The sequence below is a fragment of the Bos mutus genome, chromosome 20, assembly GCF_027580195.1.
Source record: "Bos mutus isolate GX-2022 chromosome 20, NWIPB_WYAK_1.1, whole genome shotgun sequence".
NCBI lineage: Eukaryota > Metazoa > Chordata > Mammalia > Artiodactyla > Bovidae > Bos > Bos mutus.
Genome location: NC_091636.1, coordinates 39,553,656 through 39,625,744, shown reverse-complemented (window position 1 = coordinate 39,625,744; position 72,089 = coordinate 39,553,656). Strand labels below are relative to the sequence as shown.

Below are 72,089 nucleotides of genomic sequence, written 5' to 3'. Positions count from 1 at the left end.
GTTCTCTGTAGCCACCTGTCCCATTGCAAAACCAGGAAAGATATAAAGCCATAGTTTCAGATTTACCACAGTAACCTATGAAGAAATATTTCTAAGGATGTCTTTCACTTTGCTTTCTTCTTCTTGATTGTCCCAAACTCTGTGATTAAGAAGCATATAAAATGAGCAGTTAGCCAAAGCGCTTAAGTAGACCACGGCTAACTGCTGGAAACATATATGCATGCTTTTATAAAGTTTTCTTTTTTTTTTTTTAATCAGAATGTGATCAGAATCATCAACTAGAAGTGCAGCCAACAGTTCTCCAACAAACACTAAACTTAAGGTCACACGGGTTTGTTAAGGCGCACAGGTCTATACACCGGAATCAGTTCAGTTCAGTTCAGTCGCTCAGTTGTGTCCGACTCTTTCTAGAAATCAGAACACTTCTAGCCCTGACTCTGACACACCAGCTGTGTCAACATGGCTGCTATTTAAAAGGGTGAGGCTGAAGATATTCGGTATTGACAAAAATGATGTCTTTGCTATATTTTTAATTAAAAAATTATTAATTATAAACATGTGGTTATGTATTTTACACATTATATAAATATATAATATAATGTATATAATTATATATATATTATAAAAATTATATAATATACATATATTTATATTATACAAATTATAATATATTTATATTATATAGATTATTAAAAAATTTAATCGTGTCTGTATGTGTACAGGGAAAATTCTTAAAGGCCACATTCCAAACTTTCCTAAAGTAGAAGGACAAGGGATAATTTTTACCTCTTACCTTATAAATTCTGTATTGTTTACACTTTTTTCATAAAAAATACATTATTTTGAATTTTTTCATTTTTTAAAATTGTGGTAAAATATACAAAATATAAAATTGACCATTTTAGCCACTGGAGAAGGCAATGGCAACCCACTCCAGTACTCTTGCCTGGAGTCCCCCCATGGACGGAGGGGCCTGGTAGGCTGCAGTCCATGGGGTTGCTAGGAATCTGACACGACTGAGCGACTTCGCTTTCACTTTTCACTTTCATGCATTGGAGAAGGAAATGGCAACCCACTCCAGTGTTCTTGCCTGGAGAATCCCAGGGACGGGGAGCCTGGTGGGCTGCCATCTATGGGGTCGCACAGAGTCGGATACGACTGAAGCGACTTAGCAGCAGCAAGAATATAGTACTATGTTATTAAGTACATTCAGATTGTTCTGGAACCATTACCACCATTCATCTCCAGAACTTTTTATCTTTCCAGATTGAAACTGTACCAGGTTCCCTGGTGGCTCAGATGGTAAAAAATCTGCCTGCAATGCAGGAGACCCAGGTTCAGTTCCTGGGTTGGGAAGATCCCCTGGAGAAGGGAATGGCAACCCACTCCAATATTCTTGCATGAAGAATTTCATGGACAGAGGAGCCTGGAGGGCTACAGTCCATGGGGTTGCAAAGAGTTGGACACAACTGAGCAACTAACACTTTTACCCATTAAACACTAACACTCTATTCTCTGCTTCCCCCAGTCCCTGTTCAAATATCTGTTTAAGTTCCCACTTTTAATTCTTTTGGATATATAACCAGAAGTGGAATTGCTGGATCATATGGTAATTCTATGTTTAATTTTTTGAGGAGTCACCATATCATTTTCCACAATGGCTGTATAATTTTACATTCTTACCAGTAATGCATGGGGTTCCAATCTCTCCACATCCTCACCAACACTTATTTCCTGGCTTTCTTTTAATAATATTTTGAAATCTTAAAGCAACTTTAAAAAATTCTCTATTGCCTTTACTACAAGAATCTTATGTCATGAGAGTCTCAGTATTTTCAGATTTCTTTGCCCTGGAAGCATTAGAAACATAGCACAGAGGAGTCTGAGCCTTACAAAAACCGTGTGTATTTATGCTCAGACACTGAGAGCTAAATAAAGCTATGGTCTCAAAGATCTCAAAATGTACGGTGAAATAATAAATTAACACTAACTCAAAAAAATCATTACCGATGTGGGAGTTTGTCCACACCTCTCTGTTCTATCGTTCTTCTAACTTACAGTTAAGTTAGGGAAGGTAATATAGTTGATCACAGAATGCATTCTGATGCTTACAAAAACCATCATTCCAGCAACATACAGACTACTCTGAGTAGCATTTTGCATCTGAAAAGCTATCAGACATAAAACTCCAAACTTAAAGCTGGAAGATAAATGTGCTGCAACACATGTGCTTGTCACACCGCTTCAGCATATATTCTAAAACTTCTTAGAAACGAAATAATCTGTGAAGTGAACTTTAAATTCACATTTCACAGGGACAAGATAACTTCAGTCCAATTATCAGTCAGGGCAGAAGGGATCCCAAATTTTTCTGCTAACCTGTGGCAACATATCAGTAAGACAAGAATCTGCAGGAAAGGTGAACCACAGAAGCATCAGGTGACGGTGACATATCCCAACAAACTCTCACTTGCCAAAGTCTCTCTGTGCTCTGGTGACCCCATTACTAAGTACCAGGAGGGACACCTATCCATCAAGGAATAAAAACTGGTAGAACCAGCAGATCATTTCCAGGCAAGAACAGACTGTGGCCGTGCAACGGGCAGGATAAATATCCAGCACCACTGAGTATGGCTCCCCAGGCTGCACCAGTGGTGGAGAACCTGCCTGCCAGTGCAGGGACAGAAGAGCTGAGTTCCATCCCTGGGTTGGGAGGGCCCCTGCAGAAGGGCATGAACCCACTCCAGTATTCTTGCCTGGAGAATCCCAGAGACAGAGGAGCCTGGTGGGCTACGGTCCATAGCGTCGCACAGAGTTGGACACAACTGAAGAGACTTAGCACAGCACTGAGTATGAAAGGTAATAAAAACACTGAACGCCCACAAAAAGGATTATGATCTTTTTAATCTGAGCTATTTATAGACCTTTTTTATAAAATTACTTGTCAATTTAAAAGATGGGGGAAGTGCCTCACAATATAATGATGACCATCATTAGGCTAGTTATAAAGTGGGTATATACATATAATAAAAGACATCATGAACTTCAAAAGACCCCAAAATAGAGGCTGGAAAACATCCACAGAAAAGAGGTTCCTGAAAAGTTACTCACCCTTGATCAGCAGCTCATAGAACTGGGGCTCTATTGCTCCGACAGCCATGAACCCCCCGTCGGCTGTCCGGTAGGTTGTATAGAAAGGAGCTCCACCATCTAATATGTTCTGTCCACGGGGCTGCTCCCACAATCCTGTTTCTTGGGTTTTCCACATAAAAGAACTTAGATATGCTGTTCCTTCCACCTTTGAAGAAACAGAATACAACGTGAATCCAGGTAATGCAACTGTACAAATTATGACTGATTCCTACTTGGGTTTTAAAAAAATGTTTGTATAAAAATGTTTATCTTAGAATATAGAAAGATTATACCTAATTATACAACTTCTTTGAATATGTAGAGAAAGTGAGTGAGGACAGGTTTATGATAGAGCTCCTGCACTATTCAGATCAGGGAATACTGTTCAGAAAAGACTTCGAGGAACTACTTCTGCTCTTCTTTTCAAATAAGACTGGCAGAATGTTGACAATTTCTGAAGCTAAGTGAGGCTAGCTTCACTAGTAAGCTTACTTCACCATTAGGAAGCTAATTATATATTCTCTTTACTTTTATATATGTTAAAAATGGTCAGGATAAAAAAGCTGAAATAAAGAAAAAGGTTTTTGAAAAATCTATCATCTGATCTCAGTACTTATAAACACATACACACAAACACATGAAGCAGATCACATTTTAAAGGTAAATTGCATGACAATTATATTTAGTTGATTCTAGTTTTGATACCAAGCGCAAGAAAAACAAATTTGAATATTTAACATATTTTAACTTTAATTATCACTAGAAAGTTACAGAATAAACATAACAATGTGGCTGGCAGGTGATAAAGGTTTGCTGAGTACAGACAAACTAGTTTGGGAATGCCAGCTTCCCACTAGTCCTGAAATAAAAAGGATTCACATCTCCGGTATGATTGTCATGAGACTAGACGCACTGAGCTAACTAAAGAACACTTCCCTGTCCTTCTGGCACTCCAGGAAGAAGGCCAGCAAAGCATCCTCATCTCTGAGGTTAATAATAGAAAGGCCCCAACCGTGAGCATGCGATTTCTCACGGATTCTGGCTACGAAACAAACACAAAATTTAACAGGCAAGAAGACTGCAGTGGGTTGCCAATTCCTCCTCCAGGGGATCTTCCCAACCCAGGGACCGGACCCTTGTCTCCAGGGTCTGCAGGTGGATTCTTTACCACTGTGCCAGTTGGGAAGCCCATCTTTAGATATGTCTCAGTTTTCCCTTTTAGCTTGAGGAAGCTCATGAACACTTGAATCCATGGATCTGCCTGGTAGGCTACAGTCCATGGGGGTCTCGAAGAGTTGGACATGACTGAGCGACTTCACTTTCACTTTTCACTTTCTTGCATTGGAGAAGGAAATGGCAACCCACTCCAGTGTTCTTGCCTGGAGAATCCCAGGGACGGGGGAGCCTGGTGGGCTGCCGTCTACGGGATCGCACAGAGTTGGACACAACTGAAGCGACTTAGCAGCATACACTGGATGTACTGATGAGACTATTGAAAAAAGATGTCCTGACAGTGTTATGGGTCTATTTTGGCTCACTCAGGATACAAACAGGCTCTAATCTAACTCCACCTTTACTTGGCGCCATAGAAGGACACAGGACAAGACACAGCAATTATAATCCTTATCTCATCAACAGGCTACCGAGCACATACCTCTCTTCCCCCTCATCCAAATGCAGCATGTGCTGCCACAGATGACAGCCCTTGAGGCAGGGAAACTGCAGCCTCAGTTTCCCAACTTTTTATATTATTCTCATCACATAGGCCAATGGCCTGAATGCCAACACGCAGTCCCCCAGGTCAGAAGCGCTCCCTTAGGTCAGGAGTAAACACAGTAAAACAGACCCCACATGCCATGTGCGTGCATGCTGAGTTGCTTCAGTCCTGTCTGACATCCAGACTCTTTGTGACCCAATGGATTATAGCCCACCAGGCTCCTTTGTCCATGAGGATTCTCTAGGCAAGCATACTGGAGTGTAGTGCCATGCCCTCCCCCAGGGGGATCTTTGCAACCCAGGGATTGAACCCAAGTCTCAGGCATCTCCTGTATTGGCAGGTGGGTTCTTTACCACTAGTGCCCCCTGGGAAGCCCTAACTCTACAGTTTCTAAGGGAACAGTCTGATGAAGAGATGACTCCAGGTCATCATGGGCAGGCCTAGGTCACAGATTCTGCTGCTAAAGTCATTTGGAAACTATTTGTCTAAAAGAATAAGATATATGTCCCCTCCAATCAGCCTCCTCCTTCAGTGGTTCTCCCCAGGGTACCAGAGCCACCATCCACTGGGTCTTCTAAGTCAGAGATCAGGGCGCGATCCTTGATTCCTTCCTCTCCCTTCACTGCCAAATGTGAATCCTTAAATCCAGACCTAGTCTATCATTGACCATTTTAGTACTTGCCTTTATCTCTCAGTCTTGTCTTCATCAAATCCACTCTCCAGCCTACCAGCAAAGATAGGTCCAAATGTAACCTGTATAGTGGCACTAGACGGCTCTCATCAACTAGCTGTGAGAACTCAGGCAAAGTTCTGAATGCGCTGATGAGTGTGTTGAAAAAAGATGTCCTAACAGTTTTATGGGTCTGTTGCTCACTCATGTCCTACTCTTTGCAACCCCATGGACTATAGCCCACCAGGGTCCTCTGGCCATGGGATTTTTCAGACAAGAATACTGGAGTGAGTTGCCATTTCCTCCTCCAGGGGATCTTCCTGACCCAGGGATCAAACTCACATCTCCTATATTTCCTGCACTGTAGGTGAATTCTTTACCTGCTGAGCCATGAGGGAATCCCTGTTACAGGTCTAACTGGGTTCAGTAACAATGTATCCCAGGAGAGGGGAATGGCAACCCACTCCAGTATTCTTGCCTGGAAAGTCCATGGATAAAAAAGCCTCATGGACTGCAGTCCATGGGGGTCACACAACTGAGTGCCCATGTGTGAGGGGTCTGGAGGGAGATGGGTTGGTAGCAATAAACAGGTAGAACTGGAAACAAACAAACAAACAATGTATTCCAAGTGAAATTGTTGTTTTGGGGATTAGGAGAAATCACATAGGAGAAGTGCCTAAGAGAACATGAAGCAAGTGCTCCGTGTGTGAGAGTGACGACACTGAAGCAGCCTGACATTCAAATCTTCGCTACACAGTGCAGCAGGAAGGTCTAAACTGGTCCATTTTACTTGAGCATCATCAAGAATCTCCTCTTCCTGCTAAAGGAGACTTCCTGGGCCCAGTTTTGAATGAAGATCTCTTAAAAATCACATTCAAAGCACAAGACATAAGACGGGGAAAATCACTGAAACACAACGTAGTAATCAAGTGAGTCATGAACAGTTTAGAAAGTTGACTCCACAAACAGACGGTCAAAATATGACAGTCTGACACATGTCAAACATATGAAGCTATTTTAAAGAGAAGGCTATCTTTGGTAACTTGGATTCAAATTTCAAATCTCAATTTATCTCCTGTCTTGTTCAAAAGAGGATTTGAGGCAGCCATGTATCAACCTTAGGAACAAACGCTAGGCTTATCATTTTCCCCAGTTAACACTTACCATGCTTGCGTCAATGACCTGACCTTTGCCAGAGCGTGTGCGTTCAAACAACGCCATAATGATGCCCATTGTGCACATGAGGCCACCACCACCAAAGTCAGCCAGGAGATTCAACGGGGCATATGGATTCTCACCACTTCTGCCAATTCTTGATAAAACACCTATACCACGGGGAAAAAAAAAAAAAAAAAAGGAGGACCATAAAGGGTAAATTTAATGTGCATTTAAAATTTTTATTTATTTATTTTTGACTGTGCTGGATCTTCGTTGCTCTCTCTGGTTGTATTGAGTGGAGGCTATTCTCTAATTGCAGTGCATGGGCTTCTCATTGCAGTGGCTTCTCCTGTTGCAGAGCACAGGCCCCAGGACACACAGGCTTCAGTAGCTGTGGCACGTGGGCTCAGTCATTGCAGCTCTGGGGCTCTCAAACAAAAGGCTCAACAGTAAGCCTGTACTTTACAGGCTTAGTTGCTCCATGGCATGTGGGATCTTCCCAGACGTGTCTCCTGCATTAGCAGGCAGATTCTTTACCAATGAGCCATCCAGTGGTAAATGGGTTAAAAAGCCCATTTAATGTATACTTTAAATAAATACGTGAACATCTTAGAAGGGAAACCAATCTCTCTAGCTACTAGTTGTAAGTAAAAATTAATATCTAATCCCTTTCTAAACCTAAACTTCTTCGGTATATTTATAAGATGGTTTTCCTTTCCTTGTTTTTTTTTTTTTTAATGTCTTTATTTTCTTTAAAACTTTATTCCTACTAACATTTTCAGAATTCTATGGCTAAGTTTTTATTCACTGAGTTGTGTGTGTGGGGGGGAAGGTTGCTATCCACTTAGTTTATGACTTAACAATGGTATAAGGCACTTCCATTCTTATTAGAAAGAGATGCAAGAAAATAAACACAAGAAAAAGAAAAGGAATTGCATTTTTAAATAGATGTGAAAAATCAATTCTCCACTCACTCTTTTCCTCAACCTTTAAATGTATACACACAGAATATTTGAGACTTCTTTTACTCGGCAATACGGTTCTTAGAAATCTAGAATTAGGTCATTCTAAGACCTCCTTATTGCCAAATTCAGACTTAAGTTGAAGAAAGTAGGGAAAACCACTAGACCATTCAGGTATGACCTAAATCAAATCCCTTATGATTCTACAGTGGAAGTGAGAAATACATTTAAGGGACTAGATCTGATAGATAGAGTGCCTGATGAACTATGGACAGAGGTTCGTGACATTGTACAGTAGACAGGGATCAAGACCATCCCCATGGAAAAGAAATGCAAAAAGCAAAATGGCTGTCTGAGGAGGCCTTACAAATACGTATGAAAAGAAGAGAAGCGAAAAGCAAAGGAGAAAAGGAAAGATATACCCATTTGAAGGCAGAGTTCCAAAAAAGAGCAAGGAGAGACAAGAAAGCCTTCCTCAGCGATCAATGCAAAGAAATAGAGGAAAACAACAGAATGGGAAAGACTAGAGAGCTCTTCAAGAAAATTAGAGATACCAAGGGAACATTTAATTCAAAGATGGGCTCAATAAAGGACAGAAATGGTATGGACTTAACAGAAGCAGAACATATTAAGAAGAGGTGGCAAGAATACACAGAAGAACTGTACAAAAAAGATCTTCATGACCCAGATAATCACGATGGTGTGATCACTGACCTAGAGCCAGACATCCTGGAATGTGAAGTCAAGTGGGCCTTAGGAAGCATCACTACGAACAAAGCTGGTGGAGGTGATGGAATTCCAGTTGAGCTATTTCAAATCCTGAAAGATGGTGCTGTGAAAGTGCTGCACTCAATGGGCAGCAGATTTGGAAAACTCAGCAGTGGCCACAGGACTGGAAAAGGGCAGTTTTCATTCCAATCCCAAAGAAAGATAATGCCAAAGAATGCTCAAACTACCGCACAATTGCACTCATCTCACACGCTAGTAAAGTAATGCTCAAAATTCTCCAAGCCAGGCTTCAGCAATACATGAACTATGAACTTCCTGATGTTCAAGCTGGTTTTAGAAAAGGTAGAGGAACCAGACATCAAATTGCCAACATCTGCTGGATCATGGAAAAAGCAAGAGAGTTCCAGAAAAACATCTATTTCTGCTTTATTGACTATGCCAAAGCCTTTGACTGTGTAGATCACAAGAAACTGTGGAAAATTCTGAAAGAGATGAGAATACCAGACCACCTGACCTGCCTCTTGAGAAACCGGTATATAGGTCAGGAAGCAACAGTTAGAACTGGACATGGAACAACAGACTGGTTCCAAATAGGAAAAGGAGTACATCAAGGCTGTATATTGTCACCCTGCTTGCTGCTAAGTCACTTCAGTCGTGCCCAACTCTGTGCGATCCCATAGACGGAAGCCCACCAGGCTCCCCCGTCCCTGGGATTCTCCAGGCAAGAACACTGGAGTGGGTTGCTTAACTTATATTCGAGTACATCATGAGAAATGGGCTGGAAGAAGCACAAGCTGGAATCAAGATTGCTGGGAGAAATATCAATAACTTCAGATATGTAGATGACTTCACACTTACGGAAGAAAGTTAAAAGGAACTAAAAAGCTTCTTTATGAAAGTGAAAGAGAAAAGTGAAAAAGTTGGCTTAAAGCTCAACATTTTGAAAACTAAGAAAGTGGCATCTGGTCCCATCACTTCATGGCAAATAGATGGGGAAACAGTGGAAACAGTGTCAGACTTTATTTTGGGGGGCTCCAAAATCACTGCAGATGGTGACTGCAGCCATGAAATTAAAAGATGCTTACTCCTTGGAAGGAAAGTTATGACCAACCTAGATAGCATATTGAAAAGCAGAGACATTACTTTGCCAACAAAGGTCCGTCTAATCAAAACTATGGTTTTTCCAGTGGTCACGTATGGATGTGAGTTGGACTGTGAAGAAAGCTGAGTGCTGAAGAATTGATGGTTTTGAACTGTGGTGTTGGAGAAGACTCTTGAGAGTCCCTGGGAGTGCAAGGAGATCCAACCAGTCCATCCTAAAGATGAGTCCTGGGTGTTCATTGGAAGGACTGATGCTGAAGCTGAAACTCCAATACTTTGGCCACCTCATGCGAAGAGTTGACTCACTGGAAAAGACCCTGATGCTGGGAGGGATTCGGGGCAGGAGGAGAAGGGGACCACAGAGGATGAGATGGTTGTATGCATCACCGACTCGATGGACATGAGTTTGAGTGAATTCCGGGAGTTGGTGATGGACAGGGAGGCCTGGCGTGCTGCGATTCATGGGGTCACAGAGTCAGACAGGACTGGGCGACTGAACTGAACTGAACTGAAGAGCTTCCCTGGTAGCTCAGAGGGTAAAGAACCTGCCTGCCATGCAGGAGACTCAGATTCTATCCCTAAGTCAGGAAGATCCCCTGGAGAAGGGAATGGCAACCCACTCCAGTATTCTCACCTGGAGAAGTCCATGGACAGAGGAGCCTGGTGGGATATAGTCCATGGAGTCAGGAAGAGTTGGACATGACTGAGTGGTTAACACTTTCAAGATATGTTTGTACAGGCGAAAACCATGGGCTTTTTCTAGTATTCATAGAATTTCTAAAATCATGACTCAGTCGACAATTCACAATAAAGTAAGGGGGTACCAGATTGAAACTATTAATGTATCTTTGCAAACTACAGTACAACCATTTCTACTACCAATAAGTCTCCTACTTCCTAGCAGGGGCTTGTTGGAGAATTCACTCCACAAACATAGTCAGTAAATGTTACTAGTGAGTGTATTACCCCTCCCTGTGTGTTAAGGCAGGGGAAAGTGAAAGTGTTAGTTGCTCGACTCTTTGCGACCCCAGGGACTGTAGACTGCCAGGCTCCTCTGTCCATGTATTCTCCAGGCAAGAATACTGGAGTGGGTGGCCATGCCCTCCTCCAAGGGATATTCCAAACCCAGGGATCAAACCCATGTCTCCTGCATTGCAGGCAGATTCCTTACGATTGAATCATCAGAGGGAGGCTGACAATGACTGTTCCAAGACAAACCAATCTTTTTTAAAGAAGTACACGCTCTTTATTAATTCCAATAAATATTCCAAACTTCGCCTTTAAAAAATTCTAATGTGTAACTGTAGATCTTGACTGGGGGGAAAAAAAAGAGTGTAGAGAAATTGCTTTTTTTTCCAACATACCTGACAAAGCCAAATAGTTGATGTCATGTCCAGCCACCTTGGAGAACCTTCCTGACTGGCCGAATCCACTCAACCTGGCATAGATAAGCCTTGGGTTCTCCTTCTGCAGAATCTCGGGACCGAGCTGGAGTTTTTCCATTACCCCTTAAGAGAAAAGTTACATTTATTTTTTAAGGACAGCATGAATTGAAGATGGGTATAATCCCTTCTTTGTGGCAAATATAAAACAGCACTTTTTTGCAAGGAAAACTGGTAACATTTGTTGTGAGTTTATAATGAACGTATTGCCAGTAATTAAGAACCCAGACAGTGAAGCCCCCATTTCTGGAATGTGTGGCAGATCCCCCCACCCCAAGAATGCTATTTCCCTTCAGCACTGCCCTACATCCCTGCAGGCATACCCAAGCATCTTCAGAGTAGACATTCCATCCCTTCAGTCAGCCCCTTCAGAGTTTCCCCAGTTTGCTCCTAAGTAATTTATTAGAAATGGTCTGTTCTTTTGGAAGTTACTCTGGGTCTTTAATTGATCAAAAATTCACTTTTGGAAGCTGCTTTTCCTTTCAGGACCTCTTTTATGTCTATGCCTGCATGGGTGCCTGCTATACTTATGCATGTATATATTCCAGCTTCCCAAACAGCTCAGATGCTCCTCTGGCAGGATTCATGCCTCATCTGTTTCCACAGCCTCTAACATGCCCAGCAGTTCCTCTACAAAAAGGCTCAGTATAAATATCTGGTGGAAGAAGGGTTAGCAACAGCAGCATTTAATCGCTCTTAAGTTATCAGTGAGTACAGCTGACCCTTGAACAAGGTGAGTTTGAACTGTTTGGGTCCACTGACATGCAGTTTTTCAAAAGTAAATACTACAGTATTACACAGTCTGTGGTTGATGGATGCCGAGGAACTGTGGAGGACCACTGTAACTAAAGTACAGATTAGCCCTGGTTTGTTCAAGGGTCAATCAATATTTATTCTGCTAAAGCCAGGGAACCTAAGGAGTCCTGGGGTTAAAGATATAAAATTAGATAATAAAACTCACTGACTTTGTCTCCACAAAGCTATGATAAGTTACAAAAGGATTCTATTCCTAGACTGGTGGTTACCAAGGGTGAAGGATAGGAGAGGGATGAATTGGGAGCTTGGTATTAGCAGATGCAAACAAGTATATACAGAATGAATAAACAATAAGGTTCTACTATATAGCATAGGAAGCTCTATTCAATATCCTGTGATAAACCTGTGATAAATGGAAAATATGAAAAAGAATATATATGTAACTCAGTGGCTCTGCTGTACAGCAGTAATTAACACAACATTGTAAATCAACCATACTTCAATTAAAAATAAACTCTATTTCTCTAACTAGAAAGACATCAGCCTCAATCCACCCCAACACCCCCTGCAGCTATATCTGTATTCACAGCTCCACCTCTCCCCTAATACTAAGACAAATGATTTACCCATGTGGAGCCTCCTTCAATTTCAAGTTGTGTATTATTAAATTATAATATAATCCTGATTACTAAATTATTATTGTTATAATCTCAGATCTGAGGGTGGATTCACTCACACATTTAAATACACCTGGTGCCCGACATAGCCGATTCATTCCCCGTTTACCGACTTCCAGCTATATACCAAATGGGATTTGTACTTGAGCAAGAGCAGGTGTCTGAGGAAAGATCAAAGTGGTGCTAGACCCAAACATCAGCTTTAAAAGGCTGTTACAACTGTTATCAATGAAGCTGCAGCAGGCGTGCAAAGAATCCAGAAGTCACAGAAAGGAGGAAGAATGATGGGACTGATGATAATTGAAAGCTGGTGGTGGAAAAGGAAGATTTGGGAGCCTAGACAAAGGTAGGAGTTTTTCATTCAGGCAACTGGGTGGACATTGGTTCTATTCACTGAAATGATACAGAAAGAGGAGAGGACATTTTAGTAGGGAAGACGTGGGGCTCAGTTTGGAATATGTGGAAGCTGCAGTGCCCAGGAGACGGTCAGATAGAAGTGGGCAGAACTTGCCTATTCTGGAAGTCTGTGGCTCTAAAAGAAGGGGGCACAGTTATAGACTTGGCCATCACCTGCCTATAAAAAATAAAAAGAGAAATGGATAAGGGTTGCAAGAAACAGAGTGTAAAGGAAATTGAGCAGAAGCTGGAACCTGAACACCAGCATTTAAGGCAGCAGGTGTTCGCCTGGATTTACCCCGGTACACCAAGCTCCAAAATTTAGCAAAGTTTGACTATGAACCTACATGCAGTTTTCCAGGGAGAGAATCTATGGCTTTCGTTTGTTTCTCATAGGGTTCACGACCTTCACGTAATTAAGAAACGCAAATACAAAAGAGTAACTAAAAAAGGGGGGGAACTTGGGAAGGAGTCAGAGAGAGGTATAAGAAAAGTGAGGACATCAGCATTATCTCGGACTCTCAAGAGTGGAAGATCGTCTCAGGGGGCGAACGATCAGCAACATCAAATGCAACAGCAAGGTCTAGAAAGTAGGGACGGAAAGGGTTCGGGTGGCAACAGGGCAAAGGTATGCGGGGTGCAGCCCCAAACGGTCCGGCGCGGCGACCTCCCTTCTGCGGGGACCGTCCCCTCTCTGGCCCCGCGTAGGGGCAGGAGGCTCACCGGGGCGGAAAGGTTCCAGCATCACGTCCGCCCGGGCGCACAAGCGCCGCAGCACCGCCGCTCCCCGCGGCTGCTTCAGGTCCACCACCAGAGAGCGCTTGCCTCGGGCCAACCGGCTCGGGCCGCTGCGGGCGCCGGGTCGGTCCACACGCACCACCTTCGCCCCGAAGTCCGCCAGGACCATACCGCAGAAGGGAACCGGGGCCAGGCCGGCGAGTTCCACGACTGTGATGCCCCTAAGCGCCATGGGCCCAGCGTCTCCTTCCCAAACCGAAGAAGCAGCAGCTGCCTGAACTTCGGTTTCTACAGCCCAGGCCCTGGGCGCACGCTCCCTCCCTCGTGGCCCCGCCCCCACGCGTCTGCGCGCAGCCGCAGAGCCTGCGAAATAGTGCGTCTTCGGACCGCCTCCGGATCTGGGCTGTTAGTGGCCTGAGGTGGCTTAGATTTTAAAACTCTGCTGCTGTTGCTGCTAAATCGCAAACTTTAGGGGATCCTAAATTGTGCCCTAGGGGTTGACCTGGGGGTATGGGGGTGGGGGGTGGGGCCCATGGCTGGTCCTGGATGTTTCAGGATGGTTTTTCCCAGCCGCTGTGCTCTATGGACCCGTTTATACCTCTCTGCCCTTGAAAAACATGAAAAATACATAAATATTTAAGAATAATGTTAAAGTGTTGTTTTTAGTTTCTCAGCTATCTGGGGTTAGTATCCTGTGTTTTTGCAGCCTGAGTTTCCTCCCTTTTTTTTTTTTTTTATTTTATTTTATTTTTTTAGTTTCCTCCCTTTCACACCGAGGGAATGACTGTAGTCTCATGACTGTCGGAAGGAAGGCACTCTTCTTTCCTGAGCTGGTTAGGCTCACGAGCTCACCTTTGGCAATAACTACAATGGACCCTTCGTTTAGTGACATGGCAGGCAATGTGCCAGTTATGATTATTCACCACCCACAAAAAACTTGTGTGCTATCATGGAATATAAAAAGCACATATGAGCAGGTGGTGCTCATCAGAGACAAATCTGAGAAGTTTAAAAATATTTTTAATTTGTCACCTGCCATTTCTACAATAGTTTGGCGTTTTTAATTTCAGTGCATTTTAAAAGTACAATAAAATAAGAACAAATAGCTCCACTCCTTGCAGTTTGGAGTCTCCAAGAACTAGGGAGAGACTTTAATAGAGAAAAGTTGAGGCAAGGAAATTACTCATTGACTAGATGTAATTGCCTAGTTGACTGTTTGGATTTGTTTCCTACTTTGATTTCTGGACTCTCAGACCAGGCTAGATTCAGCTTGCTTACAGAGGATGCCAGGGCATGAGAGCCACATCACTCTAATGGCTTCCTTGTGTAATTAGCACCTATTTGTCCCCTCTAGCCCTTTGTTCAAGCATGAATTTTCTAACCCAGCCCTCTTTTATTTTGATTTTGAGAAACGTAAAAGATAAATGTATAAAAAATACTCTAGCAAACACCCATAGATGGAGGTACTATTATTTCATAGTGACCCCAGTCTAAAAAATAAGCAGTACAGATAGTGCTTAAGCTAACACCCATGATTAGAGTCACATGAATCAGATATCTTACCAGCATTAAGCTTTACTAATAAGGTCAAAGACGCAGATCGTAGAGATATTCTCAGACAAAGCTGAGGTCCTGGAAATCTCACTTGACACTGCAGGCCCTTCCTTCCTGCATGGGCAACATACTCTCTGTTACTGATCTCGAGAGATAGCAGTGAATGGTCCTGAAGAGAGATCTTAGCTCCCTGCCTAGGAATTGAACGTGGGTAGTCTGGATGAAAACCAGGACTCCTAGCCACCAGATCATCAGGGCGTTAGAGGCCAGAAGCAGCGGCCCTGACTCTTTCCCCCATTTGAAAGCGAGAATGCTTCAAAAGAGGCAAAAACTGTGAAAACAGGTACAAAGTTTATTATAAGAGACACAGCATAGCATGTGAGAGAACGTTCAGAGAAACAATTTATTTATTTAAGACTGAAGCTGGAAAGCCAGGTGGCCCAACTGTAAAGGATCTGCCTGCCAATGCAGGAGACACAAGAGAGATGTGGGTTCGATCCATGAGCCAGGAAGATCCCCTGTAGTAGGAAATGGCAACCCACTCCAGTATTCTTTGAAAAATCCCACGCTCAGAGGAGCCTGGAGGGCTACAGCTCATGGGGTTGCAAAGAGTTGGAGGGAAATGAGCACACACACAGGCAGAGATACAGACCCAGAGAGAAAGGGTATGGGCCTCCTCTCTCATGACACATGCAGTAGTGAAGTGGTTGAAATCAACTATATAGGACAGTTCTTCCAGGTCTTTGTTTACCTTTGGCCAGTTTTCTCGTTTCTTTTTTCACACTTGACTGGTCCTAGGACCCTCTCCAAGATGGGTGCACAACTCTTTGTTAAGATGGATCCCACCATGTAGGACTGTGGGTGCATGTCCACTCATTATGGGGTAGCAGCCCCTCCCTTTTTGACCTCCAAGGAGTCTTCCTGTGCATGTGCAGACAGGGAAGTTCTCCTTGACCTCAAGAGTGGTCATCTTATCTCTTTACTTCTGCAGAGCTCAGCTTCTGCCATTAGCTTTGTCCTTGGACAAAAATTCAATTTTACTCCATTTGACAAATAGCAGCTATCCAGTCTTAGGGCCCATCAGTTTTCTACCTTAATACAAGCTGAATTGTGTCTCTTTAAAATTCATATATTTAAGTTCTAACCCCAGTACTGTGACTGTATTTGGAGACAGAGCCTGTAGAGGTAATTAAGACAAAAAAGAGGTCATATGTGTGGGACCTAATCCAATAGGACTGGTGTCCTTATAAGAAAAGATTAGGAAAACAAGGACCAAGGGACGACCGTGTGAGGACAGCAGAAGGCAGCCGTCTGCAAGCCAAGAAGAGAAGCTTCAAAAGAAAGCCTTCCCGTTGACCCATGATCTTGGACTTTTAGCTGTCAAAACTGTGAGAAAATAAATTTCTATTGTTTAAGCCACCCAGTCTGTTATTTTTTTCTGGAATTCCTTGCAAATTAATATATTCTCAGATCCATGGTTACAGATGAGGATCTAATGAGGTCGCTACTGAGGTTCTCAGGTCACCAAACAGACTATTTTCTATTCCAGAAAGTTACTTAGCCATGGAACCATGTTTCTTAAATTCTGGGTTTATTTAACATAATCAAAGGAAATCCAACCAGTCCATCCTAAAGGAGACCAGTCCTGGGTGTTCATTGGAAGGACTGATGCTAAAGCCGAAACTCCAATACTTTGGCCACCTCATGCGAAGAGTTGACTCATTGGAAAAGACCCTGATGCTGGGAGAGATTGGGGGCAGGAGGAGAAGGGGACAACAAAGGATGAGATGGCTGGATGGCATCACTGACTCGATGCACATGAGTTTGGGTGAACTCTGGGAGTTGGTGATGAACAGGGAAGCCTGGTGTGCTGCAATTTATGGGGTAACAAAGAGTCGGACATGACTGAGAAACTGAACTGAACTGAACTGAATCAATCTTGTGGCCAGGAATAACCATTAAGTCTATTCAATAAGTAAATTCTCTCAAGCCTGGTGTGTTGCAGTTCGTGAGGTCACAAAGAGTTGAACAGGACTTAACACCTGAACAACCAACTTCCTCTTAGCAAGTATGATTAATTTCTTTACCTACAGTCCAGTGGAGTCACGTGCCCTTTTGTTTGGCCCCCCAGGGCTTCCCTGTACTAAACAGAGTGAATCGATCAAAAGTCAGCTACTTTCAACTCTTTCCAAAGCTTAAGTCTCCTTTAATGCTCACCTGCAGCTACCTAGCATTGCTCCTATTCACCTCACTGTTCAAGGCACAAGCACTCCCATGATTTTGACATATGGTCCACATATGAATGCTATAGCTATATTATTTATATACAATAATTGTGGTTTTAATTTTCACAAACAATGTTACATTGCACCCACTTTTCTGAATTTACTTTTGCACTCCATATTGTGTTAACTGGTCTCCCCATTTCTATTCTTTCCTATTAGATCAACAGAGATTCTTGGCTTGAATACAAAAGAATTCACTGGAAGTCTATGAAGTAAAACTCATGTAAGTGTGTGAGAAAGCTGAATTCAGGCAGTTGACAGGACTCAGGCTGCTGGAATCATGTTCAAGGTCAAGTGTGGAAGACTGATTAGGCTAGAAATCTGCATAGTTTCCACACACCTCTGCCCATCTCTGAGGGATTCACATGAACCTGACTCTGAGTCAGAAGGATAGAGGTACTAAATTGAAGGGTCTCCCACTGACACGTAGGATGGGATCATTAAAATTAAAACCATGACTGTGGTGGGTTGTGTTGACTGAAAAAAAAAAAAAAGCACAATGTGAGAGATGCGAGTTAAACTTTATTTGGGGGCAAAATGAGGACTGCAGCCTGGGAGACAGCACCTCAGATAGCTCTGATAGACTGCTCCAAAGAAGTAGTCTGGGAAGGTCAACATGTAAGATTTTGGTGAAGGGGTAGTTCAGTGAAGTTAAGCACTTACATTACAAAAGTTTTCTGCTAGTCATAAGGACCTGATGACCTAGATATGAAGAAATGCAGAGACTGGGATTATGAAATCAGTCCCTGTAAATATTTGGCTGTTTAAAGACATCTTCCTCTAGCCTCCTTGGAACACAGAGTGTCTCCTTTTCCACCCTGAATTCACCTCAGGGGATGTTGAAAGTTGCCAGCTGCAGCAGCACACAGCTCGATATCCTTGGGACACATGGCAAATGCCCTTGTTGTTGTTGTTCAGTCAGTCAGCCAGCTCAGTCGCTCAATTGTGTCTGACTTTCCGTGACGCAGTGGACCACAGCATGCCAGGCCTCCCTGTCCATCAGCAACTCCCAGAGTCTACTCAAACTCATCTCCATTTTGTCAGTGGTGCCATCCAACCATCTCGTCCTCTGCCATCCCCTTCTCCTCCTGCCTTCAATCTTTCCCAGCTTCAGGGTCTTTTCAAATGAGTCAGCTCTTTGCATCAAATGGCCAAAGTATTGGAGTTTCAGTTTCAACATCAATCCTTCCAGTGAATACTCAGGACTGATCTCCTTTAGGATGGACTGGTTGGATCTCCTTGCAGTCCAAGGGACTCTCAAGAGTCTTCTCCAACACCACAGTTCAAAAGCATCAATTCTTCAGCTCTCAGCTTTCATTATAGTCCAACTTTCACATCCATACATGACTACTGGAAAAACCATAGCCTTGACGAGATGGACCTTTGTTGGCAAAGTAATGTCTCTGCTTTTCAATATGCTGTCTAGGTTGGTCATAACTTTCCTTCCAAGTAAGTAAGTGTCTTTTAATTGCATGGCTGCAGTCACCATCTGCAGTGATTTTGGAGCCCCAAGATCAGCCACTGTTTCCACTGTTTCCCCATCTACTTCCCATGAAGTGATGGGACCAGATGCCATGATCTTAGTTTTCCAAATGTTGAGCTTTAAGCCAACTTTTTCACTTTCCTCTTTCACTTTCATCAAGAGGCTTTTTAGTTCCTCTTCACTTTCTGCCATAAGGGTGGTGTCATTTGCATATCTGAGGTTATTGATATGTCTCCTGGCAATCTTGATTCCAGCTTGTGCTTCTTCCAGCCCAGGGTTTCTTATGATGTACTCTGCATATAAGTTAAATAAGCAGGGTGACAATATACAGCCTTGACGTACTCCTTTTCCTATTTGGAACCAGTCTGTTGTTCCATGTCCACTTCTAACTGTTGCTTCCTGACCTGCATATAGGTTTCTCAAGAGGCAGGTCAGGTGGTCTGGTATTCCCATCTCTTTCAGAATTTTCCACAGTTTCTTGTGATCCACACAGTCAAAGGCTTTGGAATAGTCAATAAAGCAGAAGAAGATGTTTTTCTGGAACTCTCTTGCTTTTTTAATGATCCAGCAGATGTTGGCAATTTGGTCTCTGGTTCCTCTGCCTTTTCTAAAACCAGCTTGAACATCTGGAAGTTTACGGTTCACATGTTGTTGAAGCCTGGCTTGGAGAATTTTGAGCATTACTTTACTAGCGTGCGAGATGAGTGCAATTGTGTAGCAGTTTGAGCATTCTTTGGCATTATCTTTCTTTGGGATTGGAATGAAAACTGCCCTTTTCCAGTCCTGTGGCCACTGCTGAGTTTTCCAAATTTTCTGGCATATTGAGTGCAGCACTTTCACAGCATCATCTTTTAGGATTTGAAATAGCTCAACTGGAATTCCAACACCTGCACTAGCTTTGTTCATAGTGATGCTTCCTAAGGCCCACTTGACTTCACATTCCAGGATGTCTGGCTCTAGGTGAGTGATCACACTGTTGTGATTATCTGGGTCATGAAGATCTTTTTTTGTACAGTTCTTCTGTGTATTCTTGCCACCTCTTCTTAATATCTTTTGCTTCTGTTAGGTCCATACCATTTCTGTCCTTTATCGAGCCCATCTTTGCATGAAATGTTCCCTTGGTATCTCTAATTTTCTTGAAGAGATCTCTAGTCTTTCCCATTCTATTGTTTTCCTCTATTTCTTTGCACTGATCACTGAGGAAAACTGTATCTCTCCTTGCTATTTTTTGGAACTCTGCCTTCAAATGGGTATATCTTTCCTTTTCTCCTTTGCTTTTTGCTTCTCTTGTTTTCACAGCTATTTGTAAGGCCTCCTCAGACAGCCATTTTGCTCTTTTGCATTTCTTTTTCTTGGGGAGGGTCTTGATCCCTGTCTCTTGTACAATGTCACGAACCTCAGTCCATAGTTCATCAGGTACTCTGTCTATCAGATATAGTTCCTTAAATCTATTTCTCACTTCCACTGTACAATCATAAGGGATTTGATTTAGGTCATATCTGAATGGTCTATTGGTTTTCCCTACTTTCTTCAATTTAAATCTGAATTTGGCAATAAAGAGTTCATGGTCTGAGCCACAATCAGCTCCCAGTCTTGTTTTTGCTGACTGTATAGAACTTCTCCATCTTTGGCTGCAAAGAATGTAATCAATCTGATTTCAGTGTTGGCCATCTGGTGATGTCTATGTGTAGAGTCTTCTCTTGTGTTGTTGGAAGAGGGTGTTTGCTATGACCAGTGCGTTCTCTCGGCAAAACTCTATGAACCTTTGCCCTGCTGCATTCTGTACTCCATGGCCAAATTTGCCTGTTACTCCTACTTTTGCATTCCACTCCCCTCTAATGAAAAGGGCATCTTTTTCAGATGTTAGTTCTAAAAGATCTTGTAGGTCTTCATAGAACATTCAACTTCAGCTTCTTCAGCATTACTGGTTGGGGCATAGACTCGGATTACTGTGATATTGAATGGTTTGCCTTGGAAATGAACAGAGATCATTCTGTTGTTTTTCAGATTGCATCCAAGTACTGCATTTCAGACTGTTTTGTTGACTATTTTGGCTACTCCATTTCTTCTAAGGGATTCTTGCCCACAGTAGTAGATATAATGGTCATCTGAGTTAAATTCACCCATTCCAGTCCATTTTAGTTTGCTGATTCCTAAAATGTTGATGTTCACTCTTGCCATCTCCTGTTTGACCACTTCCAATTTGCCTTGATTCATGGACCTAACATTCCAGGTTCCTATGCAATATTGCGCTTTACAGCATCGGACCTTGCTTCTATCACCAGCCACATCCACAACTGGGTGTTGTTTTTGCTTTGGCTCTGTCTCTTCTTTCTTTCTGGAATTATTTCTCCACTGATCTCCGGTAGCATATTGGGCACCTACTGACCTGGGGAGTTCATCTTTCAGTGTCCTATCTTTTTGCCTTTTCATACTGTTCATGGGGTTCTCAAGGCAGAAGTGGTTCGCCATTCCCTTTTCCAATGAACCATGTTTTGTTAGAACTCACCACTAAGACCCGTCGGTCTTGGGTGGCCCTACACAGCTTGGCTTAGTTTCATTGAATTAGACAAGGCTGTGGTTCATGTGATTAGACTGGTTAGTTTCTGTGATTGTGGTTTCAGTTGGGAGACCTTGGGGATACCTAATTCTAGCCTGGGGGTCCCAGGAGGTGGACTTGCCTAAACCTGCCTAGCGATCTGGTCCCTGGGAGGTTGTCACGCCTCAGTCTGCTCTGGGATCCACCAGCTCAGGGTCCTAGGAGGTTGACCTGCCTTGACCTACCTAGGGATCTGGTCCCTGGGAGGTTATCATGCCTCGACCTGCCCAGGGACCCAATTCTCCGGAGGCTGACATGCCTTGACCTACCCGGGGATTCAATCTCCAGGAGGCTGTCATGCCTCAACCTGCCTGGGGAATCTGCACTCTGACCCGGGGACTCCTGACTGTCAAGTTGCAACAGTACTGGGTAGGATAAGCTTAAGAAAGACTCACCCTTAAGGAAGTCCACCCATGGAAATAGAAGGAAGCCTATTACTTGTGGGACTGTGCCCTATCTCAGCAATAACTCAGTAGCCCAACAAGAACCTCACTGACTTTCTCAAAAGCCTAAAAGCGGCCCTCCAAAAGTTTATCAATCTGGACTTCGACTCTTATGAGGGACAGGTGATTTTAATGGACAAATTCCTGTCCCAACGTGCATCACACACCTGAATAAAGTTACAACAGCTATAGCAGCAGGGCCCTGCTCCGTCTTTAGATGAGATGGTCCAGACAGCCACCAATACCTCTTATAACAGAGAACAGGAGAGGGAGGCCAAGGCCCAGGAAACAGAGAGAAGGAAAGAGACAATGCAAGCTCAGATGCTGGCCGCCCTCCAAGGATTTGCCTCCTATGGCAAATCCCGAGTCCTTGAGGGATAAGGCATGAGGCAAATGCCTAATCTGTAGACAGGCCAGACAATGGGCCAAAGAGTGTCCAAACTGTGACAAGTCTCCTAAAATGGCTTGCTACAAATGTCATCAAATGGGACATTGGGCAGCACTTTGCCCTTGGGAGCCAAGAGCCTCAAGGTCAAGCATCAAGCCTACCCTCATGATGGTTCAACAGGACTGAAGTGACCCACTATAGCCAGCCCACCTGTCACAGATAACCATCAAGGGGCTGGAGCCAAGGGTGCAAATGGATGTGGCAGGTAGGTCTGAGAATTTCTTGACTGACACAGGCTGCTACTTACTCTATCTTGACCTCCTGCTCCTTCTCCTCTCAAACCTGTACCATTTTGGGTGCTACAGGAAAAACAATTACAAAAACACTCACCTGAGCACTTTGTTGCTGGGGTGGACAAATATTTTCCCACCAGTTTCTGGTGGTCCCTGAGTGTCCTACTCGCTTATTGGGAAGAGACCTCTCCCTGCCTTCGAAATCTTGCAGCTATTGCAGTCCTGATAGAAGATGTTTTAAAACTCTCCCTTGAGGGCAAACTATTTTTACTAGCCACCAAGTGAAACAACTCCTGAATCAGAGAGGCCATTTATGGATGTCTGTTCAAAGGATCCTCAGATATCAAGTAGTGCTGATGGAAAATCCAGGCCTCACTATATCCCCTTGTGAGGTTCTTAACCCAGCTACCTTCCTACCTACCCCCGAGGGCTCTCTCCCCTTTCACTCTTGCCTAGAAACCTTGGGCCACTGGACAAAACCCTGAGAGGGATTGTCAGAAGATCCTCTGACCAATCCTGAGGAAATCTGGTACACTGATGGAAGCAGCTTTGTCTTGGATGGAAAAAGAAGAGCTGGATATACAATAGTCTCCAATTTTGAGACCATAGAGGCTAAACATTTGCTACCAGGTACTTCAGCCCAACTGGCTGAGCTCATAGCCCTGACTTGAGCTTTAGAGCTGGGAAAAGGAAAAGAAGTAGCCATTTACACTGACTCCAAATCTGCCTTTCTGGTGCTACATGCACATGTTGCTATTTGGAAAGAAAGAGGCCACTTGGCCACCCAAGGGTCCCGGATCAAGTATGGTGATCAAATCCTTAGACTCTTGGAGACAGTCCATCTGCCTGCTGAGGTTTCAGTCTCCCACTGTAAAGGACAGCATAAAGAGAGCATGGAAGTGGCATGAGGGAACCAAGCAGCTGATCAGGCAGCTAAGAGAGCAGCATTACAGAACAATGACCTAATAAGCATTGCCACCTTAGTTCCACAGACTAATTTGCCAGAAACTCCTTCATATACTGAAGGTAAGATTCTTAAAGCTAAGAGTGAGGGCTTTCAAGAGGATCATATGGGGTGGTTCCAAAAGGAGGGACTCCTTTTTCTGCCTGGGGCCGTCTAGTGGAAAGTTGGTTAATTCTTTACATGTCACCACTCATTTAGAGGAGAAGGCCCTCCGAAGATTACTAGAAAGGTCTTTCAAAGGAACAGGCCTCCAAACAACTACAAGGCAAGAAGTCTCCTCTTCTCCTACTTGCCAATCAAACAACCCCCAAGGAGCTCAAAAACTCCAGCTGGCCCAGCCCATCCAACAGTGTGGGACCTACCCAGGAGAGGACTGGCAGATGGGCTTCACCCAGATGCCAGTTTCTCAAGGGTATGAATACCTCCTAGTCATGATATGTACATTCACAGGATGTATGGAAGGTTTTCCCACTGGACTGAGAAGGCTGAGGAGGTGGTAAAAATATTGCTCCATGAAATCATTCTGAGATTTGGTCTGCCCAGGTCATTACAAAGTGAGAGTGGGACATCATTTACTTGTAAGGTCACCCAAGGGGCCTCTAAAACATTGGCATTACTTCTTGCCTCCATTGTGCCTGGAGGCCTCAGTCTTCAGGAAAAGTAGAAAGAACCAACCAATTCTTAAAATCAGCAATAAAAACGATAACCCAGGAGACCTCCTTCAGATGGAAGGAGGCTTTACCAATAGATCTCCTCTGCACCCATATTGCCCCTAAGGAACAGGTTGGTCTTAGTCCTTATGAGATGCTATATGGGAGACCTTTTGTTTATGTCAATGACCTCTTCCTAGATCCAGAGGCTCAGACCCTCCAGTCTTATACCATGGCCACTGGGCAATTCCAACAAGATATATGCTTGTGGGGTGTCAACCAGGACCCAAAAGATTCTAAAGAGCCACTATGCTCCAGGGACTCAAGTTCTAATTAAAGTCTGGAAAGATGGGTCCCCAAAGGCTCAACTCCAGCCCACACAGAAGGGCCCCTACCCTTTAGTATTTTCTATCCCCACAGAAGTCAAGGTACCAGGACAAGACTCCTGGATTCACTACTCATGAGTCAAGCCATGGAAGAAAACATAACAGCACACTCAATATACCTGTGAGCCCCTGGGAGCTCTCAGATACCTATTCAAGACTACAAATGAGTGCCATTCTAATGAACACCCCAAAAATTAAGTTTCCAGGGATAAGATTTCTTAGGATAGCTCTAAAGAGCCAACACAGCTTGGCAGGTGTTGTACTCCAAAATAGAGAGGAGACAGATCTGATCCCTGAACAAGGAGGGACTTGAGCCATCTTGAATGAGACGTCCTGTTTCTGGGTAAATACACCCAGCTAAATTAAAGAAAGTCTCGTGGTCCTCAAGGAAAACATTCAGATCCTACAGGATCTCAAAGAATGAGCTGGAGAGTTCTCGGGGTGGCTACAATCTCACTTTGGGAAATCCTTCTCCTGACGAGGGGGAATTTGGTTGTGGCTAATGCCCCTACTAATCCCTGTTATCACCATATTGATGCTGCTTATGATTGCTCCATGTATTATCAACTGTCTAACCCATTTTGTCTCTGCCCAGGTCAACAAGCTACAACATGCAGTGACAGTTCAATAAGGATATATAAAACTACAGCCGACCACAGAAAATATCACTCACCCTTAGATGAACACCACTATAAAGACTCTGAGGCTTGAGACTAGCAAGAGGGGGAGGCCCAAAGCCCCTCACCATCCCAGCTCAGCAGGAAGTACCCAGAGAGACCTTGATGCCCCTATTCGAAAGAATTGGGCCTCCCATCTCTAGAGGGGGGAATGTTATATAATTAGAATAGGAGAAAGGAATCCAAAATGGCAGTGGCTAAAAGACAAAAAAAGGAAGAAACCCACGAAAATGGAACAAAGTAAAATCTGAGGACCTGAGTGAGAACCTCAGGTGAAACAAACAGCCCTCCTGGCTAGCCTAATTTACAGAGGGCAGGCTCAAGGAGAGGAGAAAAAACATAAAAAGAGGAGCCAAAATTGAGCCCCTCTCTTCTTTTGGGTTGGCCTGCCCTCATGCCTCATGGATGTATTTTCCTTTGCTTGCCAAATAAATCTGAGCTGTAACCAAGCTGTAACACTAGTCTACCATTTCAAATCTTTGCTGCAGTGAGACAGAATCGAGAAATTACACACTCCCCAGATAAAACCATCAGATCAGATCAGATCAGATCAGTCACTCAGTCATGTCTGACTCTTTGTGACCCCATGAATCCCAGCACGCCAGGCCTCCCTATCCATCACCAACTCCCAGAGTTCACTGAGACTCACGTCCATCGAGTCAGTGATGCCATCCAGCCATCTCATCCTCTGTCGTCCCCTTCTCCTCCTGCCCCCAATCCCTCCCAGCATCAGAGTCTTTTCCAATGAGTCAACTCTTCGCATGAGGTGGCCAAAGTACTGGAGTCTCAGCTTTAGCATCATTCCTTCCAAAGAAATCCCAGGGCTGATCTCCTTCAGAATGCACTGGTTGGATCTCCTTGCAGTCCAAGGGACTCTCAAGAGTCTTCTCCAACACCACAGTTCAAAAGCATCAATTCTTCGGCGCTCAGCCTTCTTCACAGTCCAACTCTCACATCCATACATGACCACAGGAAAAACCATAGCCTTGACTAGATGGACCTTTGTTGGCAAAGTAATGTCTCTGCTTTTCAATATGCTATCTAGGTTGGTCATAACTTTCCTTCCAAGGAGTAAGCGTCTTTTAATTTCATGGCTGCAGTCACCATCTGCAGTGATTTTGGAGCCCAGAAAAATAAAGTCTGACACTGTTTCCACTGTTTCCCCATCTATTTCCCATGAAGTGATGGGACCGAATGCTATACTGACTTATAATTACATGATTATTCAACTTAATTAAAAACATTCTAAAATAGTACATTTAACAAAAGTGGGTTTATTTCCATGTAATACTTATTACATTTTTCTTACCTCAGTTTTATTTAAAGCCAGGTCAATATCTTACTCTAAATCACTTTATTAGTAATGCATGCTCTTTAGATATAAAGTCCTTCTGGAAAACATGCAACATTCAGTTACCTATTGGCAATGCACTTCAAGGAAAGTTTTGAAATTTGGTAAAAATAAACTTCAACCCCATGACCCCATACCAGGGTGAGGTGGGACAGGGAAAATATACACAAAATCACAAAGACATTACTGTCAAGCACCTTAGAGCTAATATCCATTTCACTTTAAAATAGCATTGCATATGGATTCAGGAAGAATTTCAAAATATTTGAAGATCAAAAGGAAAGAGTCAAAGACTGACATGAATGTGGAACACATTAAATTAGCTAACAGGGTAGCTCTCATTCATTATTTCCATTTCTAGCTATAGGGGGGTAATCAAATACAAGTAAATTTACAGTTAAAAAGCCTTTGTGAATATTCAAATTGTAACAGAAAATAAATTTAAGGGTTTGTTACTTCTAAGGGAATTCATTATGTAATATTTGTTAGATGGACATCTCTGTAGTGCATTTTAAATATGATTCAACATCAAGGTAAATTCATATTCCAATAATTCTTTGCTTAAAGTGAACTCATTTGGGGTTCTATCATCAGAATTTATGGCACATTCTCATGAGTATAGTTTTCGTGGCAAATTTAATCCTTTCAGAATTGATTTTGGGAAAGGAATAGGCAAAAGTCTAGCTGAATGGCTGCTCCATGAAAATGGATTAAATATGGTAATCAAAGAAGTCATATAACTTTTTAAAATACACAGATTTTAAAGAAAATTTGGCCCTACTATGCAGCTTGTGGGATCTTAGTTCCCTGACCAGGGATTGAACTCAGGCCTGGCAATGAAAGCACTGAGTCCTAACCTTTGGACCACCAGGAAATTCCCATATTATTTTCTATTTTTCAAAAAGCTTAAGCAATTTTATGATATGTCTGCTGAGTGAAATGCCCTTATATTTTGTACACATCAGTTTGACTGCATATGACTGGGTTTACAATTCTTAAATACTCCATGCCAGTGTGTGTAAAGAATATTAGGCTAATTTCTAAGCGGACAGAAAAGTAGGTGATTACATTTGCACAATATGAACCTGCACTCACTGCCAGCCAGAGTCAACAGAGCTCTATTGTTATGCAAGAAACCCAATGGAAAAAGGGTCCATCTGATAATCTGACCTAATAAGTCCAATTTTGGATCATAGGAAAATTCTATTTCCAAAAATAAATGCTATTAGAAGTCAAGATTTAATTATAGCAGTATCCTTATTAAAAAGGAGTCAATTATTTGTGAGCATTGTGAATACTTCTGCTATCTAAAAGCTATCTGAAATTACTAAAAAATATCTACTTTATTCATGAATATTGACCCACTGGATCAAAGTGTTACTCCCCAGTTTAGACTTTACAAATATTTCTCATATCTTGATCCAGGCAAGTGCCCCCTATTCTTTTCTTGTCCCCACCATAATCACTGCACCCTATTCTCTGAAATGCTCCAAAGAATAAGGAACCCCAAACCTCAAGGGTTCCTGAAAGCTGTTATTAGAGCAGCCAAAACTCTTTGCAAATGACTTTTCTGATGGGAACAATCATTTCTAACCTGTATGAAGAGGGGAATTCCCTTTTAGGTGCCTAGAAAAGAGCAATAAAGGTTGCTGGGTATATTAGTCAAGGTCTCTTGGGAAGACTGTTTTGTGGTTTATTCTTCTGAGCCCCTGAGTCATCCCACATTTTTGATGTACCTGTACTGTGATTAGCAATGTAACCAATAAAAATGTTTTTAAATACAACATGTAGAGCCATCAACTCTAAAATCCCTTGGATCATGACAACACCATCTCAGCGATAAGTCTTCCCCATAGTGGAGCTGGTCTATTGATAGTTTTACTTAGTTTCGAAGAGCAGGAAGCCTGCAAAGGTAGAGAAGCGCTGGTGGTCCCCATGAAGAGCACCATTGCCCATTCTCAGCCACACCTCATCCCCTTTGGCCAGCTTCAGCACCGCATGGTTGCTGGATGTATCTGATTTCCCCTTTGTTTCATAGCTAAAAGGAAAAAGAAAATGCACCAACTACTTAGTCTTTGAAGAGAATAGTCAGATCTTAACCAAAATCTATCCCCGCTCTCTCCCAGAGTCCCATACATTTAGGTATAATCTGGATTAAATTCTCTAAATGACACATGAGCAGAAATTACATGTGCCACTTATAGAACTGGCCAGTAAAACTCCCACAAACCATCCCCCTTGATCCTTCCTCATTACGACTGTGTGGAATGCTAATGACAATGACCAGAATGAACTTGGAAACCTTTTGTTGAAACCTGAGTGCTTGAAGATTGTGGCATGAAAAGAAAAGGAATTTCTATCATGTTCAAGCCCTTGGGTCAATGTTAGAGCAGTTCAATCCACCTTAACTAACAATAGAATTTGTATCTAAAGAAGTGTGCTGCCCTAACCCAAACTAAAACATGTTGCATCAGCTCATGGTCAGGGATGGAGCAATGAGGAAATAGATATTGTGGGCTTCACAGCTGGAGATCCCTGTCATGTTAGAGAAAACCATCTGGGAAAATGTGGTGACTTGGAGTAGAATGTCTGATGCATCAAAGCTTGTTGTTCTTTCCACCTTCTGACTATGGCAATGATAATGACCAGTGCAAATTTGGGAGTCAGTTTTACAGATGGCAGAAAAGCTTTTACCAGCCCACATCCCTCAGAAACCTGTTGGAGCAATCCTCCATCCAACTTCCACACATTCTCCTCCTCTCTTTCAACCCCATTGCTCCCCAACCTGGAACCAGCCAAGAAAAATAGAATTCTAATATGTTCAAGCCACAGTCTTCTAGATCTCTTTGTTGTAGCAGTTTCACCTATCTAACTCATCTTTTCTCTTTTGGCTTTTCAAATACACTATCTTACTAGAGGCCAGGTTCCAAAAGAAAAAAAAGATGGCAATCCTCACAAATCATCAAAAATAAAAAAAAAGCAAACATAAAGTTTTTCACAGTTTCTCAACACCCATTTCTTTAATTATGGGAAAGGTGTTGGCTCTCTGCCTCTTCTCTACAACTTAAGCTTGCTGCTAAGCTGCTAAGTCACTTCAGTCGTGTCCAACTCTGTGCGACCCCATAGACGGCAGCCCACCAGGCTCCCCCGTCCCTGGGATTCTCCAGGCAAGAACACTGGAGTGGGTTGCCATTTCCTTTTCCAATGCATGAAAGTGAAAAGTGAAAGTGACGTCACTCAGTCGTGTCCGACTCTTAGCGACCCCATGGACTGCAGCCTACCAGGCTCCTCCATCCGTGGGATTTTCCAGGCAAGAGTACTAGAGTGGGGTGCCATTGCCTTCTCCGACATCTTAAGCTTACATCAGAGCAAAGTGCATTTTTTCTTTTTTATATGGACTTTTCTCCAAGGAGCCTTAGGGCCAGGTTGCTAAGATAAACATCAGAATTGCAACACAGCCTAAAGAGGGAGACTGGTTCCCAGCTCTTAATCTGCCAGCTCCAGGGATGATAGAGAAGGCCATCAAGAGAGCTAAACTCTAGGCAAACGGAGCAGAGAGTAGGAAAGGAGAAGGAAAGCCTGAGAGAGAAGGAAAGCCTGAGAGAGAAGGAAAGAAAGAGTTAAGAAAAGAATGCAAATAATTAGTTATGATGAGCGTTGCTAGTAATCAACTTAAGACCTCTTATCAACCTGCATGTTTTCAAGTTTATCAGATTCACTGCCCCACAAAGAGTAACGGTAATCTGACCATGTACTTGTGTATGGGAGCTCTGGATAACAAAGTTTGTGCTGGTCTCTGTTGAATCCTATTCACGTCCTGACATTGGCTATCCTTTGAGCAAACAATGGCAGCGTGCATACCTACGCTAGGAAAGACCACTTACCTGTACATGCTGAAGACCGTGTTGCCATTGTGCATGAGGTATACATACACTTCCTCCACATCCTCATGCTTCATCATGCTGAAGGTGAAGAAGTACACACCTGGAAGAGGCAGATATGAATCCACACTTCCGTTAACTATTGAACACTGAGGACTGGGACCTCACATTCATGTCACTGGACTTCACATTTCATTTATTGCTATTCTAAGTGGTATGTAGGTTCTTTCTTTCTTTTTTTTTTTTTTTTGCTTGGTTCTGTCTGACTCTTTGCAACCACATGGACTGTAGCTCACCAGGCTCTTCTGTCCATGGAATTCTGCAGGCCATTTCCTTCTCCAGGGAATCTTCCCTTCCCAGCAATTGAAACTGGGTCTCTTATATTGAAAAGAGATTCTTTACCATCTGAGCTATCAGGGAAGCTCATGTTTTTCGTGTTTTTTTTTTTGGCTGTCCTTGGTCTTAGTTACGGCACTCAGGATCTTCAGTCTTCATTGCGGCATGTGAGATCTTTAGTTTCAGCATGAGAACTCTTTGTTGTGCCATGTGGGATCTAGTTCCCTGACCAGGGATTGGACCTCAGGCCCCTGAACTGGGAGCACAGAGTCTTAGCCACTGGACCACTGGAGAATTCCTGTTATGTAGGTTCTTCTTGGCCTTTATTCCTATGAGTATCCATTTATCTGCTTGCACCTTCAAACTCCTTTAAATTTTTATGAGACTTTCTCAGTGCATAGAATAAGGTATAAAAGCCTGTCCCTTAGGTTTAGAGTAACCATCAGCAGCACCTTCCTCAGAACATATATGAACACAGTAGAGAGCCCAGCATGAAGGTACCCATGGCCTCCTGTGGCCCGACAAAATGACCCAAGGACAGCACTACCATTAACCAAAGATAAGGAAATCATATGGCACAGAGAAACGTTCATCACTTCTAATGACTGCAGCGATTTCTCATGTTATTCACTGTAAGTAGGTGAAATTATGTACAATAAATAGATTGAACTTTGACTGAGCAGCGTGACCTTACTACTAAAAATATGAACACTTTTCATTTAAAAAAGACCAACACACTTTAAAATATGTTAGTTTTCTCGTAAGGGCCTAGGGTTGCTAATTGAAAGCAACTTAATATACCTGATTCACTTTAAATACCAGTTTAGAAAATACTTTTACTGAAAGATTAAGAGGAATCCAATAGTAGAGAGATGAATGAAAAGGAAAATCTTCCTAACTTCAAATGATCTTGGTTTTGAGAGTGCATTTTAGAAAGATGAATGAACATAAAGTAGCACATTCTTACTGATTTCCATGTTACATGTTTAAACTAATAGCCTTGCCTTAATATATTTGAGCTGCTATAACCAAATACAACAGACAGCTCGTGCTCAGTTGCTCTGACTCTTTGTGACTCCATGGACTGTAGCCCACCAGGGTCCTCTGTCCATGGGATTCCCCAGGCAAGAATATTGGAGTGGGTTGCCATTTCCTCCTCCAGAGGGTCTTCCCAACCCAAGGATTGAACCCGGGTCTCTTGCATCTCCTGCACTGGCAGGTGGATTCTGCCACTGCACCACTTGGGAAGCCCCAGACAGACTTAGTAGCTTAGAAAGAGCAACACATTTATTTCTCACAGGAAATAAATTTCTGGAGGCTGAAATTCCAAGACCAGGTTAGGGCCCTCTTTCAGGTCACTGAGTTCTGGTTGTGTCCTCTCATAGCAGAATGGACCCCATAGACTCTGTGGGGTCTCTTCTCTGAGGGCACTAATTCCATTTACGAGAGTTCATTGTGATGCCTAACCCCATCATCTTGGGCATCAGGTTTTCAGTATGTGAGTTTTGGGGGAACACAATCAGACCATAGTATACTTTGTGAAAGAAAAACCCAGAAACATCTGGAAGGAAAAAAAAAAAAGCACCACACAGTTCTATGCTGTTTTCCAAAGGTGCAATCAAGTAAAAGAGAAGCTATAAGGCTACCATGTTGATCCATCTGCCTCTGAGTCAAGTTGAACCACATACAGATGTTATCAGTTCAGTTCAGTTTAGTCGCTAAGTCGTATCTGACTCTTTGTGACCCCATAGATTGCAGCACACCAGGCTTCCCTGTCCATCACCAACTCCCGGAGTTCACCCAAACTCATGTCCATTGAGATGTATGATTTTGCTTAATTTGGAGCCAGGCTTGCATTTTCAATGCGCTGAGAATAAAAGATACAGTATAAAAATAAGCCACATCCATTCATATGCCTAAAGGTGGATCTATAGATGAAAGATAAAGGCAGATAGAAATCAGAGACTCAAATAAAATAATTTCTACGTGTGCAGTTTTTTGCATTTTACAAAACTTATTACTTACACACACAACTTTCAATGCCTCAAGAAGATAAAGTGGGAATAAAAATGACAGAAAAAAAATATTACTTTTCCTGAAGAAAAATGATGACTGCTATTAAAAAAAATAGATGTAGAGGTATATTAGAAACACTAAGAAACCAGATGGCAAATAAATGAAATGACTAGAATTGGAAATATAAAAGTGCATCTATATTACATCCACACATGGCTTTTCTCTGCAAGGGAACATACTGAAATCAGAGACAATATATTTTCACTCTGGTTTTTACATCTTCATGTGAAATTCAACCTTCTCTGTCCCATAACTCTCATATGGTCATTTATAATCAATTCAAAGTTTAAACAGTAAAGTGGGAGTCTAATGATGGTTGTTATTGTCCAAATTATGTCCAGCCCAAGAAAATTCTAAAAAACAACTAAATCCTTGAGCTTCAATTATAAAATCATTGAAAGCAATGGAACCACTCATTGGGCATATCTAGAAGTGTTTAACAAAACAGTTATAGGAAAATTTAACACAAATCTTCAGAGCAGAAAATCACATAAAAAGGTTTAAAGCTAACTGAAGGGTGATGAAAGATTGCTTCTTTCACTTCATATGTCAGCTCATTTCTGACTTCAGCTGGGTAGAAAAATAAATCAAAGCACACATTAAAAGTATTTGTGACAAATCTAACATGGCCACTGCCTCCATCAGAATATTCTTCTTTTCCTTCTCAATGGCATAGACAGAGACAAAGAAAATTGAAAACAAGCACCAAAAATATCCATGCTCTGCAAAACTAGGAGACCGGAAAGAAAATCAATCAACTTGAAGTATCAGTTAAGTGCTGTCCTATGTCAGTGATAGCAGGCAGAGTCACACGGAGGCAACATGGAGGTTGGGCAAGGAATTTTGAGGAGGCCAAGTGGCAGCAGATCTCAAACAATTCCCAGGAAAGTGCCCTCCCCTAACCCCCAGTACAGAAGGGTCACTCTGAAGTACTGATGCTGAAAAGAAGCTCCCTTGAGCAGAGCCGGGATAAAGCAAAAGTTATGTTTGGGAGGAAGTTTGCCAGATAAAGTACAGAAAGTGTGAAAGGTCCTTCTGCAATGGTGGATCCTGGGATCTGCCAGCAGATAGGAGGCAAAGGAACTGGCAAGCGCAAGGCTGGCTTCATGTTTTTCTAGACCCGGTGTAGTCTGGGAAGACAGAAGAGTGTGGCCACACAGAAAACACACAGAGCTGCTGTAGTTGAAAGAAATGGAGAGTGCCCGCTTCGGCAGCACATATATTAAAATTGGAACAATACAGAGAAGATTAACGTGGACCCTGTGCAAGGATGACATACACATTTATGAAGCATTCTATATTAAAAAAGACAGAGAGAGAGAGAGAGATGAGGAGTCCCCTGGCAGCAAGGGAGGAAACATTGAATTACCAAGCCAAGAAGTATGCTGAGGTCCCTTCCCTTCTTCAAGAAACTATGGCATAGTGCTGATCTAGGAAACCCATCAACCATCAGTTAATTTTAGAAAGTAGAAAAGAACAAAAATTATCAATAGATAAAGAATACTCCACAAGAAGAAATGTCGTCATGTGGGAGATGGAAAATAAAACCAAAGGTTCCATCATGGGTTTAAAAGTATATTAATGAAGGAAATCCCTCTATGAAAGAACATTGTAAGACAGAATGTGGAAACCCATGGTAGAAATGATCAGACAAGAGGCAGAACTGAAAACCAGGATGACAAGACTAATGTAAAACACAGAAAAGGTTAAAATAGTACCACAGAAACAAGGCAGAAGAGAGAAGGAACTGGGAGAAGAAAAGGAGAATTAATCCTAGGAAGAAGCAATTAAGCCTATGCAGGATGTGTGTGTGTTGGCCGCTCAGTCGTGTCTGACTCTTTGCAACCCCACGGACTGTAGCCCATTAGGCTCCTCTATCCATGGAATTCTCCAGGCAAGAATACTGGAGTGGGTTGTCTGTACCTCCTCCAAGGGATCTTCCCAACCCAGAGATGGAACCTGCATCTCGTGTCTCCTGCATTGGCAGGTGGGTTCTTTACCACTAGTGCCACCAATGGAAAAAAGCAAACATGAAACGGAAGTAAAGAACACCAAAAAATTAGAGAAAATAATACATGTAGAAGACAGAGGAAAGTTAAAAACAAAACAAAGTGTGATCAGAGTTCTTAAAAAAGTTAACAAGTGTTGTACTAAGATGGACGGGGTACTGTTTGTGAGCACGTAAGAATATCTTATATCTGACATTGTTCGGAACTGCCAGTCTATGATGATAAAAACCTAGTTGACTTTTAATTGGGTTTATTATAACTGAAATATGCTATAGACAATATAGCCCATTATTGCCTGATTTCCTAACACAAGACAAACTGCTCCCAATGCCACCTCACCTTAGTACAACAACGAGAAGAAAAAACTGTATTTATATTTTAAGATATAATTCAAAGAAACTCTCCTGGACAAAAAGAAGGGTTCCATACACATAATGAAGAGACACAACAGGAAAATTTGATCCAGAATGATTAACATTTCTTCTGGAAAAATCACTAAACTTTGAAGATAAAGAATTCTTTGGGAAGTCAAGAAAAAGATTAAGTCATTTATAAGAGGAAAAAGCTCAGATTTATGTCTGAGTTCTCCAGACCAAATGCCAGAAAACAGGACCAGAAAAAAATATATAAACTAACGTTTTTATTTGCAGCCAAGGTTATAACAGTTTAAAGCAGGTAAAGTCTTAGAGAATACTGATGTCATAAGCTTTTTTGAGAAAATAATTAAAGGACAAGAATACTGGAGTGGGTAGCCTAACCCTTCTCAAGGGGATCTTTCTAACTCAGGAATTGAACCAGGGTCTCCTGCTTTGCAGGCAGATTCTTTACCAACTGAGCTATTAGGGAATCTCTAATTAAAGGACAAAGTTTAGCTAATAAAGAGATGTTTGGGAAACTTTGGAAAAATGACCAATGGTGAACAATGAATATATATAACTACAGGATAAGTTCAAATTATAGAAGAGGATAATGTTGATAAACTAAAATGCAATTATTTTATACCTTGACAATGTACAAATGATTCAACTGGCAAAAGTTAAAAATTAAGAAAGCGAGAAAGATAGAATAAGTTCATTGACTGGCTTATTTGTAATAATATATATAATATATTATATATATATATATATATATATATATATATATATATACACACACACATATATACATAATACTATCCAAAAGAAAACTGAAGAAGCTGTAATGTATTAAACAAAGTAGTTTTTTGCCGGGAGCCAGCGTGAGGAACTCCACCCGTGGCAAAGGTCATGAGGAAGGAGGCTCAGCATACACAAAGGCGGGATCGAGCCTCAGGAGTCCCCCTGGAAATTCTTGAGCATCTACCCCAAAAACCAGAGTCTGCCTACTTTACTGCTTTGTGTTCTCACCTACACCTCTGATTTACAGGGGGCTGTCCCCCACCACCTCTCTCTGAAAAAGAGTTAACTTACAGCTCCAGTTAATAAAGTTCCTGGGTGTGACAAGAGTGTTTCAACCTACAAACTCCTTTGGAAGTCCTCTAGCCTGCCTGAACAGGTTCTTCTGGCCACATGTGATTATTCACAGCCTCCCAACCATGAGAGGCATGAGATGTTCTACACTGATTACAAAGGAATACAGATTCCTTTGAGCAGTTAAAAGATTGATTAGAAACTGTATTGGTGAAGGGTTTTTCACTTGTTGGGCCAATGTTTGCTGCTAAGTTTCCATATCCCTTACCTACTGTGTCCCTGGGAGTGTATTGATTAATATAATTGGTGTATAGGAATGTAAGTAGTAGCTTTAATGTTTGTAACCTTGAACCCTTGAGTTAATTCTTTTCTTGTTACAGCCCACCACACCTTTGGCCTATAGGAATGCAACTTTATCTAATGCTTTCAGAGGGTGGCACCTAACTTTAGAATAATCACCTTTAGAGAAAAATTAGTTTTCTGAAGAAAGAGTCATAAAATGTTAACAGGCCTCCTGGCCAGAAGATGATGTAAATCACCTAAACTTTTGCATATGATAAATTTGCAGGAAGAAAGCCTGGCTTCGATTAGGATCAAGGACTGCTGTCCTTGCATGACTCTACCCCTTCCCCTATTATCCTCTATACACAACTTAAGGTATAAAAACTACTTTGGAAAATAAAGTGCGGACCTTGTTCACCGAAGCTTGGTCTCCCCATGTCGTTCTTTCTCTCACCTTCTGGCTGAATTCCCATCTGTAGCATGGAGACTCATCAAGCCTACTAATTTTGCCTGGGCTTCTAAGATCCGACCGGGGAGGCCTTAGTGTCTCCTCTCCTTCGGGAGAACGGGAGGATGCCTGCGGCCTACGTAGGTGACGCAAATTCCTTATCTTGGAATTTTATTAGCTTTCCACATAAACCAAGTTATTCAGCCTCTTTTCTCCACTGAATTTTCTCACTGAGCTATCCTTATTTAACCACTCTTTATATCTTTAATTCTATTGTATCCTGATCGCCAAAGCCGTCTCCCCTTCGAATTCCCTGGATCCACCGGGGCTGGACCCCGGCAGTTTTTGTTTTTTAGTCGCAAAGTCGTGTCCAACTCTTTTGAGACCTTGTGGATGGTAGCCTGCCAGGCTCTTCTGTCTATGGGATTTCCCAGGCAAGAATACTGGGTAGTTATTCCCTTCTCCAAGGAATCTTCCTGACCCAGGGATTGAACCTATGTCTCCTGCTTGGCAGGTGTTGGCAGGTGGATTCTTTAACGCTGAGCCACCAGGGAACAAACAAAGTAGACCTCAGAAATATTATTAAGGACAAATAGAAACATTATATGATGATAAAGGGTCAATTCACCAATAATCTAAATTGTTTTTTTAACTCATGAATGGATAAATTAATATCGCCACTCAGTGAAATACATAATCAGAAAAAGGAACACACTGCTGATTAATACATAGACATGAATAAATATTAAATTAATTTTGTTAAGTGACTTATATTCTACTATTTAATACCAGAAGACTATATGACAATTCCATTTATATGATATTTTAGAGCTCTAGGGATGGAAAATCAATCAGTCATTGTCAGGGGTTGACTACAAAGAGAGCACAAGGGAAATGGGGAGATGAAAGCTTGTTCTGTTTGAAACAATAGTGATGGAGACATACCTCTATGCACTTGTCAAAACTCGTAGAACTGTACATCACAAAGAATACATTTTGCTGCAGGAAGAATTTTAAAAGCTCAAGTAGAATATCAGAGAATCTCAAAATAAGATTATGACAAATGAATCTAACTGTATTATGAAATCAATGAAGTAACAGAACTAAATGGCATGAAGAAAAAAGATGATCGGTTTTAAGGACTTCCCAGGTGGCTCAGCTCTGCCTGCCAATGCAGCAGTAGTGGGTTTCATTCCTAAGTCAGGAAGATCCCCTAGAGAAGGAAATGGCAACCCACTCCATTATTCTTGCCTGGGAAATCCCGTGGACAGGTGAGCCAGGTGGGCTACAGTCTATGGGGTTGCAAAAAAGTTGGAGACAACTTAGCCACTAAATAACAACAGCAAGGGTTTTAAAGATGGCATTTTGAATTGATACCATAAAAAGAAAAAAAATGTATACAAACATTGCACCTTAGTTGGTAAATTTATTTTTCATGGGACATGGGTGTGCAATTTTTTAACTACTTTATTTGTATACTGCTGCTGCTGCTGCTAAGTCACTTCAGTCATGTCCGACTCTGTGTGATCCCATAGACCGCGGTTCAACAAATAAGTAAATATATTACAGATTAAGAGGGTTGGGGTTCTCCTTGTCAAAAAAAAAAGCTGCAAAGAAACAAAGAGGATGCTAGGATGAACCCAGTGGTGCTGGATTTGAGTCAGAGGTATCATAATTAACTCATGTTTCTTTCTGTTTTTTAACATACAAGATAGATAGATAGAAAAATAAATATAGTTATGTTTTATAGTTTATAGTATTTCCCAGCCCTGCCCATGGATAGGACCCAGAAGAAGTGACATCTTCAGAGCAATGAGTATGTTTAGCATGGGTCTTTGTTTCTAAATATTGCTGCTGCTGCTGCTAAGTCACTTCAGTCGTGTCCAACTCTATGTGACCCCGTAGACAGCAGCCCACCAGGCTCCCCTGTCCCTGGAATTCTCCAGGCAAGAACACTGGAGTGGGTTGCCATTTCCTTCTCCTTCTAAATACTGCTCCTCAACAAAAGGAACCACGGCTCCTTGGAAAAGTGAGTATTGCTAGAGCTGGGACAGAAGAAAATGGAATATGAGCTTGAAGCAGCTTGTGGCACAAGAAGTAAGAAAGTTGTTGGGGACTGAATAATAGACTCCACATATGCTCATGTCTGGGCTTCCCAGGTGGCACGAGTGATAAAGAATCTGCCTGCCCATGCAGAAGGTAGATATAAGAGACCTGGCTTTGATCCCTGGGTTGGGAAGATCCCCTGGAGGAGGGCATGGCAACCTACTCCTGTATTCTTGCCTGGGAAATCCCCCGGACAGAGGAGTTTGGTGGGGTATGGTTCATGGGGTTGCAAAGAGTGGGAAAAACTGAAGGGACTTAGCATGCAGGCATGCATACTCACGTCCTAAAATCCCCAGAATCTGTGACTGTTGCCTTATATGGCAAAAGGGATTTTGTGGGTGTGATTAAATTTAAGGTTTTATGATGGGGAGCTTATCCTGGATTGTCGAGGTAGGCCCAAAGTAATCACACCATCTCTGTGAAAGAGCCAAGGAGGTCAGAATCTGAGAAGACAAAGTGACGTGACAATGGAAGCAGAGCCTGAGATGTTGTGGGGCTGGTGACAGCCTCTGGAAGTTGGAAGAGGCAAGACACTAGAGCTTCCAGAGGAACCAGCTTTGGCCACACCTTGACTTTAGCCCAGTTGAACTCATTCTGAACTACCAATCTCCAGAACTATAAGAGGATAATTTTGTGTTGTTTTAAACGTAGTTTGTGGTAATTTGTTTCAGCAGCAATAGGAATTGAGTACAGAAGTACTCAAAAATTTTTTTTAACGTTTTAAAAAAATTATGTGAACTTCCTTAGGGGTCAAGGCGAAGGGATGAACACAGCTATGACATGTTTAAATTGCAATGAACTCAGTTATAACATATTTAAATTGTGAGAATATAATCTAAAGGGTTTTTTCAAGTCGGAGATAACTGTGCCCTCTCACTGAACTCTCAGTTCAAATGAGAGTTAAGAATGTAAGTAAACATGGTCATCATTTTTAAAAATATTTTTGTCTTTTCAGATTCTAATTCATTTATTTTGAAATCCAACAGGGAAAAAAATTATATATATATTATAGATATATAGCATATATACACATATGTGTATATGTATTTACACACACATATACATATGTGTATGTATAAAAGTGAAAGTGTTAGTTTCTTAGTAATGTCCAACTGTTTGCGACCCCATGAACTATAGCCTGCCAAGCTACTCTATCCATGCAGTTCACCAGGCAAGAATACTGGCGTGAGTTGCCATGCTCTCCTCCAGGGGATCTTCCTGACCCAGGGATCAAACCCGCATCTCCTATGTCTCCTGCATTGGCAGGCAGGTTCTTTACCACTAGCGCCACCTGGGAAACCAGGAACTGAAGATTAACTGTACCTACAACAATCAAGATGATGTTGGTCAGATGACTAAAGATGACTGTCAGAGCTGACTGTGCTGTTTCTGCAGGTAACTTTCTCCTTCTGTATATAAAAGCTCTTGCCCCATTGGTTGCCTGGGGTGGGGGTGGGGATGGGCAGTTGCTGGCATCTGAAATAAAGCTAATTTTCCTTTCCACCCCTGGCCTGTTTATTGGTGGCAAGCAGCCAGACTCCCCCACCCACCACCCTTTCGGTAACAGGTTGACATTTCCTTCTCCAGAGGATCTTCCTGATCTAGGGATCAAACCTGAGTCTCCTGCATGGCAGGCAGATTCTTTATTGTCTAAGCCCCATGTATGTGTATATATGTGTATATTTACATGTGTGTGTATGTATGTGTATACACATATATGTGTGTATGTGTATATATATATGTGTATGTGTTTTATATATATATGTATGTTTTAACCAGAAATACAGAGAACTCATTCCCTTCCTCCCTCTCTTCCTCCCTCCCCTCCTTCCTTTCCTCCTTCCTTCCTTCCTTCCCCATTTTGGTTGCTAGATTGATTAATCCACTCATTTATTTTTACCTCTCACCTGATACTGGGGCCCCAAATCTCCCGGTCATGACATCAAAGAAGTTTCCAATGTTGGTTTCAACACTGCTGAAAATGATCCCACTGTTTTGATTGGTGAAGTGAGTTGCCAGGGAAGCCATGAACGCAATCTAAGGAAAGAGTTAGAGGTTAAGTAAAAGGCAATTTATCTTAGAGAAACAAGGTTTCAGAACAAGTATTATTTCAACAATATTTGTAACAGCAAGAGTGGGAATAATATGAACATTAATCTATGGAGAAAAATTGAATCATGGTGATTTTTAACATTTTAATGCTATGCAGCCACTGGAATGACAGTATATATCAATAGTTGTGAGCATGGGTTTCAGTGAACATTAGACTTTAAAAGGCTTTTTGAGATATTAAAATTCTATTAGCAAATAATACTGGAAAATTTTGACGAAATCTTCTATGTACAGTTATTAAATGCCCATTGGCATATACTAAAGGATCTGAAAAGTCCTTCAGCCAAATAACTTTTTAATTTTATTTACCTTGTGTTTTTTCCATAAAAGACACCTGTGACATTATGATTTATGATAAATATATATTTAATATTTGTCCCTCAGTTTTGACAGAGACCTCCTAAAATCCTCAGAATTTCCTAAGTGTTAAGGGCAATCAAGGTGTGTTTTGTTATGTTAATGAGGTAATTTTGGAAAAGCCCCTCAGGAGGGTCTGGTTGCCTGTAAAGCCAACTGAAAGTTTTGAACTCTCAGTGCCTCCTGATGAAAGTGAAAGAGGAGAGTGAAAAAGTTGGCTTAAAACTCAACAGTCAGAAAACTAAGATCAGGGCATCTGGTCCCATCACTTCATGGCAAATAAATGGGGAAACAGTGGAAACAGTGAGAGATTTTATTTTCTTGGGCTCCAAAATCACTGCAGATGCTGACTGCAGCCATGAAATTAAAGGACACTTGCTCCTTGGAAGAAAAGTTATGACAAACCTAGATAGCATATTAAAAAGCAGAGACATTACTTTGCCAACAAAGGTCTGTCTAGTCAAAGCTATGGTTTTTCCAGTAGTCATGTATGGATGTGAGAGTTGGACTATAAAGAAAGCTGAGAGCTGAAGAATTAATACTTTTGAACTGTGGTGTTGGAGAAGACTCTTGAGAGTCCCTTGGACTGCAAGGAGATCCAACTAGTCCATCCTAAAGGAAATCAGTCCTGAATATTCATTGGAAAGACTGATGCTGAAGCTGAAACTCCAATACTTTGGCCACCTGATGTGAAGAACTGACTCATGGATAAGACCCTGATGCCGGGAAAGATTGAAGACAGGAGGAGAAGGGGACGACAGAAGATGAGATGGTTGGATGGCATAACCACCTCAATGGACATGATTTTGAGTAAGCTCTGGGAGTTGGTGATGGACAGGGAAGCCTGGCGTGCTGCAGTCCTTGGGGTCGCAAAGAGTCAGACACGACTGAGTGACTGAACTGAACTGAGCTGTGCCTCCCATCCCCCATACCTCTCTGCTCCCAGCCCTTCCCTGACAGATCTCTGCAGAGAAGACCGGGCCTGGACAGAGAATCCAGTAGCTAGTGATTTAATCATTTATGCCTGAATAATGAAGCCTCCATTAAAACCCAAAAGACAAGTTTTAGAGAGTTTTCAGGTTGGTGAACACATGGAGATTTGGGGAGAGTGCCTCTCAGCCCCCTTTCTCCACACCTTGCCTTATGCATCTCTTCTATCTGGCTGCTCTTCAGTTATATCCTTTTATAATAAATTGGTGAGAAAGTAAGTAAAATGTTTCTCTGAGTTCTTCTATGAGCCTCTTTAGTACATTAATCAAACCCAATGAGGGGCTCATCTGGAACCTTTGATCTATAGCCAGACAGAAGCACAGGTGACAGCCTGAACTTGGATTGGTGCCTAAAGTAGGGGAAGGTGGAGCAGTCTCAAAGGGCTGAGCTCTTAACGGTCAGAATTGAGCTGAACTGTAAGACATCGGCTTCCCAGGTGGCACTAGTGGTAAAGCATCCACCTGCCAATGCAGGAGACGTGGGTTCAATCCCTAAGTCAGGAAGATCCCCTGGAGAAGGGAATGGCAACCCACTCCAGTATTCTTGCCTGGAGAACCCCATGGACAGAAGAGCCTGGTGGGCTACAGTCCATGGGGTCACAAAGAGTCACGACTGAGTGACAGCACACACACACACATAGGACATCTAGGTGGTGCTGGGGAAGTGCTCAGTGATGTGGGAATAACCCACACGTGGAAATGGTGCCACCACTAGAGAGTCACATTTGAAAGTCAACGCCAATCCCCTGTCCAAAGGAGTCATTGAAACTGAGTGTGAATTAAATCAATAATTTCTTTTTAAAAAATAAAATTATTATTTCTTGGCTGTGCTGGTTCTTCGTTGCTGCATGTTCTTTTCTCTAGAGCCAAGGATTGGGGTTCACTCTCTAGTGTGGTGCGTGGGCTTCACATTGCACTGTCTTCTCTTGTTGCAGAGTACGGGCTCTCGGGCGCACAGGCTTCAGAAGTCAAAAAAGGGGGCTTGGTAGTTGCAGCGTGGGCTCTACAATGCTGGCTCAGTAGTTGTGGAACACAGGCTTAGTTACTCCATCACATGTAGGATCTTCCCAGGCCAGGGATCGAACCTTCGTCTCCTGCATTGGCAGGCAGATTTTTTTATCACTTAGCCACCAGAGAAACCCCTAGATCAGTAAGTTCTTTCATTTGGGGGGTTATCTTCTTGAATGAATGGAAGTTTTAAGTGAGAAGAGTGAGAGAAGAAAGAGCAAATAACGTGAAGTTCTGGAAGACTTGGGGCAGAGTGGGAAGGCAAGCCTGGGAGAATCAACACAGAAAGGATTTGGGCAGTCAGAAGGACCACATGAGGGCACTGGATGCAGAAAGATGAAGAAGGGGTGACGTCAGACGAAAGATTTAGGAATGGGGATCAAGGGCCAGAAGTTACCCTCCTTTACAATCTGCCTAAGACCAATCTTCTATCCTCTTTAAGGCTTCCTTCAAAATGTGTGACTGTAGTTCTCCCAAATGATCATATTATGGTTTTAGGGTCAAGAAGCTGACAGAGCAAAGGTAACAGTTGCCAAGGTGTTCTCCCTTAAACTGGCTACTACAGGGCCCCTTAACTAGAATATAACCATTCACACATTTGGGTTAATTTCTAGCCCTGAGAATGTTTATCATCTATCTTAATAGGTACCTATAACCTGGACAGGGAAGCCTGGTGTGCAGCAGTCCATGGGGTCACAAAGAGTCAGATACAACCGAGCAACTGAATAACACTAACAATAACCTGGGCAGCCCTATCTGTCTCCTTTTCTTTCTAAATTTATACTGGCACCCAGACCCCAGGTTATTAAAATTATTAAACAGCATTCATTAAAAAGTTACAAAAACACAAACACTGGTTGAATAACACACAGGACCTCTTAGTTCACCCTTTAAAAAAAACCTGAGACCCAGAAAAATGATGGAATTTATCCAAGGGTAATCAACTACCACATGTGCTCAAATAAAGGGCAGTTTTCCCCCCACTGATCTTTCAGATAGTTACTGTACTTTCTAGTTCTTTAAAAGTTTCTCATGTTATAGTATTGTCCATGAAAACATTAATAATCTATGAAAGAAACTGGAAAGTTTTATTAGAGCCAACCTGAGGATTCTAACCCAGGAGACAGTCTTTCAGAAAGCCGTGAGGACTGTTGTGAAGAGGTAAGGGGGTCAGCGCAGAGACCAGCGTGTACGTGGTTTTGGTGAAGGAGTGCATGCTGTCATACTCGCATCTCAGTAGAAGATGACTGCTATTCTCGAGGACCAGACGTCTTAGTCACTGGTTTCAGTGCTTTTTTCTAAGTGTGGGAAGATCCAGGAAACTGGGTCCATGAGATTCTCTCCTGAAAAGATTTAACTGTCTGATGGCCAATTCTGCCAGTTTTCCCAGAGCACAAAGTACTTCATCCTGATCTTCACCTTGAATTCCTTTCAGGGTATACTGTAGATCGGCGACTGCAGTGGCTAACAACTTGGTTCTTATAGAACTGGCTGGTGGGCAACACTCTTTATTTTACAATCCTTTCCCTTTTGCCCTTAATTTCAACCACGGTCTGGGAGGCATTTTGTGACCAACTGTCCCATTGCCCTAGGGATGCTCATTCCAAGGCCAAGCCAAGATTTCCTTGATAAGACACTCCATGTACTGTTACTGGATGAGGCCCACTTAACAGTAGCCAACAGCCTCTGGACCACCTGCCTTACTAGTCTGTAATGGTCCAAGAAATGGTTCCTCCTTGTTGCTTCTTTCTGTATCTATTACAATCATTGATCTTACAGAACTGTTTATTTGGTCAATTGTTTTAAGTTCCCTGCTGCTGCTGCTGCTGCTAAGTCGCTTCAGTCGTGTCCAACTCTGTGTGACCCCAGAGACGGCAGCCCACCAGGCTCCCCCGTCCCTAGTCATCACTATTTTTATCAGAGACTCAGTCACTTGCTGGTAATGCAAGAAACAATAATCTTGTAAAATAGGCAGAATACAAGTAATATCGCTAGTAACATTAATAAGGTTGTAAGTAAGTAGTGTTATCTTCTAAGGAGTTACATGTCTGCTGTCAAAAGAAGAGAAATTGAGCTTTATGGTCGAGTAGGTATTTCTGCCACTGGCGTGGTCTGGTTAATGCATAATGCAGATGTACAGTGCACACTAGAAGGGAGAGAGGAGGCCCAAATGGGCAGAGAAAATATTATGTATAAATTTTCCTTGACTTGCTTTAAAATATAAGTTTTATTTCATCAGTATATTCTCTCAATTACTTAATTTTAATCACAAGTTATTATTTCAGAAAGACATTTCAGCCAGAAACAAGCAATATAAAATGCTAGATTTCAGTGTTGATAGGTGTTTCTTGGAGGAGTCCATTTTAAAAATATTAACCAAATAAATAAATAAATAAGCAACTCAGACTTAGTAATTTTCTTGGTGTGACCTAATCTCACATTTGCGAGTTTTAGGTGTTACTGACAACGAGAATTTCGGAAGATCACTTAAAAGAGAAATAACAGATAAATGGGTAGTTGGGCTTGAGATTAAAATGTCCAATGATAGCCTCATAAATGAATTTTAAAAACTTTAAGTTGAAGTGAATATGGTCTGGTCTGGAAATATGTAGGTGAAGGGCTCAGAATGTCTTTAGTGATAAAGAAGATACTGATGAGAAAATTTAAGTAAAAGTTAATGGCACAATGGCAGTTAATGGCTGATTTGATAGACAGCAGTATTTGTGCATTAATATCTATCCGTGTGACCTAAACATGCAAATGTAACAAAATTGATAAATAAATGGAATGGTCAAGTGTCTAATAATATTTCATGCATCTAAAAGTTTATATATTCAAGTTGCCAAAAACCTTTTTATTGCACATATGTTTTCATTTGGAAAGTGGAAATTAGCTGATGTTCAAGGTTACTCTGTATTTGGTCTAAAGAGGGTGCTGAATTTCACCCTTCGTACATTTCTCTTCTCCCTAAGAATGATTTCAAAGCACTTTGACAGCATTGGTCTTAGGCAAATATCCTATGGTGAAAAGACTGAGATGAACACATTGAGACAGGGTTTGTTTACTCAACACTGAGGATGAAAAAACGCTCAAGCCTTCTGACTCCTGGACCCTAAGGGTCACCTGGAGACGTGCCAAGATGGTTTACCTGCAGTTCTGGTGGAATCCCCGGGTAGCCCTTCTCTCCTTTGGGGCCATGCTGCCCACGCTCCCCTCGTGGTCCCAGGTCGCCTTTGTCTCCTTTCTCACCTTTGGCCCCTTCGTGGCCAGTGGCTCCGTTATTGCCATTGTTCCCATGGTTTCCTTAAACAACCAGACATCATCATGAGAAAGCCTAGTCACTCATACTCACTGTCTATTTCTATAGAAACATAATTCCTTTCTTCAATAATACAGATTCAATGGCATAAGGGGACCATTTGAAACAAGCCTAAACACAGCCATGAGGTCATCATGGAATAGGATCTCTCTTAAATGGAACAATGAAAACAGACTTAGATACTCTTAAGTCTCCAGATTCTAAAGCCTATTTTTCCTATAAAGCAAGACTTGGAAGAATAGTTGCATAGAATGCTGATTATCAAAGGATCCTTTATAATACCAAAGATTAGAAACCACCTAAATGTCCATCAATACTGAAAGGGTAAAATTTTAAAATGGTAGGGAATTCACTGGTGGTCTAGTGCTTAAAACTCTGTGTTTTCAGCGTAGGGGGCATGAGTTCTATCCCCGGCCAGGGAACTATAATCCTGCAAGCTGCATGGCACAGCCAAAATAATAATAATAATAATAATAAAGGATTTGTAAACAGAATTGTTTAAAAATGGTATATATATATATCCCAGTAAATAATGTTATATAGTCACAAAAAAATAATGATGAAGAAAAATATTAAATAACATATGTTTTAGATAAAAGAGGCTACGAATCAACAGGGTTCCCATGATACTACGTGTAGGTATGTATATTACATATACATATATATATATATATATATATACATGCTTTATCCAAAGGGGGAAAAACTATAACAAATTACATAAAAATATTTTACAGTGATTCATTTTGCTTGGGAAATCGGACAGAAGAGCCTGCCAGGCTAGAGTCCATGGGGTCGCAAAAAGTTGGACGGGACTTAGCAACCAAACAATAGCAATCTTTTTTCTAAGTGGATGGAACACAGGTGATTTTTGTATTATCCTATATAACTTTCTGCATTTTTAAAAATTTCTACAATAATATGTACCACTTTTATAACTGAAGGAAAAGTAAATCATTGATGAAAATTATAACAATAATCTTGAAAGCAAGACTTGGATAATGATTTCAACTCTTTACTCAGAGGGAATTTCTACACCTCTTCCTTTATTTTTACACTTGTTGAATTCCAGGCCCTTCTGCCATTTATTTTGTGTGCCACCTTTGGTCAGGTTTCATAACAAGCTTGCAATTCTTCCATACTGATGAACTTTGACTGTATTTGCAGGTTAACGTGCTGATGACAAAACTGTTTCTGATGGGAAACATGAGGTCAAAGCCAGTCCATCCTCTGGCCTCAGAAGAGTGTAGACCTAAGAAGATTTTAGGAGGGTCTGAATGTTCCCTACCCCTAATCACTGCACCTGCTGCCTGCTGCCCATGATGGTCAGTGACATAGGTTCCAAGCTACTAATCATAAAGTCTAACAGAGCACTTGCTCGTTCTATATTTGGTTTTGTTTGAGAAGCCTCTCAAAGGTATTAAGAAAAATTAAGTCTCATTGTTTTTTAACTACTAACATCAATGTGAGTAAGAGAAGAGTAAGAGGACTTTTGCCAAACCTTGAGAAAAGGTTGCACTCCCAGGAATTGACCTGGAGACTACAGAGTCACATAGGCCCTCAGATTTGGAGGTCGTGCACCTGGCTGCCCTCTCCTTGCCTGACCCAGGAGGCTAGCGAGTTCCCCAAATGATCCATGCCTGGAGCCCCACTCAGTAGAGTAGATTTGGCTGAGCGGTGGCTCTAGAGGGTCCCAGTGGAGCTCGACAGCACACCCCGTGCCGCCATATGGTGCTCTAGCCCAAAAATGTTCCCATGAGTCCAAGAGAAGTACAAGGGTCAACTGAGAGATAGCTGAGCATGGAGCGCCTAGAGGCTAGAGGAAGACAAACTCAGCTAGACCTAGAATCAAACAGAAGGATGTGTCATTCAGTGAAAAGGACTGTGAGGATGACTATAACCCAGATCAGCAATCTCTCCTCCCCACTCTCACTTCCCAAATCCCCAGAAGGCTAGATCTAGAGTGCCCTATGGAGCACACAGTGGCAGAAACACTGAAACAAAAGTATGAACCTGTTAAGCTCCAGTGATTCCACATTCCACGCTGGTGAAGGGCCTCCTGGCATGTAGGCTGAGGTCCCAGTATGCCTAATGCCTGTGGGATTCTGTGCATGGTATGGATAATAAATACTATATCTTATATACTTCTACCTCATGGACTCAGTAAACTCAGTTGCCTACCCCACTCTCTTTTGGATTTTCCATGCGCAAGCTCTGGATCATACACAAGTGATCCCAGATCACTGAGGTTCACCCCTGGCTCCTGATTTGGTATGGTCTGCAAGTAGACTGGAGATAACGCATCTCTCTCATCCTTACCTGGAATGCCAGGGGGACCGGGAGGTCCAGGGGGTCCTTGGTAGCCTCGGAAGCTGTAGTCTCCATGGCAACACTTGCTGCAGTCTGGGGGCAGTCCTCCGGTTTGTGGAGACTTAAAAAAAAAAAGACACAAAAAGAAACTTCAAAGAAAGGCACATGTGAGTACTTAGAACTTTTGAATTTCCTCTGGCTTTGGTGCCTAGGTAAGTTTAATTCCAAACAACCCACAACAACATCAGAAAAGAAGGTATGGGGTGGGTATGTCAATGGCAAAGGAGTCAGGGAATAGCTCAGGTGAGGTGATGATCAGAAGGCAAAGGAAGCAACAGAGTGGGTAGAAGAACAGGCTCCTTGGAAAGTGGGAGTGGGAGTGGAGGATGGGGGCAGTGTTTCAAGAAAGTATGTTCCAGAAGCTATGGGAAAAGAGAAATCTCCTTCAGAAGTAGACTTGGAAACATTCCTTTTCTTTTCCAACTGTCTATAGTCTCAGACATAGCTAAACTGAGTAGATGACCCACAAATGATAAAATTACCAGCATCAAATACAGTAATTAAGACTATGTATATTCATGATACTACTATGTTAAAAGTTCTTAGAAATTTTAAATTGCAACTCTAGTTTTTCCAACAGTCACAGCACACAAAAATTGCCTTAGAAAATTAAGATTCATGACTCCAAAAAGTTATTATTAATTATTTACAACTTGAAGCAATTTCACTTTTTTAAACTTCTGCCTTTAACATGCAGATCTGTTTCATATTCCACTTGAAAATTTAAGTGATTATTGCATTGTTTGAATCAGGATTGAATGTCCATTGAGTCAGTGATGCCATTCAACCATCTCATCCCCTGTCATCCCCTTCACTTCCTGCCTTCAATCTTTCCCACCATTAGGGTCTTTTCCATGAGTCAGTTATTCGCATCAGGCCGGCCAAAGTATTGGAGCTTCAGCATCAGTCCTTCCAATGAATATTCAGGGTTGACTTCCTTTGGGATTGACTGGTTGGATCTCCTTGCAGTCCAAGGGACTCTCAAGGGTCTTCTCCAATACCATAGTTCAAAAGAATCAATTCTTTGGTGCTCAGCTTTCTTTATGGCCCACCTCTCACATCCATACATGACTACTGGAAAAACCACAGCTTTGACTAGATGGACCTTTGTTGGCAAAGTAATGTCTCTGCTCTTTAATATGCTGTCTAGATTTGTCATAGCTTTTTTTTTTTTTTTGCACTTTATTATTTTTATTTTTTGAAATTAAATCTTCCTAAAGCAGTACTGTTTACAAGTTGGCCAGAAGGGCCTGGAGCATATGTGTGTCCATGTGCGTGTGTGTGTGCACTGCCCCAGGCGTGCCCTGTGACTCCTGGGGAGGGAGGTGTTGAGCTCTGCATCTGGACTGAGGAGCCGGAGGAGAGCAGGTGGGGCTCGTGTCGTGGAGCTTGTCTTCCTCCTTGTGTGTGGTCTGCTGCATCGGCATCGTCCTTTTCCCTTTTATAACGCTTTCCTTCCAGCATTTACATTTTTAAACTCTGGATCCTCAAACCCACTGGCTGAAGGTGCTGAAGCTCCAATGGGCGCCGGGTTGCTTGTGAGCAGCGGGCGGAGGCTGGGATCTGGGGTCCACGTCCTCCATGGCAGGAGGAGTGAGGCGGGCCGGGCGCAGTGCTCAGTGGTGACCCAAGCGGCTTTGCCTTTGAGCGGGGATTTCTCTGTGCTAAGCCCTTGCTGGTTCTGGTTGGTGGGTCTCCGGCAGTCTTAATGTGCTATTGAATGTCATGACTTCTGATCACTTGGCGAAAGCCACTCAAGGTTTCTTGAGGAAAACACCAGAATTAAAGAATGCTGATTTATGTTCTCTGTGGTAACTGGTAGCAGTCTGGGCCCACAAAAGCCCGGTTGGTCCCAGGGTGCCTCCGGGACGTCAGCACCGCCTCCTGTGTCTGGTGTCAGATGCGGCACTGGTGTGTCCTGCGGGGCCCTCCCAATGCACGGGGCACACGCTCACGGGAGACCGAGAGGCTGAAGTGTGACCCACGGCCAGAGCGCGTGCTGACGCCGCCTGCCCACGGCAGGCTGACACCTCCTCGCCCACTGAGTCTGGAGGGGCTGGGTCCTTTGCCAGCTCCAAAGGGACAGACAGCAGCTCGCTGTTTTCCTGGGCCTCCTGTTTCTCCTGATGTCTTAGTTGTCCATTTCCTCAGAGTAAAAGTGCTTCTTTGTGCCTCCTTGACGGAGGTTGGCGTGTTCTGGATTCCACCCCTCACCCCTCCTCAGTGCTGAGGTGAGACGTGGCCCCTTTCCTGCCCGAGGCCCCTGTGCTCTCCCCTCACCTGCGTCTGTGCCTGTCGTCAGGGGAGGCACAGAGCTCGGCTCTGGGAAGAGCATGCTCTGCTGGAAGCAGTGTCGGGAGAACGCACTGGAGGTGAAGTGCAGTGAGGACTGAAGACTCCGTCCACATGGTACCTCCTGCCCTCAGCTCAGGAGGGCTCCCTTCAGACCACCAGCCTTGTCTGACAGCAGCCTGAGACCCACTGGGCGCAGCTGGTGAACTTTTCGAGAATGAAAGTGGCTCCAGGGCTGTGACCCCAGAGGCAGCTCAGCCGTGGGCGCTGGGTCCTCAGGAGCCCATGTGCACAGCAAGCCCGCCTCCAGACTTCCAGCGACTGAGCATCTTCTGTTTTCTGTAACCATCACTTAATTCAAGTAATGGTGCATGTCCCCCTCTGTCCACAAGGATCTTGACCTAAGAGGCACCAGCTGCTCGGACAGGCCGAGTCAGGCGGCTGGGACACACTCGGGGTCGGGACGTCCACACGAGAGACAGCCGGGGGGAGAAGAGCCACACCACTTATCTTGCTTCGAGACCGACAGTATCTGTCACTTTGTCTAGAAAGTGAAGTGAAGTCAAGTCGCTCAGTTGTGTCTGACTCTTTGCGACCCCATGGACTGTAGCCTACCAGGCTCCTCCCTCCATGGGATTCTCCAGGCAAGAATACTGGAGTGGATTGCCATTTCCTTCTCCATGTCATAGCTTTTCTTCCAAGGAGCAAGCATCTTTTAATTTCATGGCTGCAGTCACCATCTGCAGTAATTTTGGAACTCAAAATGATAAAGTCTGTCACTGTTTCCATTGTTTCCCCATTTCTATTTGCCTTGAAGTGATGGGACCAGATGCCATGATCTTCGTTTTCTGAATGTTGAGTTTTAAGCCAGCTTTTCACTGCCCTCTTTCACTTTCATCAAGAGGCTCTTTAGTTCTTCTTCGCTTTCTGCCATAAGGGTGGTGTAATCTGCATATCTGAGGTTATTGATATTTCTCCCTGCAATCTTGATTCTAGTTTGTGCTTCATTCAGCCTGGCATTTCATATGATGTACTCTGCATATAAGTTAAATAATCAGGGTGACAATACACAGCCTTGACGTACTCCTTTCCTGATTTGGAACCAGTCTGTTGTTCCATGTCCAGTTCTGTTTCTTCATGACCTGCACACAGATTTCTCAGGAGGCAGCTAAGGTGGTCTGGTATTCCCATCTCTTTCAGAATTTTCCACAGTTTGTTGTGATAAACACAGTTAAAGGCTTTGGTGTAGTCAATGAAACAAAAGTAGATGTTTTTCTGGAACTCTCCTGCTTTTTCTATGATCCAACAGATGTTGGCAATTTGATCTCTGGTTCCTCTGCCTTTTCTAAATCCAGCTTGAACATGTGAAAGTTCTCGGTTCACGTACTGTTGAAGCCTTGCTTAATGAATATTAAATGTATTCAGATATGACTCTGAGTTCAACACTTACGTATCAATGATAAATGTCTAAAATTTGGGCTTACTGTCAAGGAGGTAGAGATTTTGCAGAAGTTGAACCGCAAAAGAGTTAGAGTCATTCATAAAACTTTGAGTCTCTTCTAAATGGGCAACTTTTAATTATAGATAGCATACAAAAAACTTGTGGAAACTTTCCTTGACACCAATTAAAAATCAAAGTTTTTTTGAAAATAGCATGTTGTTGCTAAGGGATTCATTTTTTAAAAGGAAGGGATGGGGTGAGAGAGGAAGGAAGGAAGAGAGAGAAATGAAGAAAAGGAGGGAGGAAGAAGTCATTTAAAATTCAAGTTTTCTCTGCCATTAGAAATCCAAGCAGAACAATGTATCAGCGCTTCACGTTGTTGCACCTCTAGACATTCACAGCGCAGCAAATTCTACTCAATACTCTGTAATAGCCTGTATGAGAAAAGAATCTAAAAAAGAATGGATAGAACATCCCTTGTGGTCCAGTGGTTAAGAATCTGCCTGCCAATGCAAGAGACCGGTTTGATCCCTGGTCAGGGAAGATTCCATGTGCTGTGGGTCAACAGAGCCTGTGCGCCACAACCACTGAGCCCACGTGCCCTAGAGCTGATGCTCTGCAACAAGAGAAACCACCACAGTGAGAAGCCCAAACACCACAACTAGGGAGGAGTCCCCGCTCACAGCAACTAGCCAAAGCCCATGCATGGCAATGAAGACCCAGTGGAGCCAGAATAAAATGAATAAATAAATAACTTTTTAAGAAAGAGTGTATGTGTGCTAAGTTGCTTCAGTTATGGCCTACTCTTTGCAACCCTACGAGCCTTCCAGGCTCCTCTGTCCATTGGATTCTCCAGGCAAGAATACTGGAGCGGGTTGCCATTTCGTCCTCCAGGGGACCTTCCCAACCCAGGGATTGAACCAGAGCCTCATATGTCTCTTGTATTAGTAGGCAGGTTCTTTACCATTATCACCACCTGGAAAACCCCATGTATATGTATAACTGACTCACTTTGCTGTACACCTGAAAGTAACACAACATTGCAAATCAACTATACTCTGATAAAAATTATTTTTAAAAACTAAATTTGCACAAACAAAACATAAAACAAGCTAGAATTTTTTCCCTGACTCTTATTTCTTTTTTATTTAAACAGGTTCCCACCTAGTTATAATATTAAGAAACAAATGCCTCATCTGTAGTCCAGCAAAAGCTGCAACAGCTGAGAGCCCAGACTCAAGGTTTCAGGAGCTAGGATTTGGACCAATCTCCTGGTCTAGTCTTCAGTCCCTCAGACCCAACCCTGGACAGGTATGGGAGTCTACGAAAACCTTCTACGAAGCCGGTAGAGGAAAAGAAAATTAGCCAAAGCAATTGGTTGGAGACAAGGGATTTCAGACACTTGGGAAGTCAGACACTGCAGACTGCCCCACCTTCTAATCCAAAGATGAAATCTGAGGAGTAAGTATTCTGTAATTTCCTGGTATAATTTTGCTAATATGAAATACAGATTTTTAAGCTCCAAGAAATTCTAAGCTCTGCCAATAATGAATTTAAGGGAAGGAGACGGGTGGGGATGAGGGAAAATCCTGAAGTGGAACCATTTATTTAAAAATAGAATTTAAAAACTGAGACAACCAAGAATGTCAGAAAGAGAACTGGACTGGAACCAGAACTCCCATTACAGGTCTGTGTGACTTTCATGAAGTCATTTTCTCCCAGACATCATTTTTCTTGTCCACTAAATTAGAGGACAGGGTAAAAATGGTCATGAAATTTCCTTCCAGCTCTATAACACAAACAATGATACTGAAGTCTTTCCCAAAGCCTCAGATGGTGACTTAGAAAGCTTTTGTTTTGAAGGCTAGTGTCTGGGCACAGGAAATCAGCTCCAGGAGATGAGGTGCACACCCAAGCACTTGGAGAGCACGGTTGTTGTTTAGCCGCTAAGTTGAGTCTGACTCTTTTACAACTCCGTGGACTGTAGCCTGCCAGGCTCCTCTGTCTGTGGGATTTCCCAGGCAAGAATACTGGAGTGGGTTGCCATTTCTCAGGGGGATCTTCCCGACCCAGGGATTGAATCCGTGTCTCCTGCATCCCCTGCATTGCTAGGCAGATTCTTTACTACTGAGCCATCAGGGAAGTTGAGAGCACAGAGCTACCACCAAAACAGGGAGAGATTTCTGATCACTATGTGGGCCCCCTCCTAAGAACCCTCTTGGAACATTTCACAACACGGTCCTCCCTCTGGCCTGGTCTTTGAAAAATCAATCAAATGGAACAATGTCTGTGAGCCTTGGAACAAATTAGACAGGATGTGTTAGTTGAGAAGTTTTCTCCCAGGCAAGGGAGATTCACATTCTTGGTAGTTCTGCAGGTCACCTTGCTATTGACTCTTCCCAAAATTAGGTCAAATTTGAGCACGAAGATCATGCAAATGTGTGGTATGAGAGGAAGAAAGTCCCTAAGACGGGTTTCATCTATTCTGAGGATGGAGGCCTAGGGGCAGCTATCGAGAATGAAGCTCTACTATTGGGAAATGACTTCAGGAAAAAGGGTCCACGGCTTCTTCTGTGGAAAGGGAAAAGCGAAGATAAAGAAAGTGAAGGGAAGTGGAGGAGGGAGAGACAGGCGCCTAGGAAGAGCAGGGAAGGTTGATAAAGGTGGAAATGGTGAAGAGCTGCAGAGAAGAAAATGCCAGGAAAAGGGAGAGCAGGTCTCCCTGGGAGAGTGGTCCCCCACCTCTACACATCTTTGCACAAACCCTATGGCCAGAGTCCTCTTTTTAGAACACAACCCTGACTTCACTGCCCTGCTATGCACGAACAAAACTTCTGCTTGCAAAATAAGGTCTAAGCTTTTTAACCGGTCAACAGAATCCATCAAACGGCACTAAAATCATGGGTGTCTTCCTTCCACAGCCCAGGCACTCCACTGACACCCACTCCTCCAGGCTCTCTCAAGGCTCTTTCTGTCACACAAATTTATTTTATCTTTTCTGTGAATAGCCATCCTTTTTGTCTCATCCTTTGAGATTCAACTCAACAGCCACCACCATTCTGACCCTTTCCTCCCAACAGTCTTTTGTGTGTGAACTTTATCACATGGCATTGAATTATCTGTTAATTTATCCCCACGAGAGCCCTTCAGAACTGTTCAGCAATAGAAGCTTGAGTGTATCTATCCCCATCCTAAAATGTGACTCACAGAGAAGCACAGGAAAAGATTGGTGAAGGAAAAAAAAAAAGATTAGTAAAGGAGTGAATGAGGATTAAGAGAAGAGGTGGGAAGTTGGGGGAGTGAGGAAAGAAGGAAGCACACAGAAAAATCCTAAATTCAACACGGGGCTCCATATCCATGGGCAGAGAATTGTACTAAAACTTCTAGAGTATCAGTGGCTAAATCTCCACAGTGACTCCTGTTGGGGGCTGATTTGGAAATACTGTAGGAATCCAAGGGAGTTTAAAAGCACCCCCCTTCAAAAGAAAAAAAAAAGGAAACCCCAAAAAGGCTTCTTACCCACCTCATCTGATTTTAATATGCTAGATGCCTAGGGCCGCTAGCAGGCAGCATGGAACAGAAATTTGAATTTCAGTGGCCTGCTGGATGCCAAGAAATAATGACCCATGACAGCCCTCATCTGCCTTCTGCTGCCTCTGGGGGCTCACACAGCCATGGCCAAGAAGGATCCAGCAGAGAGCCCATTTACTGAAGTGGAAAGTCCAGATCAAGGCTCAGACAAAAGCACAGATATCTTCACCACTGATAAACACAAATCAGTATTAATCACTCTTCAGCCAAAAGACTATCAGATGAAAGGATAATCTCTAAAAGTGGCCTTCAAAAAACAGGACTGGGGACTTCCCTGGTGGTCCAGTGGTTAGGGCTTCTCACTTCTACTGCAGGGGACACAGATTCGTCCCTGGTTGGGGAACTAAGATCTCACTTGCCACACAGCATGGCCAAAATAAATAAATAAACAAACAGGATTGTGTATAGAGTTTATCTTTTCTCCCGCAGCTCCACCAGTTCAACCAGGCCCCACAGAACGGTTTGAACAACTGTATCTGTGGTCAAGTCAGAAGTCCAGGTTTGTCTCAGATCCACAACTGCTTCTGCCTGTGATCTTGGTGTGATCTTCTACCGGTCTCAACCCACACGTCAGTCTGTGGTTGGCAAGGCTGAGATTTCAGCGGCATGGACGTTTTCAGGGCCTATCCAATGCATGTGTGTGTGCATGCTCAATTGCTTTGCATGCTCAGTCACTTCAGTCGTGTCCCACTCTGTGACCCCATGGACTGTAGCCCACCAGACTCCTCTGTTCATGGGATTCTCCTGGCTAGAAAACAGGAGTGGGTTGCCATTCCCTTCTCCAGGGGATCTTCCCAACCCAGGAATCGAACTGGGGTCTCACACATTTCAGGCAGGTTCTTTACCAGCTGAGCTACCAGAAGCAGTTAATTCTTATAGTAAAATTTATCTGTTCAAAAATCATATAATTCAGAGTAACTCTCCTTGCCCCCTCATCTGATTTCATCATGCTGATTCCTGGAAGGCAAATCAAAATCTTCTTCTTCCTTATGTTGTATACCTGAGACTAATATCATGTTATATATACCTCAATTAAATTTTTTAAATAAAAAATAATAGACAGTTAAAAACCTGTGTCTTCCTGTTCTTAATGTTTTCAATGAAATTGAGTTTCATCCATTTGCTATTCACTACACTAAAACATGAACTCACTCCCACACCACCCTCAAAGAGTTAAAGATGCCTCCTTAGATGCTGAGCTTATACTCAGCATTTTACACAAATCCTCTGATTAGTAGGCCCTGGGTCATACAATAGCATGAGGTCTGCATTTTAAATACAGATATATGTTTTTGTTTTAACTCCTTTTTAAAACAAAGTGAAAATAGAGTGCTATTAAATCAAATAATCAAGCCTGGCATGAAATGTCACAGTAAACTCGCAAATCAAATGAAAAACTCAAAGGGCAGCTTCTCTCTGCCAGGAAGAATTAAGAAAGTCCAATTTATGATCTGTAAATGATTATCTCCAGCAACCCGTCTATCGGCAAAGGTCAGCTCTCCTCCTCCTTTCCACACCAACAGAGCAAGAAAGAAACAAAACCACAGCAGAGCAGGGCTGATGCTCCACTCCCCTTTCTGATGGGGCGTCTGTGGCTTCTCGTTATCTCAGTACATCAGTGCTACCTCTGCTGAGTGTCTAACACACACTGCCAGCGCCCCTAGCATCCCACAGCAAGCCAGAGAGACAGACCCGCGAGCAGTTCAGCCAGCTTCTGGAAAGCACTGTTCCCGGGAATCACAGCTGAAAAAAAATAAAATAAAAGAGCAAAGACAACAAAACTCATGAAGCTTTGACAGTAACCCTTAAAAGAGAATTCCGAGTACCTGGCCCCAGAATGGGGTGATCTGGGCTAGGTCATCTACCTCGGGGGGCGGTAGCTCATCCGGCCTCAGGGATTTTAGGTCTGTAGAAGTGTTATTATCCACAGTCCCAGTTCTAGGATGGCTCCGCTCTCTCACTTTCTCCCTTCTGGAGCCGCTACGGCCAGTCTGCTGATGGCTTTGCACTATTCGCGCCACCACTTTATTAGCTCTTCCGCTCACCTCCATGTATTCATCTTGACACAGGCAAAAAGGGAGGAAAAGCAAAGCCAGAAGGTGCCAATAGACGAGCTGCCTCCCCAGCATGGTTCTCAACAGAGCCACAGAGCTTCCCGGGGAAGACGGCTGGGGCTCTGGCCGCCGTGGTCTCCTCGGGCAAGCGCCAGGGGCTGGAGATCAGAGCTGCCTCCGGCCGGGCGGTTTTTATAGTTCAGTGTGTAATAAATAAGGCAGCAGGCAAGCCAGAGGGAGAGCGGTCCTCCTCCGCGGGCAGAAGGGGCCCCATTCATCACTTTCCCATACCACAGGCAAAACGATTTGTGTGCACAGCTCCCAGTTGGTGGGGTTCATAAATGTCACACCTTGGCACGTTTTTTTGTGAAAGTGTGAAGGGAACATACACAACCAGCTGGAAACAGGCAGCATGTGTCCAGCGGTTTGCTTTTGCGATTAGACATGGAAAGGCTGCTCCTTTGTGGTCTAAGATGTCTTTTGGAAAAAACTCCTCCCGGGCTTGCCAGGAAATTCGGGCTTAACTGCATCAGTTCCATCTGAAATGGCAGTGGGAACGTGTTCAGGGCCATCGAGAGAGCTATGCACTCTCATTATACAGTTCATATTTCCCCCACTTAAAGGAACTAATTTCCCGTTCTGGCTCCGGCAGCAGAAGGTAGTTGGGTGACTCCAGAACACTGAGCTGGATTCAGGTTCAGAGTTTCTGGGTTTAGCAAAAGCATCTCCCCATCGTAGGTTTCATTTCCTTTTCCCTGGAGTTTTCAAAAGCCAGAGTTAGATCAAAGTGGATGAAGTCGCTTCTGGCCAGATGAATATCTGACATCCTGCTTCATATTAAAAGAAAATTGTCTCTGGCTCCTCTTCCTTCTGACACATTCTTGATTAAAATGAAAGAAATGCAAAGATTCCAACCAAACACCCTCCTCCAAGTAGATCAGGCTGGAGAAAACTGTCATTGCCTTTAGGATGCTTGCCACATTTTAATGAATTCAGCCAAAGAGAAGGTGGACTTTCCTAACTCTTTTTTTTTCTCTTGGCCTGCTGGGTCTTCCTTGCGGTGAGCTGGCTTCTGGAGTTGTGGCACCAGCTTAGTTGCCCTGCATCGTGTGGGACCTTAGTTCCCCAACCAGCAATTGAACTCACGTCTTCTTCGTTGTGGATTCTTAACTGCTGGACCACCAGGGAAGTCTCGCTAAGCTCTTTGTGATAATAAAGAGAACTCATATAGTTTTGCCGTTAAAAACTGCCTCTATTTTCGCATCATTTTATTTAATAGTGCTCATTCACTCACATAACACAAAGTCACTGTCCTCCCCCGTGAGAAGAGACCCTGGGACTTAAAGGCAATGAGTGGCCAGTATGTGTGATGCTAAGAGGACAAGGGCAGCACTGTCAGAAGCCACAGTGGGGGAAGCCAGGCCTGAGGATGAGGTGACAGCCACTGGAGAGAGGGGAGGAGCTGCTCACAGCTGTCCTCCTCACTCAGCAAAAGGGGCCTGGGAACCAAAAGCCATCTCTCGCTGCAGGACGCCTCATTCCTGCCTCTGCCTGAACAGCGGCTTCTAGAGACCACACTTCGGCATAGAAAGGATTCGGTATGGAGGATGGATCGAGAGAGTCAGTAAAATAAAAGTTCACTGGTTCACAAACACAGGGGTCTTTGGAGTAATGCTTCTTCCAAGCAGGCCACTCCCCCCTCAGTCAGTTCAGTCACTCAGTCATGTCCAACTCTTTGTGACCCCATGGACTGCAGCACGCCAGGCTTCCCTGTCCATCACCAACTCCTGAAGCTTGCTCAAACTCATGTCCATCTAGTAGGTGATGCCATTCAACCATCTCATCCTCTGTCATCCCCTTCTCCTCCTGCCTTCAGTCTTTCCCAGCATCAGGGTCTATTCCAGTGAGTCAGTTCTTCACATCAAGTGGCCAAAGTATTGGAGCTTCAGCTTCAGCATCAGTCCTTCCAATGAATTTTCAGGACTGATTTCCTTCAGGATTGACTTGTATGATCTCCTTGCAGTCTAAGGGACTCTCAAGAGTCTCCTCCCAACACCACACTTTAAAAGCATCAATTCTTTGGTGCTCAGCCTTCTTTATGGTCCAACTCTCACATCCATACCTGACTACTGGAAAAACCATAGCTTTGACTAGATGGACCTTTGTCAGAAAGGTAATGTCTCTGCTTTTTAATATGTTGTCTAGGTTTGTCATTGCTTTTCTTCCAAGGAGCAAGTATCTTTTAATTTCATGGCTGCAGTCACCATCTGCAGTGATTTTGGAGTCCAAGAAAATAAAGTCTGTCACTATTTCCATCGTTTCCCCATCTGTTTGCCATGAAGTGATGGGACCGGATGTTGGGCTGTTGAGTTTTAAGCCAATTTTTTCACTCTCCTCTTTCACTTGCATCAAGCGGCTCTACCCTAGTGGAATGTAAGAAACTCGGCCATCCCCACTTCATAAGTCTTCCCTTAGATGTCCAGAATGTACCCCCTGGAGGATTTTTTGAGTTCTTTGATGAACACTCTTGAGCAGATATCCCCAGGGAAGGCAGCACATCAAGATATTATCTGCCATTAATTCTTAACAGAGTATTTTTGAACAGATCTGGAGCAGGAGGCTGGGGAAGGACAGCTCTTAGGTCTGGTGGATAAGCAAGTGTATGGCAGATTGCTGTGGGAGAAAAGGCCTAGGGTCTCTCAATGGGGATGCACCATCATCAGGGAAGCCCAGAAAACATTCTACAGGGAGACTACAAGGCAAGACATGTCTCTGAAATCTAGGTCACCTCATTCACAAGTTTTCTAAGAGCTGTTTCTGGCAGCTCTACTAATCCGGATAAGTAGCTTCAGGTCAACCTGTTCTGACTTTCAACTGCGTTGAGATTTTCTATTGGTGTTTTCCCCTCTTTCATTTATTCTTGTGGTTCTCAATCCTATCTGTGTAATAAATAAACCAGGGAGCTTCTAAATATATCATGCCTGGATCTCATCCCAGACCAATTGAGTCAGAATCTCTAGTGGGGCCTGGGCACTAAGAGCTTTTGAAAATTCCCTGAGATGATGCTAATGTGTAGTCAGGGTTAGGAATCGCTAACCTAGCCTTTCCTTGACTCAATAGGGATGTTGTTGTTGTTGTTTAGTGGCTAAGTCGTGTCCAACTCTTTGGTGACCCCATGAATTGTAGCCTGCCAGTCTACTCTGTCCATGGGATTTTCCCAGACAAGAATACTGGAGTGGGCTGCCATTTCCTTCTCCAGAGGATCTTCCTGACCCAGTGATTGAACCTGCGTCTCCTGCATTGGTCAGCAGATTCTTTACTGCTGAGTAGGAATAAATGACAATAATATCTCTCCTTTGTTGATCATTTACCATATGTCAACTGAGTACTTCTTTGCTTTAGCTCACTGACTTCTCTCAGTAAACCTATTGGTCTCATTTTATAGATGAAGAAATAGAGGTTCAGAGAAATAAAATGACTTGCCTGGTACTGCAGTTGGAAGGGGGTCATTAGGCTATGCCTCCTTCTGTCCTCCTGCCTTCCTACAGCAAAACAAGAGAAAACCAGTATCAGGCAGACCGCAGAGAGAAGGCCAGCTCCATAGCTTCCAGGACAAGAATTTGGGTCTGAGAATTATGAGCTGAATTGTAGGACCCCAAAAGACATTGAGATCCTAACCCACAGTACCTGTGAGTATGACTTTATTTGGTAATAATCTTTTTAGACAATCAAGTTAAGATGAGGTAATTAGTGTGGATCCAGATATGACTCTGTTCTTATAAACCAGGGGAAAACTAAACAAAAAAACAGATATGGACACAGGGAGAACACCGTGTAAAGATGAAGGCAGAGATGGGGTGATGCATTTATAAATTAAGGAATGCCCAAGATTGCCAGCAAACCACCAGAAGCTAAAAGAAGGGCATGGAGGAGATTCTCCCACACAATTGTCAGAAGGAACCACCCTACTGACACCTCCATCTCAGACTTCTAGCCTCCAGAACTATGAGACAATAAATTCCTGTTTAAGCCGCCCAATTTGTAGAACTTTATTATGGCAGTCCCAGCAAACCAATTAAGAAATCATGTAAAGAAGTCTTTAAAAAACCTCCAGACCTTATCATTTTATAGACATGGAGGTGGCAGTCTAAAAGATTTAGCCAGTTGTTCAAGTTCATGGACAGAGAATAGCAAGCCTGTCCCAGAGAAGAGTCCCCAGCCCTTAGTATGTCTTCTCAGGCACCTTCCCAGGAAATGCATTTTAAACCTTGGCTTATTATTAAACCTTATTTGGATGCTCTGGCAATGTCCCTTGCTCAAAGATGTGAATCAGAATCAGGTATAATTTCTTGTCTGTGGACTGAGGGTTGAGAATATCTACCTTCAGAAAATCCATGGAAGGTACCAGAGTCCCAATTCTGCACAGTGATCTCTGGCTCTGAAAGCCCACAGTAAATGCCTGGGGACAGCTGGCTGCTATCATGCCCTGGGACTGCCACAGCTTGCTTGCTTGGCTCCTATAGTATAGTCAGGATGTTGGCACAGCTGAAACAGGAGGTAAGGGGCAGGGCATGACCTTTAAAAGAATGACATCGTGGTAGGACATGACAAAGACTGGTTAGAACCATGTCCAAGATGGTGGAAGATCAGATTTTCAGTAGACCTTAAGCCTCGTTATATGCTCATTGTAATGCATTGTTGTTCAGTCATCAAGCTGTGTCTGACTCTTTTTGACTCCATGGACTGCAGCACACCAGGTCTCTTTGTCCCTCACCATCTTCTAGAGTTTGCCCAAGTTCATGTCCATTGAATCAGTGATGCCATCCAACCATCTCATCTTCTGTCACCCTCTTCTCTTTCTGCCCTCAATCTTTCCTTGCACCAAGATCTTTTCCAGTGAACCAGCTCTTTGCATCAAGTGGCCAAAGTAGTCCAGCTTCAGCATTAGTCCTTCCAATAAGTATTCAGGATTGATTTCCTTTAGGATTGTCTGGTTTGATCTCCTTGCTGTCCAAGGGACTTTCAAGAGTCTTCTCCAGCACCATGTAAAACATTGAAAAAAGTGAAAATGAAAGTCGCTCAGTCATGTCTGACTCTGCAAGAGTCGGACCCATGGACTGTAGCCCACCAGGCTCTTTTCATGGAATTCTCCAGGCCAGAGTACTGGAGAGGATAGCCGTTGCCTTCTCCAGGGGATCTTCCCAACCCAGGGATTGGACCCAGGTCTCCTGCATTGCAGCTGGATGCTTTACAGTATGAGCCACCAGGGAAATCCATGTAGTATATTAGTATATGCTAAATGATACACCTACAGGCACCACAACCAGTCTGAGACCAACTATAAAAGGTCAAAAAGTAGGCAGAGGCCCAATTCCTGCAATGCCAATCCCTGCCTCTTCTCCCCAAATGATTGCAATAACCCTCCCACTCAGCCTATGTAACTACCCAGTCCATAAAAACTAAGCACGTCATATTTCAGGGCTCTCTTGCCTTCTGCAATGGCTCATACTCTGTCTGTGGAGTGTGTTTCTCTTTAAATAAATCCACTTCTTATCACTTCATCTCCAAATTCTTTTGAGATGAACCAAGAACCTCAGATTCACGGGGAACACAGTCATCATCGTGAATGTAGAGGCGGAGACACTGCAAATACGTGTGAAAACTCAGCTCCACAGACCAACTTTGCAAGCCAGAGGCAAATATTTGTTTAACGTCACAAAGAAGGCTGTTATGAAATGTGTAGGTATCCTGTGGCTTCCCCCAGGGCGCCCCACTGTGGTCTTGGCCAAAAGGAGATCAGCTCTGGTCTGGCAAGGGACAGTTGAGACTTGTATGGGATTGAACATGTCTTTATATCAGCGCCAAATGAAACAGTAGCTGAGGAAGGCATATGTTTGCATGAGTTCTAGAAAGGATCAGTTGGAGTGTGACCTGCCTCTCTCCTACCCCTTCCCACTGAAAAATTTCCCCTACACTCAGTTAGTGAATTCTGAGGTTCTAAATTCAAGGCCTGATCCGTTTCATGGGAACCAATTAGAGGTTTGCATGCATGCCTGCGTGCTCAGTCGCTTCAACTGTGTCTGACTCTGTGACCCTATGGTTTGTAGCCAACCAGACTTCTCTGTCCATTGGATTCTCCAGGCTAGAATACTGGAGTGGGTTGCCATGCCCTCCTCCAGGAGCCATTTTATACCATTTGAATAAAAACAGGTTCATGCTTGACACCAACATAAAGCAAAATCAGAGAAGGTATTGGTCAAGTAGTCAGAATGTCATTGCCTCAGTGGAATTACATAGTTTATGGTCTGACCCTCATTAGGCAAGTGAAGGAGACCCGTTGCCAGTGTCCCAGGAGAGGACAGGTCTCTATGACCAAAAGAAGGCTGTCAGAGACTGATGTTTAAAAATACACATTCAAACATTTTCACTTATAATGAAAAGTATGACTCTCAAATGAAGTATACATGTTGTACTCATTTGCTGGACAGCAGATGTTCTTTGTAGAAATCTCCAAAAGATGTCAAATTCTAATCAGAGAGGTGTGTCATAAGCATGAAATTGTGTGTGTCTGTGGGTGTGTGAAATGAAATCTATTTGTTAGCATTAATGACTGGTATCGTCAAGCATTTTTATCAGTAATTAGAGTCCAAGCAGAAAATCATATACCACACCAGATATTTCAATAGAGGAGAATTTAATATCAGGAATGGGTTCAACACAGAGACAGTAATCACAAAAAGTAACCATCTTTCTTACTACCCCTGGAGACGGCACCCGGACACCTGGACTGGATTAGAGCATTCATAGATGACCTTTTGAGTCATTCTCTTTCAGGGAATAGGGGACACTAACAGAATGACCTCCCCTAAGAGAGCACTACCCCATTTTCTTCATTCAGAAACTGAGGTTTCACTTCTACCAATGGAAGCCAAATGAACTTGATCCAGATGCTGAAGAAGCCTGAGGCAGAAGAAGCTGACACTCAGGAATTCCATTTTCTAGCAGGGGCCAGGCCATACCATCCTCCTGGTCACTTAAGGCATAGTATAGTCACATAATCAAGATGAGACAAGGGTTGTTTCCTCAGAGATCTTGCTGGACTTAAAGCAAGATCCAGCAAATGGAATCAATGGATGCATATATACATATATATACATATAGGTGTGTATATATATGTGTGTGTGTGTATATGCATACATGTATCTATGTATTCCTGCTGTGTGTGTCTAAGTTGCTTCAGTCATGTCCAACTCTTTGCAACCCTATAGACTGCAGCCTACCAGACTCCTCTGTCCATGGGATTCTCCAGGCAAGAATACTGGAGTGAGCTACCATGGCCTCCTCCAGGGGATCTTCCCAACCTAGGAATCAAACCTGTGTCTCCTGCAGCTCCTGCATTACAGGTGTATTCTTTACCACTGGGGAAGCCCATATCTATGTATATCTATGTATCCATGTATAGATATACCTGAGAGATTTGGATGCATATACACATAAAGAGTGGAGTAGGAAATGACAAGCCACTCAGTATTCTTGCCTGGAAAGTTCCATGGACAGTGGAACCTGGTGGGCTACGGTCCACGAGGTCACAAAGAGTCAGACACGACTGAGCGCACACACACACACACACACACACACATACATAAAGAGAGGGCTTCCCAAGTGGCGCCAATAATAAAGAATCGCCTGCCAATGCAGGAGACGTAAGAGATGCAGGTTTGACCTCTAGTTCAGGAGGATTCCCTGAAGGAGGGCATGGCAACCCACTCCAGTATTCTTGCCTGGAGAATTCCACAGACAGAGGGGCCTGGTGGGCTGCAATCCATAGGGTCACAAAGAATCAGACAGACTGAAGTGACTTAGCATGAAGTGCCCACACATACAGAGATTTACTTGAAGGAATTCCACGTGCAACTGTGGAGGCTGACAAGCCTGAGACCTATAAGACAGACAAGCATTCTGGAAATTCTAGCAAAATTCCATGCTGCAGTCTTGAATCCAAAGATGACGTGGAGGCAGAACTTCTGTCCTCCTTGCGGACCTCGGTCTTTTCTCTTAAGATCTTCAGCTGATTGGATGAGGCCCACCCACATTATGGAGGATGACCTACTATACTCAGCACCTACTGATTTTGGTGTTAATCACCTCTTTAAAAACACCCTCAAAGCAACATCTAGACTGGTATTTGACCCAGCAACTGGACACCAGGGCTTGGCCAAGTTGACCTGTAAAGTTAATCACTACAGGTGTCATTATAAAAGGTGAATGAATAGATATCTCAGGAAAGCTGGGTGTCTTTGGTAACCACAAAGATTAATCCAAGAGTCTTTGAGATTCTGGAAGAGAATTTTCTCATCCTGAAATATTCCAGAGAGGACTAGCCCTTGGGCACAGGCCTGTGGGGTCCCTCACTCTCCCTACCTCCAGTGTCTCTAGGTCCAGGCTTCCTTAGCCTTCCAGAGATGTCCTCGCCCCAGCCTGACCCTTCCTTCCCATGCGCAACAGTCATACGTTCTTCTCTCCTGGTTAGTCTCCTTGCCTCAAAAGCCCTCCATGATGGCAGAGTTTTTCATCACATTTTGCCAGTCTTAAGCAGATGACACCAGATCGGTTTCTCTCACTGTTATAATAAATGTCTAAACATTCATTTCACACTTAGCATCATCTCCATGGAAGACACTATTTGTTTGAGGCCCAATAAATACTATTCTCTTTCTTCCTTGTAACAAATCTTGATTTTGTTCTTCTTTCTGAGGAAGCAAGTCTCAGCCACAGGCAATAAATCAGGATTGATGTCATTTTTCTGCCTGTGATTACTTGGGGCATCAACATTAACATAACCCAGTGGGAAAGGAATCTGCTAGGGTACTTAGGGAAAGGACTCCTCACTCTTAAAAACAAACATGCAAAATGGAAAATACACTTCTTCTGTCTCTTCTTTCACTTAATCATGTCATGTTTACAGATGAAGTGGAACAACCCCAAGGACAGCAGAAGGGAAAGATGTAAAGAACCTGATCCTCGAGAGCTTCTATGAGCCATCGATTCTAAATGCCACTCGACTGTCTTGTTCTGTGAGAGCATACATTTGTATTGTTTATACCTTTTATAAACAGTACTGTCTTTATTACGTTATTTCTTAATACTCTCTGCACATTTGCCGTCTTTCAACTAGACAGAAGAGATCCTTGAGGGAAATAATAACACCATGTTTATTATTGTACAGAGCCTTATTCTGCAACTTTCACATAGTAAACATTCCATAAATGCCTTTCATTGGTAGAATAAGTAAACGGAAAATATAACCCAAACTAATAGGTTTATGTGTGGACCACTTAGTGAAAGCTTGCTTTTAGTGGAGGTAAATAAATCAATTATAAAGAAACCAAGGAATTTGGAGGCTGGGGAATTCTGCCCCTACTCGCAGGTCTCCCGGTACTTCCTAGAGAGGCAGTGTACCCCCACTTCATGTCAGTCCCTTTTTCCTCCAGGAAGGCTTGTATGACGTCTCACAGCAGAAACAGTGCCCTGTGTTGCCATTTCATTGTTCTCTTCCTAGACATTTCCCAACCTCCCTTGCTGCACAGTTGGGACCAGGTGACTGGATTTTGGTCGATGGACATGGGTGAGGTAAGACACTTCTGAACTTGGCCTTGAAAATCTCCAGTGAGATTGTCCTATTTTTCTTCTCCCACACTGACCTTGGAGGCCACGTGTTCCAGATGCAGGCTGTGACGGCAGAGCCTCTGTTAGCTGAGTGCCTGGATGGAGGAGAACCCTGCTCACCCCTGTAAATCATGTACTGTAAGTAAATGATGAACTTCATTGGGTTAAACCACTGTATTTTGAAGATGAATTTATTCATATGAGTAGTCTATATCCTACCCCACTTAATTGGCATCCTTAACTAGAGCAGTTCCTTCTATGTTCTTGGAGCACTAAAATCCCTTCTTTGTAGTACTTTCCCAGTTAATATTTGTGTTTGTTTCTTATATTCTTTTTATTGAAGCATAGTTGATTTGCAATGTTGTGTTAGTTTGAGGTGTACAACAAAGTGATCCATATGTGTATATATATAAGTGTATGTGTGTGTGTGTATATATATATTTTCTTCTTCTTCTATATATATATAAAGCACCACATCTTCTTTATCCAGCCATCTATGGACATTTAGGTTGATCCATGGCTATTGTAAATAGTGCTGCCATGAACACTGGGGTACATGTATCTTCTCAAATTAGTGTTTTCCAGGTATATGATCAGGAGTAAGATTGCTGGTTCATATAGTAACTCTAGTTTTAGTTTTTTAAGTAACTTTCATACTGTTCTCCATAGTGGCTGTACCAATTTACATTCCTATCAATAGTGTAGGAAGGTTTCCTTTTATATGTACCCTCTCCAGCATTTATTATTTGTAGACTCCAATGATGTTGTATTCTTTTATTAATGTTGTTCTGTTCTCTAGAATGTGTATTCCATGTTAGATCTTTTGTTTTATATTTTTAGTATTCAATATAGCACCAGGAATATAAGTGCAAATAAATATTTGCTAATGATGAACAGATGGATGAGTGGATGAATGGATGAATGATTGACAGATGAATGAATGAATGATGAATGATGGATGAGTAGATGGGTGAATGGATGGATGATGGATGGATGACAGATGGGTGGATTTGCAACTCTATGGACTGTAGCCCTTCAGGCTCCTCTGTCCATGGGATTCTCCTGGCAAGAATACTGGAGTGGGTTGCCATTTCCTTCTCCAGGGGATCTTCCCAACCCAGGGATCAAACCCAAGTCTCTATGTCTCCTGCATTGGCAGGCAGGTTCTTTACCACTAGTGCCACCTGAGAAGGCCATGTATGAATGAAAGGATGGACAGATGGATATTGATTTTGACTTCAGACTCAACTTGAGTTTGAGTCCCAACTCCCAACTTTTAAGCTGTGTTTCCTTAGCCATTCTAAGCCTCAGGTTCCCCATTAATAAAGTGAGACTAATCACATTTATCTCTCATGGTTGTGGTGAAGATTAAAAAAGATGGTTCTGTAGTGAGGCACTGTCTTCCCAGCACATTGCTTGGCACCCACTAACTATTATTATAGCTCAGGGATAGAAAAAAGGAATGGAGCTGGAGGAAATTATTAGAAAGAAAACATCTGGTCAATATAAACTTTATTATCCTTCTTGCTAGTGAGTAAGCAATTAAAAATAACATTTGAGTCATTAGACCTATTAAGAGATTTCAGATCAATAAAAACAGTGTGTTTCTTTTTGTAAGTGCTGGGAGAAACGTTTCCTCCGTTGAATTCAGCTTCAGGAACTATGGGGTGTTGGTGTCCAGTAAATAGCTTGGAAGACTTGTGTAATTTTAAAAGATATTTCATTAACTTCTTTTATTTCTCAAAGATACATTTGAGGAAATGAGGATAGATTTCTTTTCTAGGCAGAAACAGAGATAAAGCTCCTGAAGGAATAAAGCTCTGAAGGTATATGAAAAACTCATAGAACACTTTTAATTCACCTTGAAAATTAATCATTTGGTTCAGCAAATAATAGAGCAGCCCTGTCTTGCCTGCTTTCATGGTTTGCCACAGGCCGTTCCAGGATCTTCTGGAGGTATTAAAGAGAAAAATGTTTCCACATGAGTAATGCTGATTCCAGACACTCCACCCCAACCACAGAGTGGAGTAGATCTGGGGTTGGCGTCCCAAATACATTTCTTTATTCCAAGCCTTAAAGTAGGCCATACAGGAAAGACATTCTTGGATTCTAAACCAAGAGTCTACCCAGCCATGTTGGCTAGTTAGCGTCTTCATCCCATTGGTCCCTATCCTCTGGTGTGACACGGTGGTCTCATCTTTCAGAGCCATCTTTTCTTTCAGGCTGCAGGACTTCCCACGAAGCCAGTCGAATGCTCGTGTCCATGACTACATCCCTGGCTGGCCCCACTGAGGATGAATTTGGAAGCAAAATCAGCCAGCTTTAAAAAAATAATAATTTTATTTATTTATTTATTTTTGGCTGTGCTGGGTCTTCACTGTTGCTCGGGGTTTTCTCTTGTGACGAGCAGGGGCTACTCTCTAGTTGCAGTGCATGGGCTTCTCATTGTGGTGGCTTCTCTTGCTGCAGAGTACAAGCTCTAGGGCACATGGGCTTCAGTAGATTGCAGTTCCTGGCCTCTAGAGCACAGGTTCAGTGCTCATGGTACACAGGCTTTGTTGCTCCGCAGCATATGGAATCGTCCCTGACCAGGGATTGAACCCTTGTCTCCTGCTTTGGCAGACAGATTCTTAACCACTGAGCCACCAGGGAAGCCCCAGATCAGCCAGTTTTTATGCACTTAGCTGGGATGTGCATCCGTGGAGAGGTCACATGATTTATAGCAACAAGAGCATCTTAAGAAAAGCAGATTTCATCTAATTCCCCCTGCCCTGTTATGTCTGAGCAGATAATGGCCCAGGAAAGGAGAAGCAATGTGTCAAGGGAACTGAGCTAGTTAGTGGCAGAGTTAGAATGAAAGCATGGGTCTGCTGACTTCTAGATCGGTGACCTTCATGCTTCATGAATGGTGCGGTATGTCTCTAGCACACCGAAATGCTGCTCTTCAGCACTTGGGTACTGAAGGGAGATGAAATAATGGTCTTGGCTTGGGTGGGTCTCATTCTGGATTCTAAGGGAGACTCAGCTCCCACCATCTCCTTTAAGGCTTCCCTGATGAACCAGAGTGACAGCAGAGAGGGCGCCAGGCTGGTGTAGGAAGACTTGGCTTTGGGTCATAGTTCTCCTTCACTAACCAGCCTGTGGTCTTTAGCACTTGGCTTCCCCACGCTGCCTCCAGAAGGGTCCAGGCCCCCAGGGAGCAAGGCTGGAGAGCTGCTTCCATATTCTGTCCCTGGTTGGTTCCTATCCTCTAAGAACACGAATCCCAGGCCTCCGAGATAGGACAGGCCCCTTGAGTTAACCTTCAGCATGGGGAAAGTTTACCTTGGGCACACTCCTTCTCCTTTCCTGGCCCTTTATCTGCTCAGACATAACAGGGCGGAGGAGGAGGGATGGGGATTAGATGAAATGGACTGTAGCTGGCTCTGCTTTTCTTAGGATCCTTGGCTGGGCTGCTCCTGTTGCTCATAAAACTTGTGACCTCTCCATGGATGCACAGCCCAGCTAGGTGCATTAAAAACTGGCTGATTTTGCACCCAGATTCACCTTCAGTGGGGTTAGCCAAAGATGCACTCATGGGGCTGGAAAGGGTGGGCCTCTAGGTAAATAGTGAAAAATAAGAGGAAAATAGATTCCTGGGGAGGAGCTAAGATGGCGGAGGAATAGGACGGGGAGAACACTTTCTCCCCCACAAATTCATCAAAAGAACATTTAAACGCTGAGTAAATTCCACAAAACAACTTCTGAATGCCA

At 43.0% G+C, this 72,089-nt stretch overlaps 2 protein-coding genes and 1 non-coding gene across 5 annotated transcripts in view; 1 reads left to right on the top strand and 2 right to left on the bottom strand.

Annotated features, from left to right (window-relative positions):
• AMACR (alpha-methylacyl-CoA racemase) overlaps positions 1–13,805 on the bottom strand; it is a 15,717-nt gene extending 1,912 nt beyond the window's left edge. Inside the window, exons 1-4 of the mRNA XM_005887710.3 lie at positions 13,464–13,805; positions 10,834–10,977; positions 6,684–6,844; positions 3,112–3,298 (exon numbers count right to left, since the gene is read on the bottom strand). Coding sequence (XP_005887772.2) covers positions 3,112–3,298; positions 6,684–6,844; positions 10,834–10,977; positions 13,464–13,710 — 739 coding nt within the window. The 5' untranslated portion in view covers positions 13,711–13,805. The remainder of the gene's footprint in view (positions 1–3,111; positions 3,299–6,683; positions 6,845–10,833; positions 10,978–13,463) is intronic.
• Positions 13,806–26,539: 12,734 nt separating this feature from the next.
• C1QTNF3 (C1q and TNF related 3) lies at positions 26,540–58,928 on the bottom strand. Of its 3 annotated transcripts, none has more exons than XM_070357668.1 (6): positions 58,482–58,928; positions 49,242–49,353; positions 46,752–46,906; positions 41,045–41,174; positions 30,436–30,535; positions 26,540–28,589 (listed from the first exon to the last, which is right to left on the bottom strand). In XM_070357668.1, the coding sequence occupies exons 1-6, from the start codon at positions 58,743–58,745 to the stop codon at positions 28,430–28,432; spliced, it is 921 nt and encodes a 306-aa protein (XP_070213769.1). In that variant the 5' UTR covers positions 58,746–58,928; the 3' UTR covers positions 26,540–28,429. The 3 variants fall into 3 exon arrangements, with proteins under 3 accessions (XP_070213769.1, XP_005887770.1, XP_005887771.1); XM_005887708.3 differs by having other exon boundaries at positions 58,443–58,927; XM_005887709.2 differs by having other exon boundaries at positions 58,662–58,921.
• LOC138984267 (U6 spliceosomal RNA) lies at positions 34,043–34,149 on the top strand. Its single transcript, XR_011461528.1, has one exon. It is a non-coding gene; the product is annotated as a U6 spliceosomal RNA (small nuclear RNA).
• Positions 58,929–72,089: the final 13,161 nt, after the last annotated feature.

Excerpts from the sequence above, each read along its gene's own strand:
- C1QTNF3 (XM_005887708.3), bottom strand. The coding sequence starts at position 58,745 with ATGCTGGGGAGGCAGCTCGTCTATTGGCACCTTCTGGCTTTGCTTTTC. Across the intron at positions 41,175-46,751 it reads GGATTCCACCAGAACTGCAG|ATTGCGTTCATGGCTTCCCT; the intron begins GTAAACCATCTT and ends CTCTTTCCTTAG. Across the intron at positions 30,536-41,044 it reads ATTTGGGGCCCCAGTATCAG|GTGTGTACTTCTTCACCTTC; the intron begins GTGAGAGGTAAA and ends TGCCTCTTCCAG.